A 72,089-nucleotide genomic window follows, 5' to 3' on the forward strand; every position below is an offset into this window, starting at 1 on the left:
AAAAGATTAATGGCAACAAGATGTGTTAGGAGGCTACTCATAGTCCACAGAAAGACACTAAAGTCCTGAACTAAGGTAATGGGAATGGAGATGGTGGACTGGATTCAAGAGACAAACACAGTTTGTCAATAAGTTGGATTGGAGGCAGGGTTAGAAGGAGGAGTGAAGGAAAAGGAGCTTGATGTCCAAGTTTCCAGCTGAGTAACTACGTGGATAGTGATGTCATTAACCAAGATAGGAAATATAGGAAGAGAAACATGATTAGTGGAAATATTTTGGCTTGGAAGCTTGCTATTGGAAGTGCATTTGAGGAGCAGCAGCACTGCCAGCTCCAGAAAGCTTGTGACAAAGGCAGAGTCTCAGACCTCCTTCCTAGACCCACTGAATCAGAATCTGCCCTTTTACAGCATTCCTAGGTGACTCACATGCACCTGAAAATCTGAGAAGCACTGGGAACAGAACATGCGCAGACTGTTGTTAGAATACTAGTCTCTTGAAGGACTCTATGCTAAAGAGTGTTTTGTGGGTATATAAGTTTGGGAAAAGCTCCATAAGATAACTCATATGATAACTATTCTTGGAGATTCAAAACTGCAATTCACATTAGCTTATTAAAGTCTCTGAGAAGTTCTGTAGTAATGAAACCTGTCTGATTTTGCTTAAACTAATATTTCCATAATGTACTTTATCATGAGGTCATGTGTTAACTGTGTCCTCCCAAAAGGTATGTTTAAGTTCTAACCGCAAGTACCTGTGACAGTGACCTTATTTGGAAATAGGGTTTTGCAGATGTAATCAAGTTAAGATGAGGTCATGCTACATTAGGGTGGGCACTAAATCCAATGAATGTTGTCTTTATAAGAGAAAGAAGAGGGAGATTTAGAGAAAGACACACAGAGAAGAAGGCCATGTGGTGACAGAGGCAGAGACTGGAGTGATAGAGCTACCAGCCAGGAACGCTAAGGATTGCTGGCAACCACTAGGAGCTAGGAAGAGGCAAGCAAGGATTCTCCCCTAAGCCTTCAGAGGGAGCGTGGTCTTGCCAACACCTTGATTTTGAACTTCTACCCTCCAGAACTGTGAAAGGATAAATTTCTGTTGTTTTAAGCCACACAGTTTGTGCTAATTTGTTATTGCAGACCTAGGAAACTAATAGACTTGAGAATCTTTAAAACAAGCAAACAAACCAAACAATACAACACCAATTAACATTCCGAGAATGACTAGATTAGAAGACAGTAGTTTAGAACATATGTGGAGAGAGATGCTAGTGGTATGTGCAGATGGAGATTTGAACAGGCTTTGTAAATTGCATATAATTCTCAAGAGAGAGGATCAGGAAAGATGAGAAGCATTTGGGAATGAAGCATACGGTGGGTAGTTTAAGCCTGAGGAATGAGTGGAGTTGACTAGGGAGAGAATTTGAAGAAAAACCCTGGGGAAATATCAATTTTGAAGGAAAACTGAAAGAGAGTGAGAGAATGAGAATTTAGGAGACATAAGAGAAGACAGAAAAAAACAGACTTTTGATTTAGCAGTTGGGAAGTCAGTAGCAATCTTTGAGAAAGCAGTGTGAGCGACTCGAGGAAGGAGTAGACACAAGCTTGCGACAGGTCAAGGAGTGAGAAAATGCTCTTCAGTTAAGAAAGTCAAGGTAAAAGCATTTTCAGTCACCAATCTTCCTTGAAGCCTACCTGACAAAATGAAAATAATAAAAAAAATAAAGAAGAAAACGCCATCCTTGACAAAATATAAAAACTTTACTATGAACAATATCTGGCCAGCTCTGAGAACTTGACAAAAACTAAGGGTCAACACTGAGAACCCAGAGATCTCCTTGGATTTCTCTAAAAGTAGGTGTTACAGTTCTTCAAGCCCAAAGGATCCTTTATGCAGGTCGTGGGATCTAGAGGGCTGTGCACAGGGATGTGGGCAGACCAAGTTATCAACCACAAGACAGCGGGCGGGGTGGAGCTGAAGGGGAACCATGTGGAGGTTGTTTGCAGTACAACCTATCCTGCTGGTTAAGGGGGTCTACAGCCAGGAGGCTGGAGGAGAGAGGAAGCTGTGTTCATCAGGTTACAACACAACTGAAGAGAAAGGAGGAAAAATGAGCATTCAGGGCTGAGGGTGAATTTGGTAGGGACATTTTTGAGATAATACACTCCATTTGAAGTTCCAGGCTGCCTCTCCTGGCAGGAGTCTTCAAGCAAATGTTGGCCTCCGGTAAAATTGCCCCAGGAAATGTGAATAACCACCAGAAAGGAGCAAATGAGGCCATACGCATAAGAATAAAAGAGGAAAGGGTAAACCAAAGTCAGAAAACACACATAAATTAGGAGAGGAATTATTCCATAAATTTGACAGATTCTTAAAGAGATTATAGGCAGCATGATAATAGGGGCGGGGAAGAGCGCCCTCAAGAGATAAAAAGATTGAAAATGAGATGATAAGACAATTGAAGAAAATAAAACACAAATTGGTAGAGCTCAGTAAAAAATGGAAGAAATGATGGGGCAAAGTAAAATCAACACAGAGATAGAAGTCTCATTAAACCAAAAAAAAAAAAAAACAGAACAAATGTTTGAAAACATAGTCGGGGACACAGTGTTTAGGAAATCACTCAAAATAAAATGAAAAAGAATGAAGTGATAGTAATGATTAAAGAAAAGGTGATGGATAAGGAAGACAGACAGAAACGTCTAACATATGCACATTTGATGTTTATAAAGATGACGTTTATAAAGAATAGAATAGAACCAATGAAATGTAAAATATTTGCAGATAGAATGGTGAAAACGTTCCTGAAATAAAGAAATGACTTTGCAGATAGTAAGAGCACACTGTGTCCCAGGACAAGTCTATGATGGTCAAGCCACGCTACAGCACAGTCTGGTGATCGATAAGGATAGAATCCTGTGCATCCGGGCAGAAAGGTGGGATTCCTATCTGCAAGTACAAGGTGAGGAGTGAGGATAGTCTAATTAACCAGTCTCTGCTAACTGAAGACGCCTTATTGGTGGAACCTGGTGGAATATGAGAGGAACCAAAGGCAGAGAAAAGAGAAGGAACTGGAACTATCCCTAGCCTGAGGAAAAAAGAATTCCGAACTGCTATTGTTTTAACAGAAGGATTTCTTTTAGGGAAAGAATTGATTGTAGATTTTGATACCATTTTTATGATATTTTCTCCTTCTTGGTGGCCAGTCAAAAATGCTACTTTTCCAAAACATTGAAAAATTACTAGTGAATTGCTTGGCATTTCTTCTTGGTATCCTTGTAGATATAAATATTTACAGAGCTGGGAAGAGATTAATCCATAAATAGAATAATGTCTTTTCAGTTTCTAATAAACATTAAATGCACTAAATGTATACAGAATCATTATTTTGATTGTAATTAATGTTGATTCTATTTTTTTTAAGGTATGCTTTTTTTTTTTTGGTAAGGAAGATTGGCCCTGAGCTAACACCTGTTGCCAATCTTCCTCTTTTTTTCTTTTTCTCTCTCCAAAGCTCCAGTACATCGTTGTATATCCTAGTTGTAGGTCATTCTAGTTCTTCTATGTGTGGCTTGATAAGTGGTGCATAGATCCTCGCCCAAGATCCAAACCCTGGGCCACTGGAGCGGAGCGCATGAATTTAACCACTCGGCCACAGGGCTGGCCCCAATGATTCTATGAATCTTTAGGAAATAGTTGATTTATTTTTGGATCACAGGGTATAATAAGAAAATTAATTTACCCTCCTAAGTCTTTGAGTTCTAGCTTTTAACTTTAAGATTTCTGCTTCTTTACTCTGATTCATTTGAATACCTCACAGAGTTGTCTTACACTTAACAACTTACAGTATATTTCTTCCATAGAGGGGTACAAAGCCTGCTCCCCCTTTTAGGTATCGCTTACTGAAGCACTTCTCACTTCTCCAGGAAGTCTTGTCTTCTGGTACGTTCTATTAACTAGTATGAGGGGAGCTTGTATTCGGACCCAGAGCAATGGAATGAACTCTGTCATCCTTTTCATTCCTCCTTTAGCAATGTCTTTATCTTCTCAAGGTTTCCCTTAAGAGTTCTTGTAACCAAATTTTTCGTGCATGAAAATACTGATGGTGTAAGTTGGTGAAGAAAGAACATATGGCCAATGTCTCCACGCCAGTTGTGTTCTCATTAAGAGCCACACGGACAATAAGGGAGATGCCTGGAGTCCTGTGGAATAAGATATAAATGGTATCTGTCCCCAAAGCTATTTTAATAGATTAGACCTCAACTTCATAATCCCCCTTGAGCTGATGGCCTTCGAGTGGTGCTCATGCTCCACAGCGGTGGGGATGTCTCTGAACTGTTGTCTTTAAGCTGATAGCTCTGAGTTTAACTGGGTGGAAGAGTCTTTGACAGCAAATTTCAGTGGAGAAGTCCACCGGTCAGAGATCAGACCCTAAATTCTTCTCTCAGTGTCCCTTCCCAAGGAGGTCAATTTCCCCTTCCCAATGAACAATTGCCTACCTTTGATGTGGGTTTTCTTTAAGGAACTTGATACCAGTGGACAGTGTGTGTGTACGTGTGAATTCATCTCAATCTACCCAATAATGCAACTCATGCCCATCGTTTGGTACCCAAGGCCTAATCCCCAGGGAAAATGTGATTCTATGTTATCATCTGGTTGTTTTTTATTCTCTTGAGCTCTACTAAGCTACAGTTGCTCTTGGCTTTCTAGCACTCTATGCATTAGCTGGGGCTGGGAAACTCAGTGTTACGGGCTGAGACAGGGCTGTCTTTCTTTGGACTGTGGTTGGCTAACTCGTAAGTTTTCTTAGCTCCCTAACAGCACAAAAGGGGCAAGAAAATCTTCTCCACAGGACATTCTAATAGAAAGAAAATAAAATAACCCTATCAGGGCCTCACATGTGCAAGGACCTCACTGTATCACAGGCCTTGCACTATAGTAGAAGAAACCAGGGGCAATTTTCATCATCTCAATGAATGGCACCCCACCCAACCCAGCCAGAAATTTGGAATTATCCTTCATTCCTCTCTTGCCCTCATCCTCCACATCATATTTACCAGTAAGTGCTTTTATTTTACCTCAGAAATGTATGTTGAGTCTATCTTCTTCTTCCCATCTCACTTCTACACTCCTGTGCCTGGCTCTCATTAGCTCTTGTTTGGATTATTACAACAGTTTCCTGTCTCCCCACATCCCCTCATTTCCTCCTCCAGTCTATTCTCTGCATAGCAGCCAGTGCAATCTAAAACATAAGTTAGACACGTCCCTCTCCTATTTAAATTTCCAGCAACTTGCAATTCATCCTAGAATAAAATAAAAATTCCTGTGGCTTTCAATCTTGCACAATCTAGCCCCTGCCTACTTCTCTCAGCACAGTCCAGCCACGTTGGCTTCCTTTCAATGCCGTGAACACGCCACACCCTGTCACTTCTCCGGGACTTTGCATTTTCAGGAGAAAAATGTTCTTTCCCCAGTTCTGCATGGATGATAGCCTCTCATTTTTCAGGGCTTCACTTGAATGTCACTAGTTTAAACACTTTTCCTTCCTCATCCTGTCTAAAGTATTTATATTCCACCCCTTTTATTCTCTACCTTAGCTGCCTGTTTCTTTTTTTCTTACAACTTAACAATATTTATAATTATTTTAGTTTTTAATTTAATTTTCCTCTCTTTCCCCATGATAGCAGGAGTATCTCAAGAGCAAGGACCCATCTGTCTTGTTCTATTAACTGGTGTATCCCCAGGTCTTTGCACTCCAACTAACAAATAATGGGCAGTCAACAAATATTTGAAGGGATGAATGAACAAATGAATCCATTCTCACAGACCATTTACGAATGCAGAACCCCTGACTGTTGCACATGCGTGTGCTATGCTCTCTTAGTATTTCAGAGTTTTTAAGAAAGGCATTATATTTGGGACATTTATTTTCAGAATCCTTTGAACTGGAATTTTTCAAGTAACTGTCAACAGGTTTCCCGAGTTGAAGTCTGTTATTTGCTGTGTGACTCTGCAGAGGCGTAGTCTGCAAGGTGACCCATTCTCCTGTGAGTTTGCACTGCTGATGGAAGTTCAGAATGATCCAGCCACAAAGCAGGTCAAGCACAGACTTCAACATGGCCCTAACCACTCCTGGTCATACACACTTCTGGCCTTGTTTATACCAGCGATTGGAATTTGGCAAGTAAATATAAAACGGGTATTAACGAGGACTTTATAATCAGCATCTGTCAATTTAAAAAATGACCTACCTGTGGTTTATAACTAAGAAAACAATCAAGTATACCTATTTCCAACATCTCTTCCATTCAGACAGACTATTATGGAGAAAGAGTGGGGGTAGAAAATTTGGATTAGATTATGCAAATTATTAAAAGAATGACTTTGGAAGAGTATACTTACCTTTCGGTATATTTGAGAGGATGAATTTTTCTTGTTGTCCCTGCAGCCTTCATTATACCACTTTTCTTTGCTGCTAGTAGGAAAGAAAACTTTTAGCTCAATAATATAAGAAGCCACCTACACTGCCAGGAGAAACCCTGTGTGTGTTGTAGAGGTTACACATAGGAGAAGCTGAAAGATCACAGACAAGGCCTACAGAGAACTTGAAGGAGTTATTGACTGAAGGATCCCCTGTAACTTCTCTCTCGCCAGAATGGAGGCAGGGATCGTGTGGTCCAGACCAGGGGGTGCAGAACCTGGATAGCACTGGCACAGTGGGGGAAGGTGGAAGATCAGAGAAGGGAGAATCAGAGGAAGAAGAGATTCTTGGGTGTCCACCCAAGACTCCTGGGCATCCATCCAAGGCTCACTCTGCATGAAGTGAAAGGAGGCCCCATCTGCCATCCTTCATCTTTGAGATTCCAGGGGAGCTTGGCTCAGCTCATAGTAGGCTATTTTCCTCCTGGTAGTGGACTACGCATGCTCTTTTAGATATTTTTGGAAGAGCTGGCAGGGGGAGATAAGGTTGGATTTACATAGAAGTTTTATCTAGCATCTCATTAGCAGGAAGGCTACCACTGGCTCAAATATTTTCCTCTCCATTGAGATTTGGAAACCTCAGGCCTTGGCTGTTTCCTTCAGGGTCGTTGAGACTCTTCCTCAACTATGTATTTGGGTGACATCATTTTATCTTTTTACTTTCCATCCTCTTAAAGTTGATTTAAGGTCTTTTTTATGTTTTGTGGAAAAATACAAAGATTCTGGCAGGATGCACTTAAACATAATGTAGCTAATAAGTCTACTATTTAATTGTGGCTGTTAGTGCAAAGTTTAATGATATCTCAGCTGGTATGATACGCGTTTAATCATTTTTTATCACTGTGATACTGCATTTACTGCCTTTCTGCTTTGAAGATGTCAGCAATCTCTTCCATTCATTTAGAATTTTATGTGTTGGAGACTCGGGCTTTAGTATTTTAAGATTTTGAGGTCATGAATGCTTGGAGAGAATTATTTGCATTTCTGCAGACCACAGATGATTCCTGGCTTTTTGGGGTTTTCTTTTTGGTCCTTGCGCTGTTTTGTACAGATCAAGGGGAAGAGCTTTGAGACTGTCTGAGCCTTCAGCATAGGTCCATTAGTTGCATAACCTTGGACAAGTCGTTAACCTCACTGTGCCTCAGCTCCTTCATCTGTCAACTGGGGCTAATAATCCCTGACCACTTTCTTCTGGGGCTGGTTACAAGCATCAGATGAAGGGTGTGTGAAAGTGGTTTGAAAACCCATAAACTGTTGTCATGATGGTTGTCTTTATCATCTAAGTTAACCCGGTGTGGAGGCTCAGATAAACCAAGGTGATTATTTGTTAGGCCTGGCCTTGTTTGACAAAGTGCCCTACCATGAGATTTCCTTAAGCTGTGAGCATCCCCAGCACCTTTAAATCTGGACTTGATTCACAAGGAACGTTTGAGGAAGGCGGTTGTTGTATAAAGAAGGCCCTTCTGTAAGGAAACAGAAAGTGGTTCTTTCTGCTTGTCTGTGGGTGGCAGGGCATCGTCTCATTGGTTACCTAATTTCATCCTTCTGGGGAAAGGTAGGACAGGTCCGATGAAGCCACCTTGATGTAAGAGAGAGCAAAGGCACAAAGAAGCTAAATAAAAGGCTCAAGGTATCTTAAGGAGAGGTTACCTTGTTAGAGTGGGTGCTGGAATAAAGGGCGCTGATCTCTGCACTGGGCGGGGGTTGGGCAAGGAGCTGAGTTTAGAGAATCCCACCGAAGGGAAGGGAAGCCAGGCCAGCAGGGGGAGGGCAGGAACTTAACGCTCCCTAGAGAGGTGAGCAGAAGGAGTTCTAGGGCTGGGGTACTCAGAGCAATGCCTTTCTGAGGTCCGGGCTCCCCAAATAAGTGCTGATTTGTACAGACTTTTATTCTGGTGGCCAGGTTATCCTCTAAACTGGTTGAAACATGCAGGCCTTAGTATAGTGCTGGCGGAGGCAAATGGATGATTTCGTTTGAATTTTAGGTGTTTATTTTTTAATTTATCTTTTTATTTTTTATTTTTTTTAAAGATTGGCACCTGAGCAAACGTCTGTTGCCAATCTTTTTTTTTTCCCCCTTTCTTTTTCTCCCCAAAGCCCCCCAGCACATAGTTGTATATTCTAGCTGTGAGTGCCTCTGGCTGTGCTATGTGGGACGCCGCCTCAGTATGGCCTGATGAGTGGTACCATGTCCATGCCCAGGATCTGAACCAGTGAAACCCGGTCCACCGAAGCAGAGCCCACCAAAACGGAGTGTACAAACTTAACCACTGGACCATGGGGCCAGCCCCTAGGTGTTATCTTAAAAGGACGGGTAAGTCACGTGTGGGAGGGCAGCTTTAACTCCTGACTGCCTACCCTTCTCAAAATGAATCTGGATCAAACTCAATTCACGGAATAAATAGATAGGCTCTCTGTGGGTAACCTGAGGCAACAGGGCATACAGGGATGCTGTCCATGTGGCTACAATTGAACTTTTTGAAGTCCTGTTCCTCCCATCTCAACACTGGATCAACTTTGGTTTCTTGGGGCCACTCAGCCTATTGAAATCAGGGCCACCACTGGGCCATGTGGTACCTTTTTGCAAATTAGGAAAAATCAACTATTTTTGGTCAACCCAGCCTCACAGGTACATAGAGTGACAAGCATATAGTATCTTTCAGTAACCAAAGAGACACCTCTTTATCTGAGTAGTTGCAGTCCTGCTCAGGCTAGATTTATTCTCTTGCTTAGCCCTTCAGCCAGCACCTTTTGTGCAGGTGACAAACTGTACAACTGTACATGTGAGTCCTGTGTGAAACAACTCCACCTTCTTTTCTTGAAGTCCTCTGCTTTGAATGTGAAAATCAGAACCCCTTTACTCCTCTCTTTGGCTAAGGATTCTCCTCTTTTTTCCCTTTCTAGGGAAAATAAGAGACAGTGTTTACACTTGCTTTGATTTTACTCATATTATATATGTCTTTGATTTCTTTCAACACTGTTTTATAGTTTTCAGTGTACAGGTATTTCCTTTCTTTGGTCAAATTTATCCCTAGGTATTTTATTCTTTTTCTTGTGATTGTAAATGGAATTGTAGTCTTAACTTTTCTTTCTGCTATTTCATTGTTAGTGTATAGAAACACAACTGATTTTTGTATGTTGATTTTGTATCCTATAACTTTACTGTATTTGTTTATTATTTTAATGTTTTTTTGGTGGATTCTTTAGCATTTTTTTGTATATAAAATCATGTCATCTGCAAATTGTGATAGCTTACTTCTTTGTTTCCAATTTGGATGCCTTTTATTTCTTTTACTTGTCTGATTGCTATGGCTAGGGCGTTCAATACTATGTTAAACAAGAGTGGAGAATGTGAGCATCCTAGTCTTGTTACTTTTCTTAGAGGGATAGCTTTCAGTTTTTCACCATTGGTTATGATGTTAGCTGTGGCTTTGTCATATACGGCCTTTATTATGTTGAGGTACTTTCCTTCTCTACCCATTTTCCTCAGAATTTTTATCGTAAATGGATGCTGTGTCTTGTTGAATGCTTTCTCTGCATTTATTGAGATGATCACGTGATTTTTATTTTTCATTTTGTTAATGTGGTGTATCGTTTTGATTGATTTGTGGGTGTTGAACCATCCTTGTATCCCTGAAATAAATCCTTGATTTATTTTGCACTTGATTACACTTGATCATGGTGTATAATCCTTTTAATGTATTGTTATATACAATTTGATAGTATTTTGTTGAATATTTTTGCATCTATGTTCACTAGTGATATTGGCCTGTAGTGTTCTTTTTTGGTGTTGTACCTGTCTGGTTTTGGTATCAGAGTAATCTTGGCCTCATAGATTGAGTTAGGAAGCTTCCCCTCCTCTTCAATTTTTTGGAAGAGTTTGAGATGGATAGGTATTAAGTCTTCTTTGAATGTTTAGTGGAATTCACTTGGGAAGAGATTTGGTCCTGGACTTTTGTTTTTTGGGAGATTTCTGGTTACCATTTTGATCTCCTTACTAGTGATTGGTTCTATTCAGATTCCCTATGTCTTATTGGTTGAGTTTTGGAAGGTTGTATGATTCTAAGAATTTATCCATTTCTTCCAGGTTATCCAATTTGTTGGCATATAGCTTTTCGTAGTATTCTCTTATAATCCTTTGTATTTCTGTGGTGTGCATGGTAATTTCTCTTCTTTTATTTCTGATTTTATTTGTTTGAGCCTTCTCTCTTATTTTTCTTGGTGAGTCTAGCTAAAGGCTTGTCAATTTGGTTTGTCTTTTCAAACCAGTTCTTAGTTTCATTGATTTTTCTTCTATTTTTTTGGTCTCTATTTTATTTATTTCTGCTCTGATTTTTATCATTTCCTTCCTTATACTGATTTGGGGCTTTGTTTGTTCTTCTTTTTCTAGTTCCTTTAAGTGTATTGTTAAATTGTTTATTTGAGATTTCCTTGTTTCTTGAGATAAGACTGTATTACTATAAACTTCCCTCTTGGTACTGCTTTTGCTGCATCTCATAATTTTTGGTATGTTGTATTTTCATTTTCATTTGTCTCCAGGTGTTTTTTGATTTCTCCTTTGATTTCTTCATTGACCCAATAGTTATTCAGTAGCATTTTCTTTAATCTCCACGTAACTGTGGTTTCTCCAGTTTTCGTCTTGTAGTTGATTTCTAGTTTCATAGTATCGTGATCAGAAAAGATACGTGGTATTATTTCAATCTTCTTGAATTTATTGAGACTTGTTTTGTAGCCTAACATGTGATCTATCCTGGAGAATGTTTCATATGCATTCAAAATAATGTGTTCTGCAGTTTTTGGATGGAAGTTCTGTATATATCTAGTAAGTCCATCTGGTCTAATGTGTCATTTAAAGCCAATGTTTCCTTATTGATCTTCTGTTTAGATTATCTATTCATTGATGTTGGTGGAGTATTAAAGTATTAAAGTCCACAGTTTGTTTATCCGTTTGCCAGTTGAAGGACATCTGAGTTGTTTCCAGTTTTTGATGATTATGTATAAAACTGCTATAAATGTCTGTGTACAAGTTTTGAGTGCATGTATATTTTCACATCTCTTGAGTGAAAATATCTAGTAGTAGGACTGCTGAGTCATACATTAAGTGTGTATTTCCTTTATAAGCAATTGGCAAACCATTTTCTGTAAAGGCTGTATTATTTGCATCCCCATCAGCAATGTATGAGTTCTAATTGCTCTTCCTTCTCACCAGCCATTGGTATTCTCAGTCTTTTTTATTCTGCCATTCTAATGCTCTGCAGTGGTATCTCACAGTGGCTTTGATTTGCATTTTCCTTATAAGTAATGATGTTGAGCATCTTTTCATAAGCTTATTTGCCATTCTTATATCTGCCTTTGGTGATGTTTCTGTTCAAATCTTTGCCCAGTTATTTTTTATTGGGGTCTTTGTCTTATTATTGACTTTTGAGAGTTATTTGTATATTCTAAGTCTTTTATCAGATATGTGTTTTGCAAATATTTTCTAACAATCTGTGGCTTGCCTTTTTATATCTTAACAATGTCTTTCAAAACACAGAAACTTTAAATTTTGATGAAGTTCTGTTAATCAATTTTTTTCTATGGATTATGTTTTTTATGTCATATCTAAAAAATCTTTGCCTAATGCAAAGTCATAGAGATTTTCTCCAATATTCTCTTCTAGAAGTTTTATAGTTTGGGGGTTTACATGTAGGTCTTTGATCTGTTTTTAATTAATCTTTGTATATGTTGTAAAGTATTGGTTGAGGGTCGATGTTTTTTGAATATGGATTTCTAATTATTTCAGCACCATTTGTTCAAAGATTATCCTTTCTCCATTGAATGGCTTTTGCACCATTGTCAAAAGACAATTGACATATTTATAGTCTGTTTCTGTACTTTCTATTCCATTCTGTATTCTAATCACTTTTAATAGATCACTTCACTTTCACAAAATGTCCCTTTTACGATAGAGGAAATTAAGTTAAATAGAATTTAAATAACTAGCTTAGAGTCACAGAGCCAGAATGTAGCAGTTGGGCTTTGAATATAGGCAGCCCAGCTCCTGACCCCAGGTTCTAAATCACTACCCTGTTCAGTCCTGCCAATGTCTCAGAGAATCCAAAGGACAGGATGCCAGCAACTACAGAGACAGCCTGGGGCCTGGGATTAGAATCCATCGGGGTCTCTATCTTAGTCCTCTGCTCCTTTGGGGCATATTCTCCCTCAGAGTGGTTTTCTCTGCTTGAAGTCCATATGCTGGGACATAGCAGATCAGAGCTCCCAAGTTTTCATCTACTCTCATGGAGGGAATAGTCCAACTCTGAATGGATCTCAGAATCAAGCCAAAATTCATAAGGAAGGACTGATTGACTCAGCTGGAGTCAGGTGACCTATCCCCAAAACCTTCCCAACTTGCCCTACCTCAAACCAGCCAATTATGGCCGAGAGGAGAGGTGAGTGGAGTGGACTCTGACTGGCCCAGCTTGGGCCAAGTGTAGGTCTTGGTACAATCAAACTCCAGGAACAGAGTAAAAAATGGCTTCTGGGGACCCAGTGCTGTAACCAGGTGGATGGGGTATGTGGGAGAGAAAGATCTCCAAAAAGGAGGGTGGGGACAGGCCCGCATTATCCCTCGTGTGGGCTCTCCACATTTAATTCCTTGTAAGCCTCTTCCTTTGTAAATACATTAAAGTTTATATTTTATGACTGTCTTGATATAATGATGAATTAATCCAGGCTAGATTATATCAATTTACTTTCTTCTGACCTTAAAAGAAATTAAATCATGTTTGTCAGCCCCTAAAAATATCATAGACCCTGGGCACTGTGCTTACTGTGTCTAATGGAGAAGTCAGTGCTAGGCAGGAAAGAAATTGACTAAGTATCTACGACATACTGTCATGTCATTCCCTTCTTTTTTTTAAAGATTTTATTTTTCCTTTTTCGCCCCAAAGCCCCCCAGTACATAGTTGTGTATTCTTAGTTGTGGGTCCTTCCAGTTGTGGCATGTGGGATGCTGCCTCAACATGGCCTGATGAGCGGCGCCATGTCTGCGCCCAGGATTGGAACTGGGGAAACCCTGGGCCGTGGAGGTGGCTCACGCGAACTTAACCACTCAGCCACGGGGCCGGCCCCTGTCATTCCCACTTTTATAAACACAGAAATAAGGCTCAGTGAGGCAAGTCTTTTTGGTTCAAAGACTGGAGATCTCTTCAGTGTCGTATACTAAAAGAATTTTTAAGTTATGTCCTAATAAAACCTCTCCCGGCTGATTGGTCATATTCTTGTCAGTGGCATTAGGCAGAGGTAGACTTTCCTGGTCCCAGTTCTCTCTATCCTTTCAGTTATTTCCCATCCTTCATGTCTGAATCCTAATTTTCTCTCCTGCACCTTGTTCTGTACATCCACCCTCACCACTAGAAGAGCCATGTCTTCTTTCTGTCATGTACTCATAGCTTTCCCATGTTTGCTTAGACTTTAGAGGCTGGAAAGCTAGGGTTCTGGATGAGATTGAGGTTCCACCACTCATATGTTCCCGAGTAAGATATGGAAGGCAGGAGTGGAGCCCCTTGGGCGGACCTGGGCTTCTGCTGGCCCCTGTGATCAGGAGCATTTGGGTTTTCTGTGGCCGCTGTAGCAGAGGTTCCGGCGTCCTGTCCTTGGCCCCTTGGGCTCTAACAGCCAGAGTGTGGGACTACCCCTGCATCGTTACTCTCCCCACCTCCTTTCTGGGTGTATGAGGTCAGGAGAGCTTCCCTGTTTACAGATGCTTTCTTTGCTTGAAGAAGAGAAGACAGCACGTTTTGGTCTACACTGGTGTACAATATGGAGTATGTTTTGGTATATTAGTTTCCAGTTTTTCTTTTCCTTTTTTCATTAACATCAAACTACCAATCTGCTATTTTTCTCCCTCAATAAAAACCACTTAGGTCTTCCTTTCACCACTGTTTTTCTCTGTCTTTCTAAACCCAGCCCTAAAGCCTGATTGCTCACCTAATCCTAAATGCTTCCTCATCCATATTCTACCCTGGCCACCCCTATGCAACCTCCCCAAGTTCTCCAGCAATGCACCATGGCCTGGATCGTGCCTGGTTCCCAGGGGCACCCCACATCTCTGTCCTACCCTAGGGCCCTCCACTACCTATTTCTTCTGCCTTAACTGTCTTCAGTCACACTGAATTTTTTGGTTCCTCACTTCCCGTTCTTTGTCTATTGGTAGACGCAGTCTTTACAGTGCTGCCTCTATTCAAGAAAAAGATGTTGAAAAAATTCGGATGCATAGTAGATCAACTATCAGAAAACATAAGGCCAAATGCTGAAACTAAATGAGCTGCTCTTCACTTTAAAACCTGGAAGTAGGGAGCTGGTAGAGATGCCCACATCTTCACATCTGTTTGTTCCTTCTGTTGAGACTGTCAGTCCCTCTACTTTGGCAAGAAACCCATCAAACTAACAAGGCAACTGATTGAGAACTTACCAGTTGGGCTTTGGGGTAGCCACATCTATGCAGAGCCCCATTCATAAGTATGTTCATTTGTTCATTCATTCATTCATTCCTGCCATCCCTACTGTGCATCACATGCTATGCTAAATGCTAGGGACATAGAGTGAACAGATGGGGTCACTGCACTTTTGGAGTTTATAGTCTAGTCTAGAATTATTTAGTTACAAGTGAGGTAAGATCCACAAAAATAAAGCAGCTTGTATGATGACAGACCTTGTATATAATCAGGGAGCATAATGCGTGGGGGAGTCTATGAACTTAATTCAGTCTGAAGTCAGTCTTACCTGTGAAAGCAGCCTTCTGGCTGAGACCTGAGGGATGAGTGCAGGTGAGTCAGGTGGAGGCTTGGGGATGGGGGCAGGGGGAGGCAGAGAGAAAGAGGGAAGAGTCTATGGGGAGCCCCTGAGTAAGTTCAAGGACCCAAAGATGCCAGTGTGGCTAGAGTACATCAAACAATGGGTAGGATGGTGGAATGAGGCTGGAGGGGCAGGCAGGAGCCAGAGTCTTCAGGGCGGCTTAGGCAACATGGAGGACTTCGGACTTGGACCTACGAGCCATGGGAGCCATGGAAGGTTTCAAGTAAAGGAGTGACGTAGTCAGATTTTTCTCTCTCTGTCTTTCTTTCTCTCTCTATTTTTTATACAAAACCACTCTGAATTCCTGTTTCATTTACATATGTGTGCAGGCTTATAAAACCTTCAAATATACACATTCTCAAAGGGTTTACCTGACAGATTCTTCCATTGCCAGAAAGCAGCCTGCATTCCTTTAAAGGTTAAATATTGAGGCAGGTCAGCCTTAGTTGAATAAAACAAATTGGGAATTACTAATAAATTCACAACACCCTAATTTAACATTCAGTGGCCATCAACCTGACCTTGAGCAGGAACTCTCACATACACAGAAGACAAAGCTTCCTGCTGGGTGGGAAGGGGCAGTGTGTTCAGACCGAGCTTCAGCCAGTGATCTGCACATAGAGACCATCCCCTACTGTTGGAGTGGCTGATCGCATAGAGGCTGCGTGAATTATTCATGTGAGGAAGACAAATTAGAGTCAGAACCAGGTGCTCTGACTTCCCTCATGAGGACTCTGCCAATTAGGATGAAGAAGGACCTCTCACTCCATCAAGCCAGAGTCTCACTCTGTTACACTGTGCTTAACCCAGATTCCCGAACGGGGTTTGGAAATGGATTCGCGGATGATGAGCTTGTTTTAAAGGTGATATAGTCTTCAAAAGAAAGGGAGAGTTAACTCTATCAGGGGTTTTAGAAGTAAAATGGAAGGCTCACAGGGAATTGTTTTAGTAGCCTTTGCCACGGAAAGCCTGTTGAACAAGGTAAGTTCATTTTGGAGAAGCAGCTGTTGCTTTCAAGGCAAGAGCTACTATTCAGACCAGGGTACACCCTGCTGGGGTCCCATTGTCTTAGACAATGTCTAAAGTGATTGAGTTGCAAGGGACTTAAGGATTGGTCGGTTTGGTTTGCCAAAGTTGTTCCAAGGCCACTCTGCCTTGAACAAACTGGTTATTGTTCTGGCAGCTTAGGTAAGACTAGCTGCGGCGAAGGAAACAACCTCGTCACATCTGCTCTGTAGCAATCCCAGGGATGGGGGGGGGGGGTTCTTGATTGGACATTGTAGGGGGATATACAGAAGGTTCAGAAGTCACATGTGCACTACTAAACAGGGCTATGATGGTTGCCCTGCATTCCCATCTGTCCTCAGGATAGCTTAAGTATAGGAACAAAGGAAATGAAATAGCTTTCTTCCAATAATTAAAGATAAGTAATCAGTAAATCAACAAATATTTATTAAGCACTTTCTATGTATGCAGCACTGCTGAGAGATGGGGTGAGGTCACAAAACTGTAAGACTTTGGCCCTAGGAGAGATAATAGTAAAGACAAGTGCTAATCTAAGACCAGATAGGCCATGTCCCTAAGGAGTGGGTTCCTTTGGGAGGATAAGGCTTCACTGGTCATGGAAGGTTGCCCAGAGGAGGTGAAATTGGAGTTGGGCCTCTAAGAGTAAATAATATTTAGTAAAGAGGAGGAGAGAGGCTAGTACAAGTGGGCAGAATGGAGTATTATGCATCACTGGATTCCATGGTCAAGAAAGTGTGGTTCCCCTTTGATATTAGAAAGTTTAGATGGTCTGTGCATTAGCCTTCTCAGGTTGCCGTAGCAGAATACCACAGACTGAGTGACTTAAAAAACAGAAATTTATTCTCTCACAGTTCTGGAGGCTGCAAGTGCAAGATCAAGGTGTGAGCAGGGTTGGTTTCTGGTGAGACCTCTCTTCTTGGCTTGCAGATGGCTGCCTTCTTGCTGTGTCCTCACATGGCCTTTCTCTGTGTGTGTGTACTCCTCGTGTCTTTTCCTCTTCTTATAAGGACACTAGTCCTGTTGAATTAGGGCCCCCACCTTATGGTTTCATTTGACCTTAATTACCTCCTTGAAGGCCCTGTCTCTAAATTCAGTCACATTGGGGATTAGGGCTTCAGGGTATGAATTTTTGGGACATAATTCAGTCCATAACCGTCCAATAACACTTTTAGATCTGGAGTAAGCTAAAGTGTGTGTGTATCTATGTGTGTGCATTCCTATTTTCTGGGTCATTGAATCTACAGGCAAATTCAAGGGAGATTACAATTCAGCTGTAGAGATTTGAGAAATCAGCAGAAAAATATTTTTCTCGAACTCGTAATACACATGGTAGGCACAGCTGTTAGGTCTAAGGCAATCCTTCCCATGATCTATTTTCTGACAACCTCAACTTCTCTCCCTCTTCTTTTGCCACATATAGACTTTCATCCACAAGCTTCAATGAATCTTACCATCCTCTTCATCTACTTCCTCCCATGGACAGCAAGATTAACAGCAGAGAAAATAAGCATGACAGATTTATAGCTCCTAATCTCACCTGTGCCTATGACAATCCTTTTACTTGTCCCGCTCAGCTTCTTCTTGCATTCTGCATCAGTTAGGATCCCAAACAGGAAACAGATGGAATCCTCCAGTGTAAAGAGAGTTTAACGAGAAGACTGTTTGCCCAGGGTTGTGGGAAAACAACAAAGGATGGGGAAGTGACCTGGGCTAGCCTCAGAAGGAAAAGCCATGGTTATCCCTAAGCGTGAAGGGGAGGAGGAATCCACTGAGACTTGTAGCTGTAAGGGAAGACCTCCTAACAGGGGCTGTGGAAGAGGAACTCCAGCCACTGGCAGCTTATGGCCAGGCAGAAAGAGATCTGGAGGAATAAATATCCCAAACTTTCCTTTCTCCCATTGGTTGAAACCAGCAAAAAGCCAGAGATTTAGGAAACTGGTTGGTGTGATCCATAACTGTCGAAATCTCAGGGCATAGGGGCCGGCCCGGTGGTGCAGTGGTTAAGTTTGCACGTTCTGCTTCTCAGCGGCCCGGGGTTTGCCGGTTTGGATCCCGGGTGCGGATGTGGTACCGCTCGGCAAGCCATGCTGTCGTAGGCATCCCACATATAAAGTATAGGAACATGGGCACAGATGTTAGCTTAGGGCCAGGCTTCCTCAGCAAAAAACAGGAGGACTGGCAGTAGTTAGCTCAGGGCTAATCTTCCTCAAAAAAACCCAAAAATCTCAGGGCATAGAGCAAGGTGGAGAAGTATGGAGAATGTATCTAAGGGGCAAAAGGAAAACATACAGCACGCTTGCTTATGGAAACTGTTCCAAACGCATACCATGCTTCTCAAACTGTTTACCTCTTCTTTATCTATCTCCTCTTAGAAAATCATCTATTCCATTTTTCTCAATGGAAATAGAGGCATTTCTCTAATTGTTCTCATATTACTCCCTTCTCCAGCACTCCAGGTGAAGAGTTATTCCTCCTTCCCGAGACAAAAATCTAGCTATGCTCCTCACTCACCACACGTGACTCTGGGGCCTACTAAATTATCTTCATTCTTTCCTGTATCTTCAATTTCTCCCAACTCTTTTGTTCTTTTCTTTTAAGTTTATAAACACACTTAAACTTCTGCCAAACCGTAACCAAGCTTTTTTATTTCATGCTCTCTTCCCCTCGAGCTGCCGCAGTCCATCTCTGCTGCTTCCTTTTTGTTACCGTCTTCTGAAATAAAGTGTGTCCTTATTGGTTGTAAGTCCTCACTTGCGTCACCTGTCGTCTGGATTCTGCTCTCTTTCTTCCTTCTACCCCATTGAAAATTCTCTTGTTAAAGTCCCCAGTGACCTCTTTGATGCAAATACAATTTTCCGTTTTCAATGACCATCCTACTCCACTCCTGCAGCATTTCACTTGAAAGGTGCCTAAGAATTAGCCAGGTGAAGGGGGGAGGAATGAGCAGGGGACTGAGCGCCTTGCATCTCTTATTTAGGTTTTGCATTTCCGGAACATATTGCACAGTGGACAGATGTGAAACAAATGTTTTTTAAAGGATAAAATGAACAAATAGAAAATCTCCAGTGTTTTGATATTGGATAAGCATATCTTACACGTAAACACTGAAAGAAGCAATAACAGTACACTCTGGCAAAACAACAACAAAATCAATGAACAAGCTTCAAAAAATTCCGGTAGAATGTTGTTAGGTATCACTAGTGGAGAAGAAAGTAAGGTAGCATGAAATAAAGAAGAATGCAGGCAGTTCAAGATGCTCAGGTTGAAAAAAATGGTCAATCATCACAAAGCCAATTCATATTGCTAAAAAATACAGTAAAAAAATTAACACAAATTTACATGGGAAAATGAACACCTATTGCCCATCCTAGAGGATGAAAAGTTCCATTACAGTGTAACTTATTTTATAACATATGACATATTACAGATCAGTGTGACCTTAAACATGTCAAAATCAATATAGCTAACATCACCTACAATATTGATTTGAATATAAAAGGATAATTGAATTGCCCCTGAGGCAACTGGGTCCTTCTATATAAAAGATAGATAAATTATAAAGTACTCTGCAAAAGAAGTCCCCCCTTCCAAAATTATTCACATCGTATTTCCTTTAAATAGTTAATTCTAAATAAAAATTCTGATAAATTTAAAATATGATCCTCCTTCTACTTTGTGCATTCTTGGTAGAGGAAACTCATAGTTATCATTCTTTAATAACACTTGGGTTGGGGTTGGGTTGGTGAAGGATAACATGCAGTGATTTACTATCAGGATTAAGAGTGAGAGTCTGAGTGATAAGTGAAAAGCACTCATCTTCAGATTCACAGTCTCCCTCTCTCTAAGAGAGTTTCTAGCCCTTAGAACGGCCTCTGCTGGATCATAGATAGTACGTAAGCCATTATACATAATTCGCAAATTAGGATATTTTTATGCTCAGCTTTAATGTTGAATTCTCTTTTGTTACTGCCTGAGTTTATTAAAAACTGCCTTTCTAATATTACTCACCACGTGTAAACTTTAGTTTTGTTAACTTTCCAATGTATTTCTTGGAATGTAGTTTTTCTTCCTGGATCAATGAAGAAATTGGAAACTTATGTTCTGACCTTTCCAGATTCCTCTAATAGCTTCACAGAAAAGACGGCAGCATAGTTTTCACTTGGAGATGACCATCCTCTTGTGACTTGTGCTGAAATTACTCAGACTAATCACGCTCTTTTCAACCCGTGCCTTCAACATAGCATTACATGGGTTAATTATTCCCCAAGATGGTTTCCTTTCTAGGTCAAGAAATTGAACAGGAACGCACCTATGGGGAAACAATTAGGGTGGCCGATTTCTAAATATAATTCCCCATGGAAACAGGAGTAATGTCTGAAGATGTCAGGGCCCTCATAAACGTTATTAAGGTAGGAATTTTGTGAATTTCTGTTGGAAACTCAAGTAGTGGTATGTTCAAATGGTCACAGATTCAGAAACTGTCTAGAAGAGAACAGCTATTTTGCTCTATGAAAGAAAGGATATCTGTGGGAGAAAGATACTTCCAAGCTGACTTGGAAAAATTACTTCCAAGTTGTTGAGATGTGGGTCTGAAGTATTGGAGCCATCACCAAGGAAACAGAAACTTAAACTAAAAATAAAAAAAATATGTACTTAGAAGTTATTGATTCAGAGATGATTGTTTAAATTTTCTATCAAAGAATATGATATATACCTGCTTGATGAGCTAGCCCCATACCTTCCCCATATCCTCTTTTTAATATGAAATATTTGAATAGTACAGAAAATTAGAAAGGGTAATATAGCATCCATCCCACCATCTATATTTAAGTTCACTTTGGGGCTTCTAAGCAAAGCTCATTCTTTTTTTCTATTCTACGGAAGAATTGTATAACATATGGACAATAGTTTCTTAAGAGTTTGGAGAATGTGAACTGTAAAATCAGTGGGTCTTATTCAAAAAGTAAGATTTTTTGTGTGTTATAATAAGTTATTATGTCTCATTGGGGGAGAAGAAGCAGAATTTGACTATGAGTCAATCTCTTTAATAGCAACAGTTTGTTAGTTTTTAACTTTTGGAGTCAGTTTTAGGAATTTAAATCTTTTCAGAAAATTGTACATTTCATTTACATTTTAAAATTTATTGGCATAAAGTTGATGATGGTATTCTCTTATGTATTTTAGAATCTCTGTTCTATCTGTAGTTATGTTCTTTTTTATTTCTATCGTGATTGATATATGCCTTCCTCATTTTTAAGTATTTGGATCAGTCTCATAAGCAGTTTGAAATTTGTCTTTTCGGAGAGTCAGCTTCTGATTTATTGGACACCTCTGCTGTTTCTCAGTTTTCTATTTTGTTAGTTCTTTGCTCTTGCCTCTATTACTCAAGAAGTTGAACTCTGGAATCAGCACGTCTGGGTTTGTAGCCCAGCTCCACTTGTATCCCAGTCGTGTGACCATGGACAAGCTACTTAACCTCGGTGCTTCGGGTTTCCCATATGTAAAATGAGACGATACATACCTACCTCATAGGTTGTCTGTGAAGATGAGCTCAGTTTTCATAACTGCTCCATGTGTGCTTGAAAAAATCATGTGGCCTCTCTTTGTTGATTACGAGATTCCCTTTGTCAGTGGGAGCAAGCTTAATTGTTCAAGTTTTCTGTAGGTTTACTTTTTTCTTTTTGCTTTATGCATATTTTTTGAATGAGGTATGTTAAGACCAGTATAATCGTGGATTTGTAAATTTCCCTTTGCGATAGGATAAATTTTTCTCTGTGGTTTGAGTTAAGTGCATGCAAGTTCATGACTGTAATATGTTGCTGGCAGGGATTTCCTTTCCATCATTAAATAAGAACTATCTTTACAGACCTCAGGGTCCCTACTAGTTGCGGGCACCATGTCACTCGACTGTCAAATGAATATAGGTCTGCTGCTTGAAGCCCTGGGCCCACAAATTGCCCAAGTAGGCTTAGGCCAGGTATAAGTTCTGCTGCTGGAAACTGTCGCCGTCAGCCCTGGCTGACCGGTTCTGACCCTCACCACCTGGCCCTTCCCCAGGACCTGTCCCATACCCTCATGGCTAAGGCCCACCCACCCTGCCCCAGAAAGACTGTCCACCTTGCACCACCAATGGCCTTTACAGCATTTTTCTATATTGCATTTTGCCTTGAACTCTATTTTGTATCTTATTACTATTGCTACAACAAATTTATTTCAGGTAATATTTGCTCAGTGTATTTTTGCCTGTCCTTTACCTTTCAACTTTTTCTATGTCGTTAAGTTTCACATGTATCTCTCATAAACATCACATAATAGCTGGAATTTGTTTTGCTTTGTCTTCGATCTTCCAAACATCTGAGAATTTCTAACTTTTTACAGGTAACAGTAAATGTAATCCATTTACTTTTTTAATGATTGCTGACATATTTAGACTCATTTCTATTGTCTTAGTTTAGCAAAAAGTTATTATGCTTCTTCCCCATTCCTTCCCTATTTTCTATTTCATTGAGCAGATTACCTTTACTTGTCCCATCTTTTCCTCTCCACAATTTGGAGTTTCACTCCATTTCTATTTTTCCCATTGGCTGTTCTTTAAATGTTTAATGTGCATCCTTAATGTAGCAAAATCCCCAAACAAAATCTCCATTATTTTTCTGAATAATATATAGACCTTAAGACACTTTTAATCTGAACATTCTCTGCATATTTTCATATTGTTTTTGTTTGTAACTTTAGGTTTACTTGGATTTAATCCCCCAAAATTGTAGTCATCGTTATTCTTAATAATAGTTAATTTCTACTCAAATTTACCAAAAGTTTATCAGTTTCTTTACTTAGCGCTGTTTCTTATACATGGTGACGTACACCTCAGAGAGGAGCTATGACCAGTCAACTATCTTTTATTTGCTCTCACTCTTAAAGACTAGTTTAGCTACATACAGAATTTTTTGTTGGGACTAATTTTCCATATGCATTTTGAAGATATTATTTGTGGCTTTTGGCATCTACTCTTACTCAAGTCTTCTGAGGAACTAATTGTCATTCCTCTTTATGTGTTCCATCTTTCCGTCTCTGATATCGTTCAGGATTTTCTCCCTATCCTTGATGTCCAACAGCTGCGCTGAAATTGTGTCTAGGTGTGGATTTAAGTCATCGAGCTTAGGACTCGGTGGGCCCCTGCTGTTTGAGGACTAGTATAGGGGCTTACAGTTTGGGGGGAAGAGACCACACTCAGATGCATTATAGGTTTGTGATATAATTAGCCAAAAATATGCAAATTTGATGGAAGCCAAGTGAGCTCACAGAGCAGAAATGAAAACACAACTTGTGCCTCCGTAGTTATGGCCATCTTGGCCCATTTTCAGCCAGGCTAGCACTTGCTTGATTCCATGCTCATCTGAGATTTGGGCTTCTTGTCCTATAGGGAGACAAGATGCTCATCAGGATGATGCAAACACTAGATTATCATGACAGCCTGGCACAGGTACCCAGAGGCCCACTGCAGTGAGGCATTAACCCTTTAGTGGAGAGATCTGGCAGGTCCTGGGAAGAAAGGCTCAGGCAGCCTGTGAGCACTCAGAGGCTTGGGGCCGCAGCAATTTACTAACTCATGCAGAATTACTTCAGTATTTTAAGGATCACTTTATGGGTGCACATACACTAGAAATCAGCTTACTCTACACTATCCTGCTGAGTTAGGTTTTCAAACCTTCAGATGTAGGCCCTGGAGTTCTGCACTAGCACAGTGACTGTAATTTGTCAGAACGCCTGCTTGTCTAAATGTTAAAAAAGAAAGGAAGGAAGGAATTAGGGACTATGTTCTTCTTTCTCATCCATGTGCACATCACCCTGTGGTTTCCCATGCCCAGGGCACAATCACCCTGGATATGTTTCTGCGCATGCGGGCTCTCAGCCGCACATCCCCTCTCATGTCTTGCTAGGCATTTGTCTCTTGTTTCCTGAGCACCTTTGGAGGCTGCTTGCTTACCTCTCTGGGCTATGATCTCTCCACTGATGCTCCATTTCTGGGTGGTCTCTATGGACTCTTAGAAAAGGGAAATGTATAGCCATCTGTATTTGACAAAGTGACAAGCCAACTAGTGGTGACTCTTAATAATTATCAGCATATGATTGAAGAGATTATGGCATTCATTCTGTTGCCTGGGGTCAAAGTGGGAATATTTTAAAGGAACTTGGTTATTCTGTTGTGATTCTTTCTGGGAAGGTTTACTGTAATTCTTTCTGAATGAAGATGATCTTTGTGAAGCCAGGTGGAGGCTGTGCAGTGCCCTCCTGGTCTGTCTGGGCTGGAGTCTATTGATGCTGATTTCTCGTGATGAGCAAAATCCTTTTTCTTCCTTTACCTCCCAGAATACATTCTCGTTCTCTTCTGTCTTCTTCTTTCTCTCCCTCCTCTTTCGCTTTTTCCATAAGCTCTGTGTAGTGAGTAAGATATCCTGCATTGCATTGGAAGCTGTTGATGATCTAATTCACAAGGAATATACCTCATTGCTGATGCTGCTTGTGAATCTGCCTATGAAATGTATATCACCAACTGAAGGTCACAGCGCAGCCCACGTGCAGTCTGTCGAACTCTAATTCAGCAGAGATTCTCCTGAATGAATTACTCGATTAGGTGACATACAGGAACACCTACTGTTTTAGGGTGTTCTTCAGAATAGCTTATTCTAGTCCTGCTCATGTGAAACAGACATCTTTTTTGTCTTTCAGAAGGTGTAACGTAGCAGGATAAATTCATTCTAGAAAACACAACACATGTGAATCAATGAGCCTTTATTGAGCATCGATTCCGGCCAGCATTCAATACAAGATAAAGTATGAGCGAATATTCCTGTCTTCCTGAAACTTACCGCCTAACTGCTGTTCCAAGGGTAGCACCCATGCAATAACCAAAGAACAAGACACAGAAATTAATTGTGTCAACTAGTATGGAAGACTCCAAGAGCTGCAGACGTGAATGAGTCTAATCATATAAACAGCCATTGATTCCATAAACAGTCACTGGGCAGTTTCTAGATGTCGGGGACCTTGCTGTTGCCATGTCGGACCCACATGCACACAGAAGTTGACTCTTTGCCTTCAGGGAGCTTACAATTGCTTTAGGGTGACAAGACAGACAGGCACAGGGAAAAGTAATAACCCTTGCAGCACTTCTTCCAGACTTCAAGCACCTTCAGATCTATGGGGCATTCCTTTCCTTTCTTTCAGTTTAAGTTTCCTTTTATTTTGAAACTGAAACAGCAAAATAAAGTGGTTTGGCTGAAACAACCTTCAGGAAAAGAAAGTGGAGCCTTTGTCAGTTAAAAAAAGAACTCCAACCTTTATGCCAGCTCTCTCCCTCCTCAGAAAAAGGAGAGGACAGATTAGAGAGAGAAAGGGCACAATCAAATCAGGGGTGACAATGGCCAGCAGATTTACAGCAAAGGTCAACTTTCAAAGTTTCTCCAATTACAGAAAAAAAAGATAGCATTTAAACTGAGAAATAATCACTAGCTGACAAACCCATAACCCACTTGCATTCGTAAAAATCTTTGTTCCTTTTCTTGGGGTCAGTGATGACTTGGGACAAGCAGATGGTCCCAGCTCTCTTTTGGTTTCTTCCGCTTTTTGGAAGCAGGTTTGGGATGGAGTGGTGATGCCTTATCCTCCCCACTCACAGACTCTGCACGATCTCATGGTTTCCACCATTTGTATTCTCCCTGACTCCCAAATGCACATCTCCACCCTAGTTCTTACTCCCGAGTTTTTGACTTGTGTATTCAACTGTCTCCTTCTTGACTATCTCAAAGGCATCTCAAACTCATCAGGTCTAAAAGGAAATTCACCATTTTCCTCACTAAAGTCCTTCCTCGTACTGTATTTCTCTCTCAGTGATTGCCATCCCTGTCCACTCAACTGTTCCAGTCAGAATCCTGGGAGGTATCCTTGACTCTGGTCACTCTGGCTTCCAATATAACTTATCCAATCCTGTAGATCAGCCTTCTCAGAATTACCTGTGCCTTCCCTTCTTCCCCACTGAGCCTGTCTCAGTTCACTTCATATATGGTTCACTAAAATAGCTTCCTGAGGGGCCGGCCCCGTGGCCGAGTGGTTAAGTTCATGTGCTCTGCTTCGGTGGCCCAGGGTTTCGCTGGTTCGGATCCTGGGCGCAGACATGGCACAGCTCATCAAACCATGCTGAGGCGGCATCCCACATGCTACAACTAGAGGGACTCACAACTAAAAATACACGGCTGGAGGGCTTTGGGAGAAAAAGGAAAAATGAAATCTTTAAAAAAAAAAATAGCTTCCTGACATGCTCTCAGCCGAGGGTCTGACCTTCCTTTCAATCCACTCTTGCCTCAATTAACATTGTAAAAGGCAAATCTGGTCATGTCATTTCCTTGTTTATAATCCTTCAAAAATTCTCCATTAGCTTGAGGATAAAAGGTGGGCTTTTCAACATAGCATATTCTTCCCTACTCTGTTCATGCTATTTCTCTATGCCCATCTCTTGCCTCTTCAATGCTTGCCATGCTCAATTCACTGTGCTTTCTCCTCCTGCAGCCTCTGAGCATGCTACTCTGCCTGAAAGGATCTTTTCTTTCTTCATCTGGCTCAATTTTGTCGTTTCTTCAAGACTCTGCTCTGGACACCTCCTTCAGGAAGCTTTCCCCGTCTGACTTTCCTCTCCACCATCCGTCGTCACCTGCAGACTGTGTTAGGTGCTGTCCTCAATGTTTCCTTCATGACATTATGCATTAAAATTGTTCATTTAATAGACAGTGTTTAGTTTCCAGTGAACTTTAAGCCTCTTGAGGGCAGGAAATATGTCTCCTCCGTTTGTAACCTCCAAGTTTAGCTCAGCCCACACATACGGAAGAGTCAGTGACTGCTTAGTGAACGGATATTAAATTACTATTTAATGGTACTTACTTACTATTGCTGGTACTTACACTTACTATTAAAAGGTAAGTGAGTGATAGAGAATGCTGGAGCGGGAAGGGCCTTGGTGCTCTAGAGAAGGGTGTTCCTGGTGATGGGCAGATCTTGAGCCATAGTGCAGGAGTGAGAAGGTGAGTGAGTTTGAGAGACTGTGAGGAATCAGCTGGTGTTTTGGAGGAAAGTACACTCAGGCAGGCGGAGGCCAAGTTTGGGAGGCCGCTCCAGGCCAGCCTCAGCAGCTTCTCTTCATTGAATGAACTCCTGTCACCACTTAACGCTTCATTGCTGTCAAATGAACTTGTTTCCTAAACATTTACTAAGTCCCAACAGTGTGCAAGATATTAGATATAACTGTATAAAATTTGATTCAGCTATGTGAATTTTGACTCTTTGGCTAGATTGTAAGCCTCTCTGAGGGCAAGGACAGTCTTTTTAAACTACTTGGTCACTATTTTTTTTTATTAGTCAACCAATACTTACTGAGAATCTGCTATGTGCTCGGAGCTGTGACGGATGTATACAAAGGATAACAAGACACTCTTGTTTTGATGAGGGTGACACCAATAAACAAACGTTATAACGTCACATGTAAGTGCTCTATGAGAGCTATTGAAGTGGTGTTTAGGGAGCATGGATGAAGAAGTTATAAATGATCTGTGGGGAGTCAGGACAGACTCTCAGAGGGGATATGCGCTCAGCATACATCCCTCCATTTACTGTCCCAATTGAGGAATTTCCTCTACGCATCTTGATAGGAAGTCTTCACATTTCTTTAAGTGCTGCTTGTAGCAATATAAAATGTTTTTCCTTTTTTTCCATTTTGAACCATTATCTTGGGTGGGAAGCTCTTTCCTCTAATGTTTACTCTCTCTCCCTGTGATGTTAATTCATTGATTCCAGTTCTGCAGCTACACAGAATAAGTCTAATTGAAAGAAATAACTGTCCTTTCCCAAAAACGTCTTCAGTTCTTTCAACCATTCCTCATTTGAGCTAGTCTCTAGACAGTTTTTAGGCCTGTTATTTTGGGTTTCCCTATTTCACAACACACTTGCAGAATTGATAGATGCCTTGATGTTTGCATTTGTAAAACAGTTTTGGAAGCTCAATAAACAAGTGCCATTAATATCTTCAAATGTTATGCTGCTCTCTAGAAAAGAACGTGAGGTGACTAAAGCGGTGTAGCCATTATGTCAGCCCCAAAGCACTGCATGGAGTTGTGGAAAATCTCCTGGAAGGGGCCTTGGAGACTCACCTCGTCCAGTCTCCTCGTTGTGCAGATGGTGAAGCGGAGATCCAGACAGACAAAGTGGCTTTAAAGTCTGCACAGTTAGTTTATGGCCCTGATCTTTGTGTTTCTAGTCAGTATTTGAAGACAGGGTATAGGAGAGTTTGAGAGCTCATTGAAAGATGAAAGTGCAGTAATTATTTATCCCAATTAAAGGGGAATCTAAAATACTTGCTGAAAGCATTTTCCAAGTAACTGTTTATATAATTAACGCTGTTGCTTTTTCTCCCTTTCTCAAAGCCTCAGGGAGTGCCTACTCTGACCCACGGCTTTATCTGCTGTGGACACTCTTGTACGTCTGTGGTTTATTGGGTAATGATTTATATTTGCAAGGGAATGCTTGACTGGCATGGGCTGGGTTAGCTCAGCAAGAGAAACTTGCTAATGAAGCCAAGGTTGAGGGGTTCGGTCCCTATGAGCCCCTTAGCTTTGCTGTGATCCTTAGCTGTGGCTGATACCCCTAATCCCCACCAGTCATCTCACACCTGTGGGCTTTTGAAAGCAGGAGGGGCCTGGATGCAGTGAAGAAGGCTCATTCCTTCCAGATGCTCACCTGCAATGGAAAGCTACATATGCAGTAAGTAACGAAGGGGGTGATGATAATTATTATAGCTAACGTTTATAGAGCACTAAATATGTTGCAGAATCATGCAAGTGTGCTTATATTTATCTAATTCTCACAACTCTACCAGGTAAGTACTATTGTGATCTCCATTTTAAAGATGGGAAAGTGAGGCTTGGGATAGTCAACTGTTCAAGTTTAATTGACTAATATGCAATAGGGTAGAGCCTGCCTGGGATTTGAATTTGAGTCTTTCTGACTCCAAAGTCTACAGTCTAATCGAAAAATCCAACATTACCATTGTGAATGCTTGGTTATGTACTGGTTATCTCTGAGCTCCAAGTCATATATTAATTTGTCCGCTCTTATTTTATTATTAGTGGCATTGACAGGCAGTATGCTATACTGCTTAAGAGCATGCACTCTGAGGCCAGAGTTCTTGGGTTCAAATCCTAGTTCTATCATGTGTTAACTTTGTGACCAAGAGCAAGTTATCAAACCTCTTTGTGCCTCGTCTTTCTCATTTGTAAAATGGAAAAATAACAGCACCTACTTCTTGCATTTCTGGAGGGAGGATTAAATTAGTTAATAACAATAGAAGGTTTATATAGCACCCAGCATTTGGTATAAGGCTGGATGACCTGAGAAGAAAATCACAGCAACATCTTAGCCTTTGAAAAATCTGCTCATTTACATTGTCTTATTTTTCCAGGTGGCATCGCTCCCAGACTACAAGTCTGCATGTTCACGAGGAGAGGATGAGAAAGCTAGGCAGGCACAAAGAGCCACTGGGGAACGTGTATTGAAAACAAGCATGGATTATTTTTTTAAAAAATTCAAGAAGGTGCCCATGTGAAAGTTTAAATTTTCCTCCCACCAGCCCCCTCCCTCCTTTTTGAGCATGCCAGGAACTCGTGGTTATAGAAGGCCATTGTGCAACCTCCTTTGCTGTGAGCACAGAGCATGTATATTGCATTCCCTCCTGTGGCAGGCCTGCTCCCATGTTTGTTGTCTGGCTCCAGCCTCCCATTAACAGAATCCCTGGGGAAGGGCAGTTTCCTTACATTAGGTGGAAATGCTCTTGTTAATGATAAATTGATGAAAAGCTGCTTTTTTACATTAGGTGAATGGTGCTTTGATAACGGGGTTGGAATCAGACCAAGGGTTTTATTCTGTTTTGCTAGGAGAGTGAGAACTACCTAAAACATTCTTTTTTCTTGTCTGTTACTAGAAAATGACACAGTCAAAGCCTTTTGGCTTTCCATTTTAACAGAACAACTCAAACTATATGCATGTGACAGGTGGTTTTATTCCTTTCTTCTTTTATATTGTCTGCAGGTAGGTGACAAGCTTCAAAATAGATCTTGGGGCTTCATCATAAACCATGGCCCAGTGGTGGTCCACAGATACCAGTTGGGCTGAGTGGTGAGGATATGCTTTCAGCTGAATTCTGAGTCCTTTCTTCCATACTCAGGAGTGAAGTTACCCTCTCTAGGGAGGTCTTGTTGTCTGGCTCACTTTGAGATGTCTGTGGTCAGCGTGGCCTGACCCTGGAGAGAGAACTGAGTTCTGGGTGGCCAGTAGAACTATAACTGGAGTCCTATTAACACCACAAACAATTTGATTTTTGCTTCACCTCCAGGTTGGGACAGAACAAGATGAGCTGGAACTGAGGGATGAAGTTCTATTTTCCAAGGAGCTGACCCCGTGGTGATGAGTGCCTCGTTTGTCAGGATTACCTAAATAAAGGCAGGCTTGGAGGCCAGCAGAGCCTAGTTACATAGCCTCCTTGGCTGTGGTCCATGAGACATCTGAGAAAGAGTCCCCTACCCTAGGGTAAAAGCCCCCTGGAATTTCATCCAAGGATTTATAAGAAATCCTTTGGGAACTTCTTTAGGTTTCGTCCTAAACTACACACATTGGAAACCAATCAAAGTAGCACTGGCTTGTTGATTTAGACCCAGGTCCTGTATCGACAAGCGTAATCTCCCTTTGGGATAAATTAGTGAAGGTGAGTACTTGGGATATGATTAGTACGGAGCAAATATTTTTTAAACAAATAGTGTTTGTATTCTGTTTTGGTTGAGAAACAAATCTATCTGTAGAGTTGCCTACCTGTAGAATTGTTCCTTACTTAGTGTTTCTTCCCAAAATGTTTAGAGGAGAATAAGTCCTGGGTAGGGATCCGTCTTGGGGAGAAGGAAAACATTGATTGAGTACCTACGGTATGTTGGGCATTGTGTTAGGTGCTTCGTATAAATCATTTTTTAGGACAACTTTGTGAGATAAATTTGTAAATCAGTTTTTTACTCATTTTACCAGCAAACAAACCAAGACTTGTGATCCAGCGGTTAATACAGTCGCAGGGCTGGGATTCTAACCGGTCTGACTCAAATTTACTATGTAGTGTGGTATTAATGATTTGGAAGTTGAATTTGAGGCGGGGTTTTAGGGAGTGTAGGCCACTGGACAGGGTCCTATCCTGGGGAATATCAGCAGAGCCCACGTAGTCAAGTTTTCCAATTGCACCCCTTGCATGAGTTGCCTCAGGCACGAGGCAGCTAGGGATCTTATTTTAGCAGAATTAAACTCTTTAATGGATTTTTCTCCCCAAGCCCTGAGAATATTTCAGGTCTAAGAAATAGCTTCCTTTTCAGGAAGATCTGTTTCACACAATAGACCACAAGCAAAATGTATTTCTTGTCTCCTGAAAAAAAAAGGAGATTAATTAAATTTTATTTTTTTCTGCATGTCAGGCACACTTTAAAAAATGTAGTTCTTAATTCTATCTTGACATGAATTTAAAATTTTGTGTGAAATGACTGCTCTAGAAAAAGCCAATGAAGGCAACATTGGTAAGTGTTGATAATGCATTGGTAAACGGACCCGCAGTTCTGCTTGTCAAACTTCTCATACTAAAGGGTGATTGTGGATTTGAAAGTGGGGGCCTTCCCTTTTCCTCCTTTTAGTACTTGGAGCTTGAATATTAATATTTCAGGTGAAATATAAGTTTCAGACTTGCAAATTTGTGTCACAAAATCAAAGGGAAGAGAGGATTGTAAGAGCAGGGGGCAGGGGCTGGGTGGCAGATAAGAGGACCTCTTAGTGTCAGCAAGATGGAAATCAACAGGATAATGAGGATCACTAGAGTAAATAATTTCCATTTTATCCCCAATAAGAATATTCCTTCCCTCACCTTTCAAATTCCCCGCTCACCTCCTGTGCATTCGAAACAAATGATTATCTACTCTTCATTCCTGAAACGAGCCCTGAAGTCGGGGTAGTCATGGAATTCTGAAGTGTTTCTCTCCGGGGCCCTCTGTCTTACGCTGGTAGACCATGGGCATTAACATGTATGTTGGTTTTATACATGTTTTGCAAAGCCCTATTTGTTTTTATCATTTGAATTTGTGAGCATGGTAACACCTCCCAAAGTATATTAGGTATTCTGATCTTGAGGATTCAAGGATAACTCCGGAATTTCTGCAGAAAAAGAGATTCTGTATAATGTGTCCAGTTAAAACTAGCAGAAACACAAAATGAAATGGATGGGTTGTTTGTACTCGTCCATCTTAAAATAACATTTATTTTTTTTCTGTCTCACTTCACTAGTACAGATTCTGACATTTTCTCTGGCCACATCACAGGGATGATCTTGCCGCATTTCTTAAAGCAGCCCTCCAAGTATCTGGCATGGGTTTAGCTCTTCTTTATGGGAGAGACTCTGAAACAGCTGCACCAAGTTAGCCAAACTACCGTGAATAGACACAAAGTAAAATATCTGCTTTATTGCCATTGGTCTTCAGTGGCTAGAGGGGAACATCAGGACAGGCTATTCAAATGAGATGGCACTCATCACTTAGCTGATTTGGTGTGAAAATAAGCCACTTAACCATGTACTGGGCACATCTTTTCTCTCTTTCTCCTTTCAGTGTATAGAAAGCATCTCAGGTGAAGATAGGATCAGCACATAGAACCAGTACTTTCCAGGATGGGCATCGCAATGAGGCTCTGGCAGACAGACCTCCATGATGTGCAAACTGCCTTTGTAAGCCCTCCTGCCTCTCTCCCCTCATCTTCCTCTGTTGGATTGATGTACATTACCGTCATAGGTTAGGACTTGGAAACAGGAAAGAAAGATTCACTAATCCTCAGTGATGTTTAATGGAAAAGCATCTTCCATTCATACACTTTAGTGGCAGAATCAGATGGTATATGAATTTGGTCTTCTTCATAGAAGACTCTATCGAGAAGGGAACATAGTTATATCACTGTTGCCCTGGGAAAAAATGATGGATTATACAACATAAAAACATTATTGTCTAAGATGCTTTTTTTTCCCAAAAGAAAGCCACATATAATCTCAAACTTCATTTAACTTTCTGTTTGTTCATCTCATCTTGTTCTGCAAAGAATTTAAAACAGCTGATATTACTATTATTATTTACATGTTGGGGCCTTTAAGTTCTCTTATTGTTTCTGACCTTGTTGAGAGCAAATCTGCTTCTTTTTCTGCCTTCACTGTTCTGTAACTCCTTGAGTTCAGGGCTTGTGTTGTTTGCAGTTATATCCCCAGAACGTGGAACTGTGCCTGGTGCATAGTAAGTGATCAATGAATATTTATTAATGAAATGGATGACTAATAAAATATAATGTAACAGAGACAAATGTAGCCCAGTACAATCTTTCTTTTTTTGAGGAAGATTAGCCCTGAGCTAACATCCGTTGCCAATCCTCCTCTTTTTGCTGAGGAAGATCGGCCCTGAGCTAACATCTGTGCCCATCTTCCTCTACTTTATATGTGGGATGCCTGCCACAGCATGGCTTGCTAAGCGGTTCATAGGTCCACACCCAGGATCCGAACCTGTGAACCCTGGGCCGCCGAAGTGGGCCATGCAAACTTAACTGCTGTGCCACTGGGCTCGCCCCTCCCAAGAAGGTGTTTGTTCCAGCCTGTGGGAGGAGTGGTGACTGTGAGCTTGTAACCAGCCTCCTTTGTTTTTAGTCGTCTGGGGGAGGATGTCAACTCTGTCACAAATGTATTTATGCATTTGAATATATAAATGATAGAGTTCCTTACCTTTTCAAAGTTTCTGTCTGACAAGTAGGCTCAGAAACATCTCTCCCCAAAACCGAAATGTTGATATAAATATCTGAAGAAAAATTCTAATCACAGTCTACATTGAACAGGCTCACTGATCTTGTCTACCTGGAAAAAGATTTTCAAACAGACTTTGTCAGCTCAGCCTTGGCATTCCTCGTCAAACAAAAGCATGCCTAAAGACACATTTCAAAAGCAGACCATGCAGCACTTGCTAACCTGCAGAAAATCGAAAAGAAACGTAGAGGCCAAGAACAAACAGAATGGGAACCAATGAGAAATGGAGCACAGTTCCAAGAAACCATTTCAGAGAACCAAATGTGTTTTTAAAAGGCCACATCAATAATTAAACATCAGCAAGTCAAATTCCAATTTCTTGTTTGCTGTGATTGTCTTAAGATTTGTAAAGAAGGAATGAATGATCGATGCAGCCTCAGCTAAAAAAAGCTAATACTTACAATCTGGAGAGTTGGACGGGAAAAAAGAGAGTGGAAGAGAGAAAGAAATCTTGTTTTTGGCTTGTACAAGTTATTTTCAGTAATGTCAAAATTTAAACATTTCAATCAACTATAGATTAGGGTCACGTGGCCCTTAGCAGAATTATAGTCCAGTGGGAAGATAAATGCACACACCATGATTGCAGCACATTATGGCTGTGGCAGAGGTAGGTCAACTGGTTAGAAGGAGCACGAGAGCAGAAAGAGCCCAGTTTGTCTGTGGGAGTGCAGGCCCATTGTCCAGAGAAGTTACTGTTGGGGCTGAGACTTGGAGGAGGATGAGGAGTTGTCAGGTGGCGTGTTGGGGGAGGGCTATCAGGCAGAGGTACGAGAACATGCAAAGGTCTAGGGAGGCGTCAGAACAAAATTACTAGAGAATCAACGGTGAGGTGGAGCATGAGGGTGATGAGGCTGGTGGGTAGTCAGAAACCAACTCACAAAGGGCTTTGAAGCACATGCAAAACAGTTTAGATTTGATCATATAGCCTTTGCAGAATTTGCACAGGTGAGCAAAATGAGATTTGTGTGATGGAAAAAGTAACTTTGGTGGTGGTGTTGATACTAGACTAAAAAGAGGGGAATAACAATATATGCTATGGACCACCCATTCCAGAATCACCTTGCCAGGCTCCACCTAGACCCACTAATCAGAAAGTGGGGGGTGGATCTCACAAATCTGCATTTTTTACAATGTCCCCAGGTGATTATTATGCTCTGCACAACGTTGGTACCACTGAGCTAGAGAACAACCAGTTAGGAGGCCATGGTTATGGTTCAGGAAAGAGATGATTAGAGTTTTAAACTAGCAATGACGGGGGAGAAGAGAGTAAAGGAAGGGTGTGAGAGAGAGTGAGAAGGGCAAGAAGAGGCAGGATTTGCTCATTTGTTGCATGTGGGAGACAAGAAAAGTATAACACCTGGATGGGTGGTGGTGCCACTAACTTAAATAAGAAATTCAGCAGGAGGAATAATGTAGCGGAGGTGAGTGGGAGAGGGAGATGAGGTCAGTATAAGAGATCCCGAGTTTGAGGGGCCTGTGGACCACCCAGCGAAGCTATCTCACAGTGATTATATATATAGTTCAGGAAAGTGGTTTGGGCTGGAGATAGGAGATATAAGCAACTTCAGAAAATAGTTGTAGCCACGAGTTTGGGTATATTAGAAAATACAACAAAATCATTTTGTTAGGACTGGTGGAACATACCTGAATTCCTCATTAAATGTGGAGGCACACACTGGAAGCCAATTAGCCTTCAGCTTGATAACTCATCATGTATTAATGCATGAGAGTTTAATTGCTTCTCATCTTGAACTGCTCTTCCCCTCAGTGGCAATTTCACTCATTCGGAGGTAGGTAAGTGGATTAGCTAACTGTAACAAGCCCAGATTTTCAGTAGCTAAACACAGTAAAACTCTATTTCTCCTGTATGTAACAGTCCAATGTAATCGGCGGGCAGTTTCCTTCACGTCTTGATTCAGGGAACCAATTCCTTCCAACATCTGGCTCTACCATCCTCTAAAGGGTCAAGAGATCTGCATCCAGGTGGCAGCTGGGAGGAAAGAGAGTGGACAAGCTACATCCACTTCTTAGCCACCTTTGCCCAGAAATGACCTTGGCTCACATTCCACTGATGAACACTAGTTATATGGCTTAGGTGCAAGGAGGCTGGGAAATGTCATGCCTGACAGAGCAGCTGCTTTTCAGTGACAACTCTATATAACGGAAGGGGGCACACAAATTTTTGGAGGATGGTTAGTCTTCTCTAGCATAGTAGCCATACTGTTAGATTAAAGAATGTTCTGATATCTGGAGTAGACTAAAAACTGCTTCAAGCAAGTGTCTAAGTATTAACTAGAATTTTTGAGCCCCTCTATATGCTCAGCACTATTTTAGACACTATAGAAATAGAGTTAAAACATGAGTGGATTGACTCAACAGAAGATATTTATTTGCCACTTGCTGTGACCATAGCATTACATGGAAATTTAAATTTAAATAATGACTCTCCTTGAAGAAGCAAGAATGACTCCCATGAAGTGATCGGCAGTCAGCACCAGAGAGAATTAAGCTTTAGTGGTAAGTGGTATTGTACACACTGTTTTCAGGAATAAAGTCCTGGAGGACAGGGTGTTTAGGGCAAGCATATTTGAGGAGGCGGAGCTAGAACTAATCCTTACAGAATGGGATCTGGATGGATAGAGTGGAGAGGAGCGAGCATGCCAAGAAGAGCAAAGCACATGTGAAGGCACAGAGGCAGCATGACTGCAGGTGTTCACGGAACACGAGACCAGTCTGATGAGAGCAGAGGACATGTGTTGGACAACCAGCCATCTTGATAAAATTGCATTTATTTGTTCCTGCAGGAGAAAAAATCAGTTTCATAGATTTACACCAGATTTGGCTTTGTGGAAAGAGGGACTTTTTTGTGGGAGTAGGTTGAATGGGTCATAGATCAAGAAAATGAATATCATTTTTTAACCTCCAAAATGTAATTCACAAGGGCAGATGCTTTCAATTGCAGGTTTTAGTGTTTCTCACATTGGCAGCTGTGTGTAACTTGCTCACTCTTTCTAGTGGGCTCCAGGGTGAGCAGTGGCAGGGGTTTATTTATTCAACGATGGTTAATGATTCTCCTGAGCCACGCAGGGTAAGACAGCTCTTGGAGAATAAGGCTATCTCAGTTGAATGGGGTCATCTTATAAAGGGTTTTGACAGTCAGATGGCTGAGTTCACACTTGATGTGGTAGATACTAGGGAGCCATTGAAAATTTCCAAATGGGTGACTTTTTGAGAGTGTTTTGAGAGTGACATTGAGAGAGTGTTAATGAAGATTCATCTTCCATCAATATACAGGAAGTGAGGGAAGCTGGTGGAAGGTAGTTCTGGCAGACGATATTAGAAATCCAGGTGTGTAGGGCTGAGGGCTTGTATAGAGGGAATGGAGGAGAAGTTCAAGGGGAAATGGTAAATGTGAGAGAGGAGTCAAAAGGCCAAAGATTATGGGCCTGAGAGAATGGCAGTGCCGCCAAAGGGAATTAGTGGATGGCAGCGTGTGGGAAGCAGTAAGATGATCTGAGTGGTCACAGTGAGCCATGGGCTGACAGCGTGGCTGATGAAGAAGGCTCACTCTGTCTTTAGCCTCATTAGTCAGGGGAGCGCATTTGCACTCAGTCCGACCGCTTGCTTCCCGCAGCTAGCAGGCTTAGCTCAGAGCCTCCTCAGGTGCCCAGCAGCCCTCTAATCTGAGGATAAAGGATTGCAAGCCAAGACTGAAGGCTTCTGAGTAGTCTCTAATTTTTATTGACAGCCCCGAAAAGTTCTAGATGTACTTAGCACCTCCAAAGAAGCGCTAAATGATTTAACATTTTGGGGACAAATTGGTTCTATTAGTCTCTAGTGCCAAATTCACCAAAAATAGCTCATTAGCTGTGCATTGTGATTTCACTAGGGTGCCCTGCTCTTGGCTGGATTCCAAAGAACACATTTGTATAAAAATGTTCCCATTATGGAGTGTGATACCTATTAATGGAACACCATATGCAGCAGAGCATCTCCCCTCGCTTCCTCCTTATCTTTCAACCTGAAGTTTGTGTTTTCCCTCCATTTTTGCCAAGTGACCTGCTTTGCAGGGGTTAAACTTTACCTAATGGGCTAAGGCCTGAGATGCTACAGCAATCAATCTCTCATCTGGATTTAAGCATCTTCGTTCTCCCTTTCTCTGTGCCTACTGCCAATCCTGACCCTTTCATTCCATCCTAGCCTGGGGAAAATAAAGGGAGGGGGCAAAGTTGAGAGTGGGCGCCAAGCCCAGACCTACAGCTGTGCCTGATTGACTGACATTTCTGTTGTTAGCCACAAAAAAGGCCACTTTTAATGGCTAAAGCAAGAATGACCAGCTGGTGTGACAGGCCTTGGGTTTTTGCCTAGTTGCATTAAAATTCATCGTTCCGGTCGTTTTTCATCATGTGCGTGATTTCAAGGGTAGTGTTTCCAGACACATCTTTTGCTAAAGTTCCTGGCTATCAAATATTATCTGCAGCTCTTTTTTTTTTTTTAATTGTATCCTTCATTTTGTAGCTGGCTTTAAACTTTCCATAAAAATGACTTAGAGTAAAAATAAATGAAGGATACCTGTAATTCATCAGGAGAGACCATGGAGAGGTTCAATAATAACAGGAAATCAAGAGATCATACTAAGTTCAAGAAAGTCTTCTGGGTAGATTTAATCATTTGTCTGAAAAAGAGTGTTTTCTGAAGTTCTAGCTATGAAGCCCACTAGGTGCCTTCAGTGTTTAAATTGAGCATGCTGTCTTTGGATCTGAGATCTAGGTGTTCTCCTTTGTCTGGGCCTGGTGTAGTAACGTTGAGAATGGCACTATAGGTTGGTATGATGGGCAAAGGTATATGTCAATGAAAAAAATCATTAGTACCAGGTGCATTTTTTCACAAGTAAATACATGTATTTTTAAAGTAATGTATTAATTCAGCAGACATACAATGAACACCTACAATGGACCAACACTGTGGGTGATGACGTAAAAATGAACAAGATACAATCTCTGACCTCAAGATGTTCACATACAACCTGTACACAAACAGTCTTTTTAAAAATCCAGAAGATGAAATGTGCTAAAGTGAATAAGCAAAAAAAATGAAACAAGAGGTATGAGCAGAATACTTAGTAATTTGATGGATGGCAAGATGGCCCAGTGGAGATCTCGGGGAATAAAGGCTCTGTGTCTTTTCCCACATATCGCTCTGGTGATGCTCTGGAGGGGTTTGAGCCGGGCTTGGAAGGGCCTGGAGGCAAGTTCTAGTTTGTCCATTTTAATTTTAAGGAAGGCCACAACCCCTCCCTTGAACAACAAGCTAGTTTTAATTCTGTCTGTGAAAACCCTCAATTTGGATTAAATGCATTTCTTTTTAAGAGCATGAAGTTGTGTGAATGTTAATTTCTATTTCCCTCAGGTATATATTTCCAAATAAATTATCTTGGGGTTAACATGGAAGATCTTTAAAAATCATAGCACAGAGTGATGTTAAACTTTATTGATAGATCAAAGAGGTCTGGATAAAAATCTCCATGTAGAGTTTCCTAATCACACAACCATAATTTTAAATTAATGATTCTCAATTGAGAATCTCTGGGGCAGGTCGCGGGATTCTGTACTAGATACAAGTTCTTAAGTTCTTAAGGTGCTGCTGCTGGGCATCCAGACTTGAGACCACTGCATCACACCTAGAATTGGAACACATAAAAAACAAAAAGCACAGTCTGTGCCTATCTCATTAATTGCTGTTTTTATTCCAGGTATTATTAACTGCAAAAGAAAAATTTTTCTTCCTTAACGTATTTCTGCAACCAAAAGAGAGTGATGTCGCACAAATCTTAGTAGCATCTGAGAGAACCATAATCACAGGTAAGGTTACACCACTTTCCTTCTTTAGAAATTAAAATGACCTCTCTTTTCTGGTAACACCAAAAAAGACGAGCTAGAGTGAGACAAGTAGGAAGTTCCTTCGACCTCCTGGGAAGGTGAGTTCCGTGGATGGAGCATTGCTGTGCTGTGCAGAGGGGTAGGGTGAATTTCATTTACAGGTTTGGATACATGCACTTTCACATACATTGTGCTAGTTATTCTCTGCTTCACCTTCCCCATCTCGCCTGTGACATTCATACTCTAGCCTTTTCTTCACTGCAGTGGGCTCCAGGCAGCTGAACCCCTTGGATTTCCTCACCCCCCGCCTGCCCTGACTGGTAAAGCTGCGTCCTCCCAGACTATAGCTCCTGTGGGCTGGGCCCTCATCTACAGCTCCAGCTCTCACCAAGCTCCAGTCATGCTATTTCCTTCCTTTGCTCCTTCAGGCCCTTGGTGGAAATGGCTTCCCAATGCTTCTAGTCCTGGGCGCCTCAATATCCCTCATTAGATGCCCTGACACTGCTCCTTACGTTTCTTCAGAATCCCATCTGAGTGTGCCTTCTGCCTCCCACCAGGATCTGACTGATACGTGAATCACATTCCCAAGAGCTCCCTGGATGTTCACACAGAGAAGCCCGGAAGATTTTTCTCTTTAGAGACCGACCAGGGCAGCTTGAAATGGCCAAGTACCAGAGTGGGAGCGTCAGGAAGGAGGGCTGATGAGCAGAGTTCTTGGGAGGAAAAATCTACTAGATTAAAGCAGAAAGGGATGTAGGAAAAGTCTATGCTGACTGCATAAACGTAGAGAGTGTCTAGGAACATTAAAGCAAGGAAACTATTAAATTGAGCTGTGTTCATAAGAGAACATTTTGAAAATAGATCTTGCAAGCCAAATGATGAAGACTCCATCTTATCCCACACTATATCGATGGATCTGAACAGAATGAGCTGACAGTGGATCAGAGTGAGAATAAATATAGTAACTACTAACTACAGGCAGGGCACTGTCCTTGCTCTGGTCGCTGACATTTCTGGCGTCCGCTGCAGCATTTGTGTGTCTCCGAGAAGGTGGGGAAGTGACGATGACAGCTCTGCATGTTGGGAAAAGTTTTTGTGTGCTGTCAGACTTTCTCGGGCTTGTCAGGTTACCGGAAGGGAAAATTTGACTTTGTGCTATGTCTCATTTCTCAGTTGTATGTGGATACTTTCAAAGATATGTACTTTACATACTGATATAGGGACACTTGGATTTTTTCCTCTTGGTATAAGATTGTGTCAACAAAATGTCAACGAGTTTATTCTCAGAGCTTAGCATACACTAGGCTACATAAACGTCAAGTGCTTCATTTCAATATGTATTTGTTGTATATATGTATGAACCAGCCACAAAGATAAGAGACATGGTTCTTGCTCCCAACACCTTATTCTAAGGTGGAACTTCAACTTACCCTGAGCTCATCTACAGCCCTTGTGGCTGGAGGAGATGAGAGCCCTCTCTGAACATGTAAGAAAAGTGAGAGAGGTAGATGGGCAAGATAGCATACCTATAAGGAAGAAAGGCAAGGCCTTTTAGAGAAATAAAAGTTCTATTTGAGTTCATTGCTAATGGCCAATAGTAGTACTTAGCTTCGGTTAAGTGTTTATACATGCCAGATACTATTTTAAGCATTTTCTATGAATTGGATTATTCTTACAGCCCTTTGAGGTAGGTTGTATTATTCTCTCCATTTTACAGATGAGGAAATTGGGCACACGGAGCTCAAGTAACTTTCCCAGGGTCCCATAGCCAAGAACATGCAGGACCAGGGTTAGATCCTAGGCAGCCTGACACCGCAGTTGGAGGAAGAGGTCACATCTGGTAGAGGGAATCAAGACTCTGTGGAGGAGACCGCATTTGAGAAGGGTCTGGGAAGACGGTTAAGATATCAGTAATTCAAGATGGTAGATATGGCAGAGAGACAAGAAGGGCATCCAGTTGAAAAGAAAATGTAACCGTCTAAAGTAAAAGTTTTCAGCCCTAACTGTATCTTCTTAGTGGTTCCTTTTCTATTTTCCCTATTGCCACCATTTAATACAGGCAAATACCTCAATTCCTAAGTGACCACAAGAGTCTGGAAAACAGAAGGGTGAACTGATAGTGTCAGTGAACACAGCCCTTAATTGGTGACAAGAAAGAGCTGGCAACGAGAGTTGAAAACCGTGGAATGTGAAACTCAAGTTCCTACATGTTTAGGGAGGTCTTACGTCTCCGCCTGCCAGGAGGGGTTGTAGGTGAATTTAGAATAAGTTGGAGTACTCTCTCTACATCAAAGGTTCATCTTTAAAAAACTGAAGTTACTGAATAAAACTGAAATTGGGTTTCTAAGTGCCTCTGGCCATGTTTGAGCCATGCCTTCTGTCGGCTTCTTGCTGTGCAGGTGTTTCTTCTTCTTGATGTGATTTCACCTTAAAGCAGGGGTTTCTGAAGTGGGTGTTCTTGGGCAGCAGCAAAGCCTTCAAGGAGAACCATGGAGAGTCCTTCTGGACATGGCTGGGAGAGGAGACTTGATCAATTAATGGATCAGCAATATTTGTTGAGCATTTACTCCATGGGTCTAGAACTGTGTATGAGGTAGATATTTTTTTTAAAGCATAAAGACAATTATGGTTAGAATTTGTCTTGTCCTATACTGAGCTATCTCAGAGACAAACATAGTTCCATTCCTCAATTCCAACCAGGAACCAACAGTCCTAAGTGTTACAGACCCTGAAGAACTCAGTCTTGTCTCTCTGCAAGCACAGAGGTTGGCATTGCACTGTGCTGCTGGGGACAGGCTGGCTCGAGGAGTGACAGGCTTACTCAGGGAGCTCCACTGGGAAGGAACGATGAGTGGAGATGAGGGAGGGGACACGACATAAAGGTAGAACATGACTGTCCTCAGTTTGGACATTCAGGGTAGTGCTGCAGAGAGCTGTGCTGAAAGCTATCACTGAGTCTAGGCGGAGGCAGAAAGAGGATGGGTTTTTTTGACTTTTCCTTCCACACTCAGTTTCTCATTCTAAGGTTACCCTGCTTTAACAAAAGGATTTTTCTGTTTTCCAAACATTTGTTAACAAGCAGATGCAAATTATTCCCATCTGGACATGAGCCAAGTTCAGGGCACCCTACCTTGCATTGCAAATGGTCCCAGCGAGCCTGGGAATCCAGAGACCCTGCCCACACAATTATGGGCCTGACTTCTCCAATCTCTTTGCAACCTCCTGCTCTTTAAAAAATGAACACTCCTTACCGACCTTTGGATTCTGAACCAGTGACTCTCTCAGACCCTCTCCCAGAGGGCCAGCTGACTTCTCTCCAGTCTTAGAGAGAGCTGAGGGGTGCTAGGCCTTGGTCAAGCTGGCAGTCCCCTGATATCTCAACGCCTCCCCCACCTTTGCTGTGACTGGCAAGAGCCAAGCTTGCCGGCACTGGTGCGGTATGAAGAGAGGGAGTCTTTGTGACAGAGAAGGGAAGGGGGACAGGTGGTCAGATGGAATGAGAAGGCCCCTAGCCAGCTCTTTGAGAGAAGGGAATGCGTTTGATGTCCTCTAATGGCACCCCTGACTGAGGGGCCATATGGAGCCCTGGATACTGCATAATTCCATCTTACTCCCCAGTTGAGACCACTTTTTCCTGCCGAAATCAGAGCAACAATTGGGTCAAGCAGTTGCTGCTGGTATTTCCTACTGTTCTCATTCAGAAGTGGAAAGTTAAAAATATAAGGAGCACCCTGGCATCTGATCCTAGTACATCTTTTATAATCAGAGTCTGGCCAAACTTCAGCATTATAGAGCTGTCGGGGAATGTATTATTTCAAATACCTGAATTTTAGAGACAGGCTAGGTTAACTCTTTAAGCCATGAGACAGAAACTGGTATGACAAAGGGCCAAATCTGGCTGTAGAGACACCTGGAGAACTTTCACCAGCTCTTACCACTCCCTGCTATGGAACCCCTGCTGATTCACACAGCCCTAAAGGCATCGGGCTTATAACCCCCGCTTAGGCACTGGCACTTTTAAGTGGCTTTTGATGGAAGTATTTCTAAATGCAATTGTGCTTCCCTGCTTTCTGAAGCGCTATGCAAGGACATAATTTTCTTTTCTGTTCTCACCATGTGCTCTAGCTGTGTCTCTAGTCATAGCTATAAATTCAGAGTTAGACAGTATGGACAAGGAGGTGACAAGGACTGACCCAAGCAGGCCTTGGAACTTGCTCTGAAGAGGTCCCTGAGACCAGGCTGCCCCTTGGTTGATTGTCTGGTGCTTGCAAAGGCCAGGTAAAGCCAGGGCAACAGCCAGAACTCTGAGTAGGGTAGGGTGGTGGCTTCCTCAGACTAATTAGTGAGAGAATCAAGGCCAAAGCATTCTCAGCCTTTGGAACATACTGTCTTCTGTGTTGTTCCCATGTCCCTGTCCTTGGCTGCTCATTCCAAGAATGTTGGGGAACTTCTTCCTGATGGACGCAGAGGACCAATGCTGTGCAGAGTCCCATCAGCTGAACACGTCTTCCTCCAACCTGTGGATTCCTTAACCTTTGGGGTCCTAGTGCCTTGTGCTCTCTGACCCTTTGATGGGGTTTTCCAATGAATGGTTCAAGTGACTTGGGCACATGCTGTCAATATGAGTGCTCAGTCCTAATGCTGTATAACCTTCTGAATGCTTGTGCAAAGGCAAGAGCTGCCAGGCAGCAGTATTCTGGAAGCTCAGAAGACAGTGCCAGTGCAGCTGAGAAGTGGCCACCTGCTTTCTCGGTTAGTGCATCTTGCATCCTGGGGTGGTGAGCAGAAACTGGAGTCAAAGTCTTTTTTATCATTCTCAAGGACCTCCATATTGCTTGGATTCAGAAGATGGTGTGTGTTTTTCAACCTATCCCTGTTTATATCTGCAGTTAGTAGAACCTTCCCCTTGACTATGGCCTATGATTACCTGTCCTGTTTAGCTTCCAGGGCTGTTACCAATTTTTATCCTTTGTGACTCGCCTTGATTACTTTTATCAGAAGCTGAGGGGTGGGCATTGAAGGCATTACTTTGTGCTACCATCTTGGTACAGAAATCCTCTGTCCCTGGCTTTGAAGAGAGAGCCAGAGAGAGCAGAGCAATACTCTGACGTTACGTCTTTTGTTTTCTTCTCTAAGTGCTTTTGCTAAAATTGTGTCTTTTACTAGGAAAAACAGTGTCATTTTCCTCTAACCTCCTCTCATCTGCTATTTCAAATTGGAATTTTCTGTTCTCATTTTTAGTTTTTTTTTTTTAAGATATTATTTTTCCTTTTTCTCCCAAAGCCCCCCAGTACATAGCTGTGTATTTTCAGTTGTGGGTCCTTCTAGCTCTGGCATGTGGGATGCCACCTCAGTATGGCCTGGCAAGTGGTGCCATGTCTGCGAGCAGGATTTGAACCAGCGAAACCCTGGGCCGCTGCAGTGAAGTGAGCGAACTTAACCACTCAGCCATGGGGCTGGCCTCTCATTTTTAGTTTTGAGCACCAATCTCTCGCTGGTAATTCTGAATCTCGTACTGACAGTGTGGTCAAAGCACTGCTAAGCAGTGCCTTGGAATCAGAAGGTTAAGGGTGGAAGCCTCTCAGTTAATCAAGAGGATCAATTAATTAATTAATTGCATTTAGCTCTCTCTTCCTCAGTAGATTAGATCAGGGACCATTTCCCAGTTTTCTTCTTACCCTAATAACTCACAGATTACCCAGCACAGAGTGGTAGATCAACAAACGTGGAATAAATGCTCCCTTCTAGCCACTCTCTTTACAGGTGGTCTTTTTTTTTTCCTCCCCTGGAGATTTATCTCAGACTATTCTGTATTCCTGGAGCCGCTGTGGACTTGATTAGTTTTCTGGACAATGACTTCTATAAAATCTGCCTCTTCCATTGTGGGGGGAGTGGGGGAAGAAGATAAAGGTGAGGAGGCAAAAGGAAAAGTACAGGAAGATGTGCATTCCTTTATACCAGAGTGTCTCCTTAATAAGTCTAAAACAGGGCTTATTAAAAAAGCATCCCCATTTGTAACCATTAATAAGCGATCGCCATAATCTACACTGCAACTAAAGGGCCAATAAGGTTTGAGGAGCAAGACTGAAAACCATCTCGACAGAAAGTCAACTGCACCATTTTTAAGTGAGCACGGCTCCAAGCAACGGCAGATATTTAACAATTAATAGTGGGCTGATGAAACGCCTCGCTGCTCTGCCCCAATATGACCTGGATACTTATCAGCAGACATGGAAACCATTCGGGGGACTTATAAATTCTGGTCTTTGACCTACAGGTCTATAATGTATCAGTCGAACTTTTACATGGTGATGCATTTGTTTGTATAATACAGAGTGAGGTCAGGTGGGACCATCCCTTCCAGCTACTTAAAACGGCAAAGGACAAATTCTGCACTATGATGAGCAGTTATCAGAACTCCTGACCCAGCCTGTCAATAGATTCTAGCCTCCTTCTATTTTTTTTTTTTTTAAAGCAACATACTGTTGTTTATTGGTTGCGCACTATCATTGCATTTCAACCTCTTTGCTTTTCCATCCCCGGTTTGGTCAATTATCGCAATAGCTTTTTGGTCTCTTAGAAAAGCCATTTAAACTTTTTCAAGGTTTCCACAGACAGGTAGTGATTAGAATATATTGTCATATCTCTTCGTGTTTTTTTTTTTTGTCACATAGCTCACCTGCCAACTTGTTCTAGTTAGTTCAGCTCTTCTGGCTCCTGCCTGTTTCTGCACTTAGTTGTGGGAAGATGAGGTGACTGAGACTGGATGGAGATAGCAGCGGTAGCTGAAGCAAGATGAAAATGAATGATATTTTCAAATCCTAAGCAGGGCAGCAGAGGCTAATAATTACATTAAAAAGGCCCTCTGTAGATAGGTGTAAATAGGCTAGTCTAAACAAGTGGCGCTGTTTTAATATGGGCTGTTGGAGAGATGTCATTACCTGACGAGACTGCCACCTTTCACCTCCAGCCATTGTGATCCGTTAGGTCTCACTAACAGGAGAGCGAGGAACTTGTTTGCAGGGGATTTGTCGTCTCACGCTCAGAGGCAGCTGAGAGACTTGCCAAATGACAGGAAGACGCTTACATTCACAAGGTGTGATTGCCTAAGTGTTTGTCTGTGTCTAATTAGTTTGCCTTTGCTGGTTGGTAGCTCCACAGCCAGGAGGCAGATTGACTCTGCAGGCTGTAAGCAAAGAGGGTTGATTGGTGTTGTTATCATTTGTTTATTTAACCCTCCTTCAAACCAGGAAATGTTCTCTAAAGGAGAGCCTTTGCTGCTGCCTTTTAGAAAGGCATTAAAAAAAAAAAAAAAAACCCAAGACAAAAGAAAGAAAGGAAAAAAAGGAAGGAAACAGCTCCCACAGTGACTGTGATGCTGTCTCCTTTATCCTGTACCCGAAACACATCGGTCAGCCAGTCACAGATGCTCTTTGTTTAAGAGAACATGCAGAACCTTTTGCTCAAAGACGATGGACCCAATGCTCGAATCCTTGGGACTGAGGAGGAAAAGATTAATATGAGACAATTGCTACTTTTTCCCTCTTCAATTTTATAAATGACTGTGGAAGGGGAAGCAGTGCCCCCCTGCCCACCGCCGCCACTGCTGCGCACACCCTGTGCCAAGATGCGATAAGTTAATTTAAAGGAGGGATTTTGTTTGTCTCGATGGCTGCTTCTTTGATGTGCATTGGTGGCTCTTCCGTAGCAGCTACCATTGACAAACTTTCCCTGGCCTTGGAGCTTTTGGTGCCTTTTTGGGCAGGGCACCAGGGAAGCCATGCCCCCTTCCACACCCTACTGTACTGTCCTCAGAGCTGCCTCAAATTCAAGCCAGAACTCAGGGGCCATTACTTCAGGTAGGTTTTCACAAGAAATCAGGTTTCTCAAGGGCACTATATAACATCAGGACATACCCTCAGATCTTTGTCTACTAGCAAAAAACGATATGAGAATTGTTATAAGAATTATTTTGTTTTTATGAGTCTGCTTCTTGCAATATGTTGCCAGATGCTTATTAAGCGATTCTGTCTTAGTAACCTAAAACAGTAAGCTGCACTCAGTCAGCCCTGAATAAACATGTGCTGAATGAACGCTCAGGCTTATGGAAACGAACAGTAATGCTCATTTATACTTTATTTTTAAGATCGATTTCTTCAAATGTTGTTTATTACCCATTAAAGGACATGGTCTGGATCCTGTCCACAAGGAAAGATGACAGTAATAGCTAACTTCATTTAGTGTCTACTATGTCCCAGCCACTGCACTAACTGCTTTATACGCACCATCTCATTTAATCCTCACAACAGCCCTGTGGGGTAGGCGCATTCTTATTCCCACTTTATAGAGGAGTAAGCTAAGTCTCCATGACTCAGTAACCAGCACAAGGTCAGGCAGCTGCTGAGGGTGGACCCGGGACTTGAACCTAGAACTGCCTGACTCAGAACTCTGTGCTTGTAATGAGAGAGGATGCTGCCTGAGGGCCCCGCGTGTCCACTGAGAGCCAAGGAGCAGTCACGGCAACCCAACCAGAAAGCAGGTCAAGCTCAAAGCCAGGAGAGAATGAACGATGTGCAAGGCAAAGGGCTTAGCCAAGGTTGTTATAGCCACCAAGGCTCAAGCGAATGAATGAAGCTCATAGTTGAGAGTAAGTGAGGACAGTTTTGTGAGATATATTCATACCTCTGTGGGTTCTGAGCAGGGCATTACTTTTTTGTGGCGTCTGAGGTATCTCATTGAATCAAAAGAGGCTTCTCAAAGATATTACATTATTATCACTCTTACCATGTTTTTTTACTTCCTGTTCATACGTTACACTTTTTAATGGACATATTTGGGAGAAGAAAAGCCAGCAGACAAAAAGCCCCAGGTCATAAACAGAGACAATAAGCCTCCAAAGGAAGGGCAGACATGGAGTGTGGCGGGCAGAGGCAGTATGTGGTGTCCATCTGAGGAATAAAATGATGCCACTGAAAGGACAGAGACAGAGGTAGGGAAATGAGCAGTATCATGAATGGCAGGAAGAAGAAATGTCAGGGCATTGAGGGACAAAAGATTTCTCAGATAATCATGAGCTGGAAAATTAGGTTAGTTTTTTCCCCCAGACCCAAATCAGTGATTAAGCAGTGTCAGTAATTATGGAGCCAGAATGGTTTCAAAGTCCCTCTGCTGTTAATATTGCTGCCAAGGGCCCAGGCCTTTTCTCCTCTCTGGTGGCCATGCTGTTGTCACACTGAGGAATTCACATTTTACAGCAAGCCCAGTTTCTTCCATCTTCACTTCTTGCAAGCACCGTTTGCACCAGATTAAAGAAATAAGTATAATTAAAAGAGAAAATAGATAACAAATAGGCGTACTAAACCTTGCCAAATCTGCATCTGCACTGGACGAACATGACTGCGATACATTCAACTGGAAAAAAAGGAGAAGTGGGAGGAAGTAAGAGGTTTACTTGTAGCTTCTGCCTGTTAGGCCTCTGCGGAGCTGCTGCACCTCCCAGCATGGGCCTTCGTTAATGAAACCAGGGGGCTGCTCCCAGAAAGCTGGAGGCCCTGGCAGGGGCTAAGGCTTGCGGGGGCTGTTCTGCTTCTGCAACCATGTCACCCACAACTTTGGGCAACCATGTCATATCCTTTGCTCATCTGATAGTCTTAGGATTTCAGAAGCGGGTTCTTATGTGGTGTCTAGCTCCTCTCCTTGCTTCGAGGACGAGCTTGGGAGAAGATTTCTCTGCAAGGACAGTGCCATGTATTTGGTGTGCTTTTATGTTATTTAACTTTTAAAACAATTCTTTGATAGCATTCATAGTGTTGGTCCATGACAGGAAACGAAAAAGCGAAACCAAAGAGCAAAAACGTGTCTTTTACCACAGATAGTTGGAGAAGCATTGATGTAGAACATTTCTTGGTCTTGGCAGGATTGGAGAAAGGAAAAAAGTTCTCAGATCATTTCTTGCATATCATTGCATATACAGGTATTTTGTTTTCCCTGTACTACTGGATGGCTGCCTTCCTTTGTGTGCACACACACACACACACACAGCCCTCATCACCATTATGATCACCAGGCTCATTAGTCTTAAGATTTGACTTTCATTTTCTCTAACAATATGCCAAATGAATCCATGGCTATATTGCCCTGTCTTTGTTTTTCTGTAATGCATTTCTTTGGAATAAATCAAAGTATTTTTTTTTAAATGTGTTACAAATTGTGATCATTTTTATCTGGAAAGGAGCTTGTTTGGCATGCCTGTAACTCTGGCAGGATGCCACAATAAATCGAGCTGCCCTGGCACCTCTAAATGGATCAATGAACTGTAAATGAATCTCTGCAATAAACTGAGAGAAGAAACCCCGTCCAGTCTCCCGCCACAATAACCTGTGACTATAGTTTCCACATTGAATGATATTCATTCAGTTACTCACCAAACATTTATTAAGCATCAAATCTAAGATGAGAAGTGAGTTTAAGCCCACTGTCTCAACAGGTGCCTCTAGACTTTGTGGGTGATTCTCTGAATGTCTCTGTCTTTTAGGAAGATATACCAAGGGCCCTCTTCCTATCTCAGACAAAGACTGGCAGAATCCACAGGGGAGTCCAGAGCTGCTGAAGGGTGCAGGGATTTTAGTGGAGACCTGAAGAATGATGCCTGTGGACTGCCCATGATCCACCAATGAATGGGTCTTGAGTGGCTTATGCAGGATCCAAGAGTTTCTTGTGATTTAGAGTTGATCGTGGGCCAAGAGTTAACCTTAGAAGATAGTTGGGAGCATGAGCCCTGGGTGGAAGTGGGGATTAAGAGTTTAAGAAGGGACAGTCTGTATTTTTTCTGTATACTTTAGTAAGGGATTATTATGTGTCAGATCTTGATGAAAGTGCTTTACACTCATTATCTCATGTAATCCTCACCACCCAACAACCCTATGGAGTGGGCACTACCGTTTTACCTCATTTGCAAAGGAAGAAATGGAGACCTGGAGAGGTTACAAAACTCGTCTAAGGTCACATAGTCAAAGAGTGATGGAGCAGGATACCAGGTCAGGCTGTCTGGCCCCCTGGGCCGGTGCTTCTCACTCTAGGACACATAAGAATCACCAGAGTATCAGTACCTTGGGGTGGGAGCTAATATTTGGCATTTCTAACAAGCTCCCTGGTGATGCTGATGCTGCTGGTCCTCGGACCATGCTTGTAGTTATAGGCAGGCTCATACTCTTAACCACTAGGTGTGAGGCTTTCTCTCACCTTCATCTCTTCACCTCCCCATCTTCACCTATCTCCCTTCCAGCAGAGAGGGAGGCAAACTTGCCTAGTTATTTGAGTTTGCAAACTCAAGTCTCATCCTGGTTGGTTCTCTAGTGAATCCAGCAGGGTAAAATTTTGCATTGCCTTTGTTTTCATATGTATCGGGGAGGAGGATGCATAGGAGAAGCAGAATTCGTTGCTTTGTGTTCCAAGTTGCTGCTCCAAGTCAACACACTTTGTACCCTACCCATTACCTTACAGAAGGCAAAGCGGCAGCTGAGAATAGTCAGGGCTTCTGTGGGAACTGTGGCCCTGATCTCTTGCCTGCCCACTGGATATGGACTCTGTATACTAACAAGCAGTATAAATGTTGGTAATTAACCTTAATGCTTTGTGAACCACTCCTGTGTGTGGCTAAAGCATTGCTTTTTGTTTCTCACCACTGGAGACTTTGTGGATTCCCTGAGTATACATGCGAAGGTTCAGTTTCCATTCACTTTTTCTCCTGAAATAACCAGATTGAGCTGGCTTCTTGAAGCTTGTGCCCTGGTCTTTCCCCACCCTGCTCTCTGCAGATGCTTTGGAAAGCGCTAACTTTCCTGAAGGAATAGATTCTGCAATCCTGGCTGAAGGAGCTTGTTCAGCACTGACTCAGCATGGCCTGTCTCTCACTCTTCTGGGTTTGAAATCCATCTCCTACTAAGCCAGGATGATAATGCTGACCTCTCTTCCTGCAGGTGCCATCAGGATAGTAAGTAAGTGATTGCAGAGCACCTGAAAAACACCAAGTGCTGCCCAAGAGTGCGATACTGACCCTACATCATGCCACCACAGCCACCCCCTGCATCGGCTTCCACACATGAAAGGCAGGTGTGATAAACCACACCATAGCACCCACAGGAAGGAGTTCATGTTCCTCCAGCCCTTCTTTCTAGCGTGTCTGGGTGAAGCCTTTCCACAGACAGGAAAGGATAGTGTTTCCTTCTGAAAAAACAGCACAGAAAAGAATAATTTCCATTTAATGTATAAAGAGCCTAACTGAAGTTCAAGGATGCTTCTTGTTCAGTCTATGGATTTCATTACAATAAGTGTGTCTAAGAGAGACTGTTCATTTCGTTCCTGTTATGTAAGGAAGAGGGAGAGACAAGTGTAGAAACTCAAAGACTGGCTGCCTCCCCACCCCTTCCTCCACTTTGCTGTTTGGTCAATTTCCTTGATGTAACTTTTACTTAAAAACATTTATTGAGCATCTAGGATGTGCCAGCACTGGCTTAGGCCCTGGGAATTCAGGGATGAATACAACGTAGCCTCTGCTCATGTAATTCTAGGTTACCTGGGGCAGACAGACATGAAGAAAGAGCAAATAGGAACCAGTGTGCTGAGAGCCCCCCAACCTGGTGTATGTAGATTCTGAAATTGAAATTGTCCTTCCTGGATCCTGAACCAGAAAATTGATTTATGTAATGCGGGACTGCAATGAATTCCTAATGTGACCTGGTGTACAGAGATGCAAAATTTCCTAACTTCACACCATATGGCTTTTAAGTAAGCAGCTGAACTGCTGGGCACGTGCACTGGGGATGGACTCCAACATAGAGCTGGGTATTTAAAATATATTTATTGTTGGCAAGCCCATTTTAATGTGTGGGGTCCCACTGATGGTTTAGAAGGCCTGGAAAGTGGAAAGAAAGGTTGGAAAAATAATGGGAAAGGATTGAGTGGGTATTGGGAATAAAAAGTCTGAAGAGTCAAAGATGGGTCATGGAATTTGGGGACTAAGGCAACCCTGCAGCCATCATTTACTGCTTGAGTCACCTATTGTGAAAATAGCTCCATGCTAAGGAAAGTGGTCATCTCCTTATGGTGGTAGGAAAAGCCCCCCATCCCCTCCAATTTCCCATCCGCCAACACATGGTATAGGATGAGGAGTCAGGTTATGTCATTACCCTTCCAATACATATCAGTGTTTCTCAAGTATGATACTGGAGATCCCCTCCTCACTCCTAGGTAACTGAATTACCAGATGCCTGATACAAACACAGATTCCTAGGCCCACCCTCTTCAAAATCATGGGTTTAAGATTTTTGGAGCAAGGACCTTGGAATCTGCATTTTAATGACCACAAGGCAATTCTAACACTTATTAAAACTTGAGAACTACTGATGTAAATTCTCCTTTGGGCTATCCCATGTGGTTCCATGCCATGATTTGGATCAACCCCTCCAGTATGCCTCAGAGGAGATGATGTATAAGGAAGTGTTTGTTAGACGATGATGTCCAATACAAATATTAGATATAACTATTAGCTATTTTATACAAATTTGTAATTGAATCATGAGATGTTAGCTATCCAAGACAAAAGATCCTTTTCTTTTGAGGAAGATTAGCCCTGAGCTAACTGCTGCCAATCCTCCTCTTTTTGCTGAGGAAGACTGGCCCTGAGCTAACATGCATGCCCATCTTCCTCTACTTTATACGTGGGACGCCTGCCACAGCATGGCTTGCCCAGCGTGTGCCATGTCCGCACCCAGGATCCGAACCGGCAAACCCCGGGTCACCAAAGCAGAACGTGCACACTTAACCACTGCACCACTGGGCCAGCCCCAAAAGATCCTTTTAAATACCAAAACATTATCAGTTCTGTAGTAATACAATTATTCTAATTTGAATATCTTTAAAGATGATTTCAGTGGACTTGTTAGGAAATTCTTTCCATCACAGTCATTGTTCTTTCTGCCTTGTATTGCTAGTAAAAGGCAATCCTATGATTCTTACTGGTAATACCCGTTTCTTTTCTAATTTCCTGGTGGTGAGACTGCACAGTGGGAAGAGCTCAGACTTTAGAGACAGACCAACTTGGGCTTATGTCCCACCTCTCCAATTTATGAACTGTGGGATTAGACATGGAATTTTCCTCTCCATCCCTTAGTTTTCTCATCTGTAAAATGGAAACTGAAATGTCTACTTTATAAGGCTGCTGGGAGAATTAAGAGTTCAGCTGACAGTGTCTAGCACATAGGCACTCAACAAATGGTTATTATGATTAGTCTTTTAAATTCTGTCTTCCCCTATATATGATCACTTAGTGGCAGGTTATTCTTTTATAGTCTTGTCACAGTCCTGTCATGCAAAACCCCCTAATTTCAGCTTCATTAATTTGCCATGTGTAATGACTGTGATGAAACAAACCGTAATTACTTTGGAAGATCCCTTAGAACATTTGCTTTGCTGCTGTTGCTCATTCCTGTGCTGTCTTACAAGCATGCTAATCTTCAGCATCTCCTTAGATGACCAAGTCAGATGCTTAGGACCATGTTTACTAGTTTTGCAATGACTAACATAAGCAGGAAACAGAGGAGTAGATGACTGTTTAACCTAAAGGAAGTTGTTTCTCTACCATTTTCCCCACTCCTTTAATTTTGTGATCAATTTTCAGTCCAGTGGGAAAATATAAATAGTAGCCATGTATCACATACATATAAGCATGTCCTTGGCCAAGAGCAGGCAATTTATAGTATTCATTCTTCATGGTGGGAGTTTATAAAATTTCATCAGTTTATGGGAATTGTTACAAAATCTAGGGAATTACAGGGAAACCAAAAGAGACTTCTTCTATTGAGTATGGGTAAAATAAATACCAGTGAAAGTGTACTTCCGGGTAAAATGAGTAACAAAAGTTGGCAAATCTAAAGTTGGTTGACTGAAATTTATTCTTACTTTTACAATAGATCTTAATCAAAAGGTTATAGCTGTGAGGGCTTTCATGACAAAATATGTATATATTTAAGTTTCAATGGTTGCAGAATTACATCAGATCTAACTGCTGTAAATGTAAATTTATGCAGTGGGAAAAAACCCCACCACCATAATGCATTCATTTGCATGTGCAATGCCAGTTCAATCTTTCTCAGTTTTTTTTTCCTTCTTTAACTCTCTCCTTCCAAATCCTGTCATTCAAGATAAAAATTGAGAGCAACAAAAACATTCTAATTGAGATTTTAAGCTACATAAAAGATATAATTCTAGGCTCTGACTTGATTTCCTCACAAAAATGTCAACTTCCATGCTATATACCTGATAGGAGCAAACTTATTATGGTGACACTTAAATCCTTTTTCCTTGACTAATGGAAGGATGGGTTTTTCCATTTTATCAGATCTCCAGTTTTATTCTAATTGCAATAGTTGCTTTGAGATCTCCTTCTTGTCCTTTTTTCTCTGATCCATCCCATTGCACATCTATTTTCAGGAAAATGCAAATAATGATTCCGAAAAAGACTTGAGCCATTAGATTTTTAAAAGAACAATGCACCAAAAGCTGGTGACCCAAGTTGCTCCATGGCTGTGATTTCACAGAGCAGTATTAGGATGAAGACTCTGTCTCCCTGGACTCTATGAATAGAGGGCACTCTGTGTGTCTGCGAGTGCCGTTTCACTTTCCAAGTCATGGGGATCTCAGTGGAATGTTGGGATCGTTGCCCCTTTTTTAGAGCATGGGGCAGCATGGCAGAGACTGTAGGCTCAAATTGGGACCAGGAATTCTGGTGATGTGTTGGTGGTGAGAAACCCTATACTTCAAAGGGGAAGAGCTGCTCCTGCGTCTGCCTGTGTGCTTCTTAATCTATTCACACTACAAAGCAAGTTTTGGGGGATCTGCAGGATAGAGTGTTGCTACAGGATAGGGTCTACTGCTGTCAGGTCACAGTGGTCCTGGATCAGGTTCACTACATTAAAACATTTCTTCTACCAGCCTCTTTGCAAGACATCAGTTTCAGGTGGTTGCCTGGCCCTGGCTTGGAATCTTCCGGTCATTCCCCTCTTGACAAATTCATTCTCTTGGAGTTAAAATGAACGCTCCATCCTTTAGACACAAAGTCCTGTAGTCACGGTCAGACACAATTGGTTCAGTTTATTCTCTCCATTGATAGGACTTCCTGGAGGATCAACCACTGTGCTAGTAGTCACACTTTTAAGGATATTTACAAAAGAAGGAAGTAAACCTGTGATTAATATATGTCCTAAGTTTGATGTAACATGTTAAAATAAAAACAAATCCTCCCCAAAAGACTTTCTCAACTCTAGAATGGATTTTAGGCATTAACCTCCCTGATTTAGGCGCACTTTGAATGTTATACACCTACAATTATTTCTTTAAGGCTTCTCTGGTTTTTGTTGTTTCATGTTCAGCATATCTCAAGAGTTTTGCTCAGTGAAAGACGGTACTCACAGCTTCAAAGCCTGGGTTAAGGCCTCTATTTTTGTGCCCTCATATCATCTATGCTTACCTCCATCTGGAAATTTCCTTTTGCTTTTTACTCTCCTCCAGGAGACTGTACACCCCTCAACGTGAAGGCGTCACTCACTTTCCTGGGAGTATTTCTGGCCTTAGCCAGGTCTGGAATTAGGAAGTGTGCCTACACTGATGAGTGAGTGAATGATTGAATAAGTGAGGCACTGTAATAAGTATTAGCACTTTTGACTGTTCAGCATTCTGGGTGGAGGTTGATGCCTAAATACTCTTTCTTTCTGGGCACACTCAGGAAGTTATATACACAAGGTGTGAAAGTTTAGAGGCTTTTATAGGAATCAAGGGAAGCCCCTGATACAACTCTCATAACCACCCTCCAAATGAGGGGCTTCCATGGTAGATGAAATTGGACTCCCCAGGAAAGGATCCTGTTCTATCCTCCTACTCACCCAGAGCCACAGAGCAAACTCCAGGTCCATGTAGCCAACCATGACTGGCTGGTCAGGCATCTAGAACCGACAGCCTGCAGAGCTGCTCTGCCTTGGGTATAATACCCAAGGGGACAGAAAACGGGGGATGGGCTGCTTGGTGCAAGTGCAGAGAGGATATTGGACTCTGCTGTGGAGGAAAGAGGCTGGCCTTGACCTGGCCTGAGAACTGCACCAGTTTTGGAAGGGAGTGCCTGCATCCCTATGGATGTGAATTACCTTTCACTGTCATGACCTTGCCCGCTAGTAAAATGTGGCCCAATGAGAGTCAGATTAGCAACTATGCTGGTGGGGAGCAGTTAAGAAGAGTTTGACAGAGAGGCTGGAGGAAGATAATTTTCCTTCCTCTACGGGCTGAGGCAGAAAAATTGGAAGACACAGGGTAGTGGTTCCCTCCCTTTCATAGATAAAACCCAGCACAACAGATTTCTGTAGCCTTCTGGGGTGACTCCAGCTGACTGGAAGGGTCAGCGTTCCTACAATGAATATCATAGTTTCTCATTTCAAAGACAGCTTAAATTGTAAGGCCATTTAATAAGAGCTTCTGACGAACAAAGAAACAAAGAACATTTCCACGGAAAATGTTCATATTAGTCCTTGCTTACTGATTGATCACTTGCACCACCCCACTCCGCTTTCCCTAGTGGAAATGGCAAATCTGGCAAAGTAAGCTCTGCCCTGGGGGGAATCCAGTAACACACCAGGAAGATGAATGTGTTGGGGAATCTCCACCAGGCAAGCCTGGTCCTACTTTCTGCAGCAGCAAAACTGACAAGGTTCTCAGGCATCAGAAAAAGAGTACATTACAGCACTTGTCCTTCAGTGTATCCTCTCTCCTTATTTACATATTTCCCATAAAAGGTACATCTTCAGAGTTCAGCTCCTAAAAGCGTACATGCTAATTTTTCTACAGATCTATTATGTATGAATGAGAAGAGTCTATTCTCTTCTTGGTGTGTAGAGGATTTGTGCATGTAACCCCCCATTAGTGTTAATGGCAGATCTATGCATAATTTTGCTAACTCCTAGGATCCAGGGCGCCTAACTAAGCCACATGCAATTACTTACACACACAATGACAGGGAGCTGATACTGGGGCTAAAGAAACTGTACTTGGAGGCTGGGTTTCAAGTTCTCACACTTTGGTAGTCTGTGTTCAAAAAAAGAGGGTATAAAGGATGTGAATAGAAGAGATTTGCTTATTTTAAAACACCTGTAAAATATTTCATGGAATCAATTTGCTAAGATATCTCTGCCACACGGGACTATGAACTGGCGGAAGTCAGGGACTGCATAGTTCTGTAGGGTGCCTGGCTCAGAGAAGGTGCAGAATGCATTTTTTGGGACTGATTGAATGAATGAATTATGAACAAAATAAATCTTCTGTTAATAGGTTTGGTGATTCTCTGCATTTGGGGCTTTGTTTTGCCTCTGGTATTCTCAATCTTTGGATTGGGAGCCATTAGTTGCTACCATATAGTGCATGTTTCCTAGATGCCAGGAACCTTACCTGGACTGTTACAGTGAATCCTCCGAACAACCTTCTTATTTCAGCTTGAAGAGGAGTGAACTAAAGTTTCAAGAGCACAAGGTACTCTTCGAAGTTGTCACAGCCGGTGAGAATGAGAACCACAGTCATCCATTGCTCAGCGACAGCGATTCATTCTGAGAAGTGCGTTGTTAGGCAATTTTGTCATTGTGTGACCATCACAGCATGTATTTATACAAACCTAGATGGTATAGCCTACTATACACCTGGGCTATATGGTACTAATCTTAGGGGATCACTGTGGTATATGTGGTCCCTTGTTGACCAAAATATCATTATGTGGGGCATGACTGTAGAACTTGAAGTTGGGTCTTTTGACCATAGAGTTTACGTTCTTTCTTTTACAAGAGCAGCCTATTTCTCTGTTACATTATTCCATTCTTTCTTTCTTGACATACTTTCCCATTCTCCAGAACAATTAGCGGTCCTACTCCCACACCTGCTCATTTACACACACACCAATGTTGATTTAAATATAAAAACGTACATTTATGATCAGGCAAAGATACCCTCTCCCATCACATCTTATTTATTTTAAAAATTATTTTATTAAGATCACATTGGTTTATAACATTATACAAATTTCAAGTGTACATTTTTATATATCAATTTCTGTATAGACTGTATTGTGTTCACCTCCAAGAGTCTAATTTTATCCATTGCCATACGTATGTATCCCTTTACCCCTTTAGCCCTCCCCTCCCCCCCTTCCCCTCTGGTAACCACCAATCTGTTCTCCTTATCTACGTGTTTGTTTGTCTATCTTTCACATATGAGTGAAGTCATATGGTATTTGTCTTTTTCTGACATTTTGTTTAGCATAATACCCTTGAGATTCATCCATGTTGTTGCAAATGGTATGATTTTATCTAAAAAAGACTAACTGAGTAGTATTCCATTGTGTATATATATATATATATATATATGTAGCACATCTTCTTTATCCATTTATCTGTTGGTGAGCACTTGGGTTGCTTCCAAGTCTTAGCTATTGCCATCACATCTTATTTTCATCAAAAAACAGATTCCAGTGAGGTGATACTACTAATTTACCAAAAGCCACAGAACAGGTCACATGGGCCTCAGTGGCATCAACTCCCCCAGATCTGGATCCCCCCAACTCATTCCTTAGTTCTCTAAGCTACAGAAAAAATGTGAATTCTGTAGGAAGAGCAAGAAAAAGCCATTGTGAATAGGATTAGAAAAAAAAAGAAAAAAGTGATTTAAGAGCCATTGTTTCTCGTTCTTGGACATAAGTTGTAGCTGTCTCTGGGACACTAAAGCTACGCTTTCCCCATGCCCGAATGGACTTTTAATTCCACAGACATGGATACATCAAATTCTTCTGTGGCAAAATTATCACCTTAATCTTTTGTTTGGCCAAAATTGGCATTTACCTCATGATTTCAAGAGCACAGGGGTTTTTTTGAAGATTGGGACCTGAGCTAACATCTGTTGCCAATCTTCTTTTTTTTCTTCTTCTCCCCAAAGCCCCCTCAGTATATAGTTGTATATTCTAGTTGCAAGTCCTTCTGGTTGTACTATGTGGGATGCCACCTCAGCATGGCTTGATGAATGGTGCCATGTCTGCACCCAGGATCTGAACCAGTGAAACCCCAGGCTGCTGAAGTGGAGTGTGCGAACTTAACCACTCAGCCATGGGGCCAGCCCAAGCAGAGGGCTTTTTGATGTAATTTGAATAACTATCTGTGCATTAGCTTTGCCTAACAGTTTGCCATTTCCACAGTTCACATGGCACAATACTTTAATAAAGCAATTTAAATACAATCCCTTTAGAAATAAATAATTAGCATAATTAATAGATATTAACATTTTGTTTGGACTCATTGACAAATTACAACTCATTACCCTTGGTACCCTCTGAACATGTGGCATGGAGTTATAAGACCGATGGCCCATTGAATCAGTTCTGCTGCTCTGTGATAATTCACTGTGGTTGTATTTCCAGGAGTTCAAATCTCACAAGCTTTGCCCACTCTGCTAATGGATTCTGTTCCACATTTTGCAGACCCTCAAACCTTTAGGCCACAGTCAGATGAAGTACTTGAAAACACTTGGTAAATTATGAAATATTCAAAGGAATAGGGATAATCACTGTCATCGTGAAATAATTAGAACACATCAGAAAGGAAAGGTGAAACTTACTGCTTTTTATTTTAGTAAGAGTTGGCTCTGATTTATTTGTTAGGGCGCACTTGGTTTCTCAGTTGTCATTGGATCAAACACTGTCTGATTCCAAACACCTAGTCAAATCTTTGTCCAGTGTTTTACTTTATATGTGGTCGTTGTTGTGAGAATTATAGCTTTTTCTTTAAGATTTTTTTGTTGCTTTTTGAGCCCAATATTGGGTCTCTAAAAATTATTTAATTTTGGAAATTCATGGCCCTGGGTAAATTTGATAGCTAATTTAGAAACTAGTTACTTTTTACAAAAACCTAGTGATAATAAAGAACTATTAAGAGAGTAGAACCATCCATGCTTAAGTGAGGAATTTCCTAGTAGTTAGTGAGGCACATTTGTTTGTATAGTATTTTACTGGAAAGACGTATTTTGGATGGAGGAATACAATATAATATTAGAGACTGGCTGAGGAATGAGAAGAGAATATTTTATTTATAGATATGGAAGCCAAAGAAAGTATGAGAATGAGTTTTTTTGGAAACAATTTTTTTCTCAAGAAACTTTCCCTTGACGCTCAATTGTAATGTATGCAAAGAATCTTACATAACACCAGAGACTTAAAAAAATACAAAAACGTTACATTTTCTACTATCCACCTCCACTACCCTTCTCTTGCTTCAATTTCTGCCCATGTGAAGTAGTTCTGGGTACCCTAGGAGGGAAAGGATGTACTGTAGGGTAAGCAATGCCTGAGATAGTTGTCCAGACACCGTTAGAGCTGTTGCCCGTCAGAGCCAGTCCATCAGGCAGTAGACTTGCTGACAGTCTTACCTTCATGGTTCCACGACTGAATGATTAATGAATAGATACATTTTATGCAAAGCATTTCAAAGCTGCAAGATAATCACTTAGCTAAGATTAGGATTTTATTTGGCAGTATGGGTGGAATTAGACAAAGCAAGAGCAGGAGTGAGAGAGAGAGAGAGTCATTCTTTCTCTGGAGAACCAGTTGGTCAGTTTACTAATTTGCATCAAGAATGGTGTTAATTAACTTACTATGGAGGAGAAGCTACTACTTGATGTTGATGTATAAATCATAATGTGTGAAAAGAATCTGGACTGTTGTAGCTAGAAAAAGGAAACTATACATTAGAATGTATTTATCTAATATATGTTAGATCTCTGTCAGCCAAAGAGTCTCAGGCAGTAAAGGATGCTTCTTAAAATGTCTGATACCATCAGCCCATACACATACATGGACGTGTGGAGATAAATGTCTGCTTGGGAATAGCTGTCTCAATCAATGTACTGTTGAATACATGTAATGAAGGGCAAAGATGTAGTCTGTAAATCACTATAAGTAAGAGGAATGAAGGCAAACATGTTGAGGCTTTTTGTTTGTCTGAGTTTCTGATCTAGTGAGCAGAAAAATAGCCCCTTATCCCCAATTACTTTGCTAACTTTGTGTTTCTACACCCACATGTTTGGAAGCCTCTTAATTCCGCATGGTATAAGTTGGACTATACTCTTTAGCTACAATTTACTGTGTGCTGAACCATGACTGGGTGGAAAAGAAGTTGAGATGATGTCATATGTAGTGAGAAGGGGAGGTATCAGTCAAAATATAGTCAAGAAAAATGAAGACTGCGTCTTGTTTAACTCTGAAAAATCTTCTATATCCTTCATGATTTTCTGTTTACTTCTTCTGTCAATTACTGATAGAGGAGTGTTGAAGTCTCCAACTATGATTACAGATTTGTCTATTTCTCCATTCAGTTCTCTCACTTTTGCTTCACGTATTTGAATCTCTGTTGTTACGTGCCTACATGTTTAGGATTGTTTTGTCCTCTTCATGATCGACCCTTTTAGCATTATGAAATGTCCCTTTCATTTCTTTATCTACTATGTCTGATACTAATATAGTTATTCTCCCTTCCGTCTCTCCTTCCTTCCTTGCTTCCTTCCTTCCTTCCCCACCCTTTTGTGTTTACATGGTATATAATATCCTATCTTTCTATTTTTAACCTATTTTTATCTTTATATTAAAAGATTTCTTATTGACAGCATATATTTGGGTCTTACCTTTTAACCCACTCTGACAATCTCTGCCTTTAATTGGAGTATTAGACTATTTGATCTTAATTTAATTATTGATATTGCCAGATTTAAGCCTGCTAACTTGTTATTTATTTTCTATTTGCCTTATCTTTTCTTTGTTCCTTTTTCCCTCGTTTCCTGCTTTCTTTTGGATTGTGTTTTTTTTTAATTCCAATTTATCTCTGTTATTGGCTTAGTAGCTATATATTTTAGTTTTATTTATTTATTTTTAATGATTGTTCTGGGATTTACAACATATGTTTTAAGCTTATCATAATGTACTTTAAATGATATCATGGCATTTCACATATAATGTAAGAAACTTATGACAATCTAGTTTCATTTTTATTTCCTTATCCTTTGTGCAATTGTTATACATTTTAATTTCTCATATATTATAAACCCCACAATATATGTTATTATTCTTGCTTTAAACTATTATTTATCTTTTAAAGATGTAAAAGTGAGAAAAATATCTTTTATACTTACCTACTGCTATGGTCTGAATGTTCATGTCCCTCCAACATTCATATGTTGAAACTTAACCCCCAAGGTGATGGTATTAGGAGGCAGGACATTTGGAATGTGATTAGATCAAAAGGGCAGAGCCATAGGATTAGTGCTCTGACAAAAGAGATTCCAGAGAGCTCCCTTGTCCCTTCTGCCATGTGAGGACACGGTGAACAGGCACCATCTGTGAACCAGGAAGTAGGTTCTTACCAGATGCCAAATCTGCTGGCTCCTTGTTCTTGAAATTCTCAGAGTCCAGAACTATGAAAAATAAATTTTTTTTTTGTTTATAAACCACCCAGTTTATGCTATTTTATTCTAGCTTCTCAAAAAGACTAAGACACCTACATATTTACCCTTTCTAGTTCTTTTCTTTCCTTTGTGTACATCCAAATTTTTATTTAGCATCACTTATCTTTGGCCTGAAAATTTTACTTTAATATTTATTATAGTGCTGGTCTACTGGCAATGAATTTTCTCAGATTTTGTTTGTCTAAAAAATTTTTATTTTGCCTTTATTTTTAAAAGTTATTTTCTCTGGGTATAGAATTCTATGTTGACAGTTTTTTCCCCTCAGTTCTTTAAAGATAACAGTCCCTTGTCTTCTGCTTAAATAGTTTCAGACAAAAAGTCTGGTATTATTCTTATCTTTCTTCCTATGTTTGTAATGTACCTATTTTTGCCTCTGGATGTTTGTAAGATTTTCTCTTATCATTGGTTTTAGGCGATATAATTATGTTAGTGTGCTTTTCTTTATGGTTATTTCTCTTGAAGTTGGTTGACCTGCTTGGATCTGTGGGTCTATAGTTATTATTAAATTTGGAAAAATATTTGCCATTATATCTTCAAATATTTTTTTGTCTACCCCCACTCTCTTTCTGATATTCCAGTAACATGTCTATTAGAGTACTTGGTATTATTCTGCAGGTCATTGGTGTTCTGTTCGTTTTTAAAATCTTTTTTATGTCTATGCTTCATTTGGGATTGTTTCTGTTGCAATGTCTTCAAGTTCACTGATTTTTCTTTTCTTTCTCAGTGTCTAATCTGTCTCCTATTTATCCTGTCCAATGTATTTTCATTTAAGATATTTTAGTTTTTATTGCTAAAAGATTCATTTTGGTCTTTTAAAAAACTATCTTCCATATATATCCTCATCATACCCATGTTTTCTTCCATATTCTTGAAACTATGGAGCATATTTATAATACCTGTTCCAATGTCTCTATTTGAAAATTTTATCATCTATCATTTTTGTGTCTAAATCTAGTAATTGATTTTTTTCTCTTGACTGAGGGTAGTGTTTTCTTGCTTATTTGCATGTCTGGTGAATTTTGGTTGGATGTCAGGAATTGAGAATTTTTTATCGTTGGGTGTTAACTTTGGTTGTACTTCTTTAAGTAATGTTGGATTTTTTTCTGACATACAATTAAGTTACTTGGAATCAGTTGGATCCTTTTGAGGCTTGCTTTGAGCTTGTTAGGGCAGGTCTGGGACCGCCTTTGTTTTATGAGTAATGTAACATAGCTACTAAGGTCGTACCCTTCTGTTGATTCTGCCTGATGCCATGTGTATTATGAGCTTTGTCCACACTGGTGGAAATATTAAATGGGCTTTGGGAATTGTTTGATCTTTTGCTTTTCGCAAAGTTTCCCCTGGGCTTTGGGAAATTTATGCATGTGCAGATCAGTCCTCAGCCAAAGACTTGAGGGGACCCCTCTGCATTTCTACAGAGCTCTCTTTCTCTTTCTTTGTCTTTCTCTGTCTCTGTGCAGTCCCTCCCTCCCTGACTTTCTATAGAAGAGAAGCTTTCTTCTAAAGTAATTCCTCATTGAAGGGTTGACTTCTATATTTCCTCCCCAAATTTCAAATTCCGTGATCCTTTGGAGTAATATCTCATAGCTAAGTAATGCTAGCTAGAGCTGAAGTAGAGATTGGTTCTTGTGAATCCTAGGTTAGTGACATGTCTATGATGAATCTTTAAAATTGCCTCTTCAATTTTAAATAAACTCTCCATGAAAATGGCTGTGGAAGAGATTAAAACTTAAAAGATCGGGTGAGAGAATATTTACTAAGTGTAGAACTTAAAAAGATTTTGTTCTGTGTGTGCCTACTTAGACAATTTTTTCATCTTTGAATGTATCAATATCCCAGCCATGATAAGATTGGTGATTTTACTCAAAGGGTGGAAGAAGACTGAATGGCCTAAAGATTTTTCCAAAGCATTGCTTTTACAATCCCCCCATGAGCTACTAGGAGATAGAGTAACTGAGTTTCCAAAAAACAAACCGGATTCTAAAGGTGGTTTTTCTTTGAAAAACTATATGGAGTTGAAAGAAAAGGTAAAAAATAAGACAGGGGGCAGGATGTGTTGCAAAATATTGACTGGATTTGTTGACTCTCCGAATTGCTTAAGCTGTTTGAGAAAATCACCTAGGAACACATGACTGGTCTCCAAAGTTGTCCACTTAAGGAAGGCTGACTCAGAAGAAACTTCCAAAGCCCATTTGAGTTCCAGGAGCTTGTTCTTTAGGCTTTGTCTTTCATTTGTCTAAGGAAAACTGTATTAGGAGAGATGGAAATTTCACAAGCCCCCATTCTGGATCTTAGAACCCATCTTTTCCAGCTTCTTAATGGTAAACTAGGAGACTGAGGCCCTATGAGATGATGTGACCTGATCTAAATGACAAGCCAATTATAGGGAGAGCCAGGACTACTCCCTCATTTAACAAATATTCACTAAGTACCTAGTGTGTGCATTGCATCTAGCTCAGTGCACTTTATACCGCCACAAGCCTTCCTTCATTAATTATAATAACATGAAAAGAACTTATCAGGATTTATAATTTTTTTACTCCATTTTTTAAAAAGAAGCCTCTCTGAGGTTGTCACTGAGATGTGTTCAAGGAAATTCAGCAGCTGTGGTGACAGCAAAGAGTCCTAGGCAGAATCAGTGTGAGTGGCTGTGTACCAGAGCAAGATATGTTTCTACTGAGAGGGAGATTTCCATGCAAAAGTGGGGCCAGAGGTCAGAAACCAAATACAGTGGTCAAATGTGAATTAAGAACAATTTAATGAGTCTGGACATGAATTAATTGAGTTTTTACCCAATAAACAGTCAGGTTATACTGATACTTGAATTCAACATTGCAACAGCAGGAAAACAGAGGGCGTCGAATTGGTTATATTATTCAAAAGAGAAGGGATGCTGGTGTTGTCAAGTACAAACTCTTGTCAGATGCTTTTATCTGCTCAGATCTCCAGTTACTGTTCAAAGTTCAACTTTCACTAGATATGAGTTGCACAATTATGTCAGCTTCTCAGGTTCAATTGAAACAACATCAGAGAAAAAGGAACCGTGTTCAGTAGAAATAAGCAAAAGCTGTTGGCACTTCTGGAGTGGAGGAGACACGACGACATGCTGATGTGGGACAAGACAGGGGATGCTACCTAGAAAAACTGTCTTCTGATATGCCTAGCCTATATCAATGAAGTTTGGTTTTCTCTTTCAACTTAAATTTTTCAAAAATTCTAAGCAAGAAAGACAGCAGTTTAATGCACTCTATTAAGGTTCTCAGTGTGGTTTCTAGAAAAATAAAAGTCCAACCTTTGTTGGGCTGAATCACACTTGTCTGGCGTAGGAACACAGACTTCTTTTGTACATGTGGTGTCTCTGGGCAAATTAGGAAAAGGTGTCTTACATGAAAGACATCTTTGAGTGAATGAATTAGGAAAAAGTATTGCTTCCTCTAGGCTGCAGTCTAGCACTGGGGCTCAGGTCTTGGAGACTGAAATGTGGGCTGGATTAAATCCCCAACTTGACCCTTTGTCTGGGTACCTTGTGCAGAGCATGGTTTTACCTAGAGGCCTTTCCTTGAAACCTTATGATTTTCTGAACTTCTGTCTTGATCACTATAAGCTGACATGGACCTCTTGCCAGGCCTGGGGTTTGTTGCAAAGGTGTGAGTTAGTGTCACCTAAGACTTCAGGTCATGTAGCAGAGAGATTTCTCAAAAGACAATGTCCAGGGACAAAGGTGGTGCTGAGGACCAGAGGGTCGAAATGAATGTGGAATCCAAAGGAACTGGGCAGAAAGGCAGAAAGTGGATTTGACCAGAGATAATAAGATAGGAGAGGCAGGTTCTGGAGGGAAGGAAGTAGGTGGCACCGGATGATTCCTGAAGGGGCAGCTCCTCGCAGCATGCTGAGCTGGATAGGATGGACATCAGCTTTGACTATCAGCAGAACTCTGGGGGAAGAAGGCAGCTACTGTGGTGGGGAAGGATTCTTGCTAGCTCTGGAGCAACACTGCCTGGGTTCAAGTCCAACAGAACTCAGCTAAAACTCAGAAACACTCTGACTTCTTTCTTTGTCTCATATCTCACATCCAATCCACCAGCAAATCCTGTTGGCTCTACTTTCTAAATGCAACTTTTCATCATTACCACTACTCTTGTCCAAGCCACTGCGATAGTCTCCTAACCCATCTCTTGGCTTTTGCCTTTAGCTTGTTTCATGTCCTGAGTTTATTCCCATCACACATCCATTGTAAACGATCTTGCCACGCCTCTACTCAAAGCCTTCCTGTGGCTTCTCCTCTCATGCAGAGCTAAACCCCAGGTCCTTACAATGACTTACAGCATCTACATGATCTGAACCCTCATCCTCTTGCACTTCACCCCTTAACACTCTTCCTTGAACACATCACTCAAGCCACATTTACCCTGTTGCTGCTTGAGAAAGAGAAGTGTGCTCTCGTCTTAGGTTGTTTGGCTTTCTGATTGCTCTGCCTGGAGCACCCACCCCTCAGTTATTCACTTCCTTCAAGTTTCTTCCTCAAATGCCACCCAGAAGAGGACTTCTTGGATCATCCTATGTAAAATGGAAACTGACTATCCCCTGGCTTCCCCATTTCCTCTCTCTGATTTACTTTTCTTCTTAATCCTTCTCAACTTCTGATGTAATCTACATTTAATTGTATTGAGCTACAATTTACACACAGTGAAGTGCACAAATTTTAAGTGCATTAGGAGTTTGTTTGTTTTTATTGCAGAGTAGTATCAATTGTATAAACATGCCACAATGTGTTTACCTGTTCATCTTTTGATAGACATCGGGTGGTTTCCAGTTTAGGACTGCTGTGAATAAAGATGTTATGAACATTCTTCTGTAAGTCTTTTTGTAGACATGCGCTTTAATTTGGGGGCCAGCCCTGGTGGTCTAGTGGTTAAGATTCGGCGCTCTTATCACTGTGGGCTGCAGCATGGGTTCGTTTCCCAGTCAGGGAACCGCACCACCCATCTGTCGGTTGTCATACTGTGGCAGCTGTATGTTGCTCTAATGCTGAAAGCTATGCCACTGGTATTTCAAATGGCAGCAGGGCCACTCATTGGTAGTCAGGTTTTAGTGGAGCTTCCAGATTAAAACAGATTAGAAAAAAGGACATGGCTACCCACTTCCAAAAATATGGGCCATGAAAATCTTATGAATAGCAGTGGAGTGTTGTTTGGCTCTGGAAGATGAAAGGATGGTGCAAAAAGACCTGGCAGGATTCTGTTCTACTGTACACAGGGTCACTAGAAGTTGAAATCAACTTGGTGACACTAACAACAAGAAATTTTAATTTATCTTGGGTAAATATCTAAAAGTGGAATTAATGGGCCATATGGTAAGTATGTTTAAATGTATAAAAAACCAGAAAAGGTTTTCTAAAGTACTTGTTTAGCTTTACACTCCCACTAGCAATGTATGAAAGTTCTCACTTTTAGTTTTGTCTTTCAAATTTTTGCCATTTTATTGGATATGTAAAGATATCAAGTTATGATTTTAATTTGAATTTCTCTGATAATTAATGGTGTTGAGCACCTTTTCATTAAGTATTGACCGTTCATATATCTTGTTTTTAAGAGTTTGTTCAAATCTTTCACTTATACTTTCATTGAGTTGTCTTCTTACTATTGATTAGTGGGAGTTCTTTATATACTCTGATGATAAGTCCTTTGTTAGATGTATGTGACATAAGTATTTTCCCCACATTTACTTTGCCTATTTATTTTCTTTTTTGTTTGAATAAACAGAGCTTTACATTTTTGGTAAGGTTCAATTTGTCATTTAAAAATTTTTCTGGTTAATATTCTTTAAGTCTTTCCTAAGAAATTTTGGCCCACCCCAGGATCATGAAAATATTCTTTTATTGTTTTCTTCTAGAAGCTCATAGTTTTTATGTTTGTGATTGGGTCTATGATACATCTCAAATTAGTTTTTGTTCGTGGTGTGAGGTAGGAGTTGAAATTCATTTTTTTATATTGTTATCTAGTTGTTCCAGAATCATTTATTGAAAAGATTCCTTTTCCCACTGAATTCCTTGGTACCTTTGTAAACAACCAATTGATAGTATATATGTGGGTCTATTTATGTATTCTCTATTCTGTTCCTTTCATCTATTTGTCTATCCTATTCCTCATTGCCTAGATTACAGTGGCTTTATTCTAAGTCTTCAAATCAGGTAGTGTAAATCTTCTATATTCTTTTTCAAGATTATTTTGGTGTTTCACATGAATTACTCATTACTTATATTTCCATATAAATGTTAGAGTCAACTTAATTTCTATAAAAATGCCTACTTGGATTTTGATTACAATAGCATTGTATCTATATATCAACTTGGGGAGAATTGAAATCTGCTGTTTGCTAGGGCTGCCATAAAAAAATACCTGTGTGACTTAAACAACAGAAATTTATTTTCTCACGATTTTGGAGGCTTGAAGTCCAAGATCAAGGTGTCAGCAAGTTTGGTTTCTTTTTTTGTTTTTGAGGAAGATTAGCCCTGAGCTAACTACTGCCAATCCCCCTCGTTTTTCTGAGGAAGACTGGCCCTGAGCTAACGTCCATGCCCATCTTCCTCTACTGTATGTGTGGGACACCTACCACAGCATGGCATTTGCCAAATGGTGCCATGTCCGCACCTGGGATCCAAATTGGCCAACCCCAGACCACCGAGAAGCTGAATGTGCGAACTTAACTGCTGCGCCACCGGGCCGGCCCCAAGTTTGGTTTCTTTTGATGCCTCTCTTCTTGGCTTGCGGATGGCCGCCTTCCTGCTCTGTCCTCACATGATCGCCTTTGGATTGGTGTGTTGTCTGTGTCCTAATTTCTTCTTCTTCCTATAAGGACACCAGTCATATTAGATTAAAGGCCCACATATATGACTTCATTTTACGTTAATTCCCTCTTTAAAGGCCCTGTCTCCAAATACAGGCATCATCTGAGGTGCAGGGGTTAGGACTTCAATATGTGAATTTGTGGGGGGACACAATTCAACCCATAACAACATCTTAAAAATAGTAAAGCCTTCAATTCTTGAACGTGGTATATCTTTCTATTAATTTAGTTTATCTTTAATTTCTCTCAGTGTTTTGTAGTTTTCAATGTACATATTTTCAATTGCAAATATTTTGGCAATTTATATGTACATATTTGTAGTTAATATTTTGGATGCTATTGTTAATAGCATTTTTTTCAAACTCAATTCTTAATTGCTGGTATATAAGAATTCAATAAATTTTTACATGTTGACATTGTAAACTCGCTAAACTCACTTATTCTCGTAACTTCTTTTGGTATGTGTATTCCTTAGAATTTTCTATGTACATAACCATATTGTTTGTGAAGAAATACTGTCTTATATCTTTGTTTACATCTGTATGCTTTATTTCTTTTTCTTGCCTTGCTGCACTTGCTAGGACAGCCTATAGAATGTGGAATAGTAGTGGTGAGAACAGACATTCTTGTCTTGTTGCTGATCTTAGGGTAAAGTATCTGGTTTTTCACCACTAAATAGCTATATGGTTTTCATACATGCCCTCTATAAGATGGAGGAATCTCCGTTCTGTTACTACTTTGCTGAGTTGAATTATGTTGACTGATGTTGAATTATATCAAAGTAATTTTTTTGTATCTATTGAGACAATCATTTGGTTTTTCTCCTTCATTCTCTTAATGTGATGAATTGACTTGATTGTTAAACCAACTACATTCCTGGGACAAACCCCACCTTGATCATGTGGTATTATTCTTTTCAAATATTGCTGGATTTCATTTACTAATATTTTGTTAGAATTATTGGTCTGTAATTTCTTTTTCTTGCAATGTCTTTGTGAGCTTATAAGGTCAGAGTTATGCTAACTTCATTAAACAAGCTGAGAAGTACTCCTTCATTCCTATTTTCTGTAAAATTGGTAATGTTTATTTTAAAAGTATTTGATAGAATACACAAGTAAAGCCATCTGGGAATGTTTGAAATTATAGATCACAGGTTTTTATATTTATATATTTAAATGTATTTATATTTTACATATTTAGATATAAGGCTATTTATATTTTCTATTTCTTATTATTTCACCTTCAGTACATTGTATCTTTCAAGGAATTTGTTCATTTTATGTAAGCTGTCAAATTTAGTGGCATAAAGTTTTCATAATATTCCCTTATTCTTTTAAATATATGTAAAACCTGTAATGATAGCTCTTCTTTTTTTCATAATATTGGTTGTATTTTATCTATCCTTTTTTTAAAAAAAATAGACTTTATTTTTTGATCAATTTTAGGTTTACTAAAAATTGAGTGGCAAGTACAGAGTTCCGGAA

This window comes from Equus asinus, chromosome 16 (genome assembly GCF_041296235.1).
Source record: "Equus asinus isolate D_3611 breed Donkey chromosome 16, EquAss-T2T_v2, whole genome shotgun sequence".
Taxonomy (NCBI): Eukaryota; Metazoa; Chordata; class Mammalia; order Perissodactyla; family Equidae; genus Equus; species Equus asinus.